Source organism: Anastrepha ludens, chromosome 4, assembly GCF_028408465.1.
Source record: "Anastrepha ludens isolate Willacy chromosome 4, idAnaLude1.1, whole genome shotgun sequence".
NCBI classification, from domain to species: domain Eukaryota; kingdom Metazoa; phylum Arthropoda; class Insecta; order Diptera; family Tephritidae; genus Anastrepha; species Anastrepha ludens.
In genome coordinates, this window is record NC_071500.1 from 15,661,234 (window position 1) to 15,733,322 (window position 72,089).

A 72,089-nucleotide genomic window follows, 5' to 3' on the forward strand; every position below is an offset into this window, starting at 1 on the left:
ATTGAAGATTGGTTGAAATTCACGGAAATTAAAAGAGCTTTTGATTGTCGTTCACCTGGAGCTGCCTGGAATAATTTTTTGTTATTTGATATCAAAATGTCTCGTTCCAACAAGGGCTACTTTGAACTTTGCCTACTCAAGAATGATAGATTTACCTGATTTGGCCCTTAAGCTGCAATTAGTGATGCCGCACCATAACGACATAGCCATAACAGTAGCCGATGTATCTATTCGTCATTGGAGCCAAATATGATTTGTAGTGTCTTCGTAATAGTATTGAATTCACATGAGAAACCAACAAAGAATGCAAAAGTTTTCATCTTAGCTTTCTAGTTTAGATGCACAATTGAAGACAGGTTAAAAAGATTATCTATTGTTGAGTATCCTCTCCGAAAACCTGCTTGAAATTCAATAATTTTTTTGATCACATTCGCCCTATTGTTGCATGTTAAAAGAATACCAGTAAAGGTTTTGTATGTACAAAGTATCAAGCAGGGAGAGGCCCTTATAATTTGAGGTGAGACACGTATCTCCTTTTTGAATAGAGAAACATGGTTGAAGAGACAATAGATGGCCGACACACTTACATTATTTTATTTTTTGTTCGTGAATTTATTCGTTTCAGATGTCTAATTAAATGTGAAAAAATTAAATTTCATTCTAACAGATACCCTATGGTCAAAAAGTACCGGGAATGCTTAATTTAAACGAACCGCGCGCGTGGGAACCGGTCCATATTCTTTCTTATGTTGGTAAGACTGTAAGACACATCTGTCACTATTTATCTATTTTGAATCGTTTGAGAGATGCTGTACGTCGCAAACGGCCGGAAATGTGGGCAAACAATTCTTGGTTTTTGCATGATGACAACGCGTCATCGCACCGAGCCCAAATTGTGCTGGATTATTTGACCAAACACCAAGTAAATGCCGCCATGCAAGCACCTCATTTCACCTCATATGGCCCCGTGCGACTTCTTTTTGTTTCCCAAGTTGAAGTTACCACTTCGTGGAAGGAGATTTGAAGAAGAGAAGAAGATTGATAGAAGAGATCAACGAGAATGCGACGAAGGAGCTGAAGGCCATCCCTTCGTCAGCCTACTAGTGGTGCATGGAGGACTGGGTTAAACGTTGGCACATCTGTGTTGCTTCAGACGGATCATATTTTGAAGAAGATAAAATAAATTTGCCTGAAATTTAACTCTGTTTTGTTTTATTTAATAGTTAGTTCTTGAAAACAGCTGTTTCTTTAAAAAAAAAAACGGTGGCTTTGACGAATCTGTAAATAAAGCGTCTAGTCCTTGAACAAAGGGTGTAAGCGTCAATAACATATACGAGGTGTGTTCAAAAAATAAGGTGAATTTTCATTTTTCTCAAAAAATATTTATTCATTTATCCATTTCTATTTTATCTCCTTCAAATTAGTCCCTCTCAGATATAATACACTTGTGCCAGCGTTTTTTCCAATCCTCGAAGCAATTCTGATATGCACTTTTTGGTATGTCCTTCAGCTCTCTCAGCGATTCGGTTTTTATCTCCTCAATCGTCGTATAACGCCGTCCTTTCATGGGTCTCTTCAATCTTGGGAGCAGAAAAAAGTAGCAAGGGGCCAAATCTGGTTAGTACGATGGCTGAGGCATGATAACGATGTTGTTTTTGGCCAAATAATCTCTCACAAGCAAAGATGAGTGAGCCGGTGCATTATCAGGATGCAAAAGCCATGCATTTTTTTCACAATTCCGGGCAAATGGTGCATAACTTCAAGGTAATACTCCTTATTTACCGTACGACCTTGTGATAAGAACTCCTGATGCACTATGCCATGGTAATCGAAAAAAACAGTGAGCAAAACCTTGGCGTGCTTTTTTTGGTCTTGGCTCTCCTGGACTCTTCCATTGGGACGATTGGGCTTTGGTTTCGATACCATAACCATAGACCCATGATTCGTCACCAGTTATGACCCTTTGAAGCAAATCTGGATCATCGTTGGCGCTATTTGTTTTTGGTCAAAATTCAGCAATTTCGGAACGAACTTCGCTGCCACACACTTCGAGCCCAAAATGTCCGAAAAGATCGCATGTCATCAGCCAACCGGTATGCCGACATCCTCAGTAACTTCTCTAATTGTGATTTGACAATTCTCCGTAACAATTTTCTTCACTTTCTCAACATTTTCATCGGTTGTTGATATGCTGGAGCGTCCAGAGCGAGCGTCGTTATTCACATCTTCTCGTCCTTCTGTGAAAAGCTGGTTCCACTTTTAAACATTTTTTTTACTCAGAATACTGACGCACGTTTCGTGTTTTGTTTCACTGTCAAACATCTTCAGTTTGGTCTATAATTTAACCATGAATCGTCTTACAAACGAACAACGCTTGCAAATCATTGAATTTTATTATAAAAATGCGTCTTCTGTTAAGAAAGTTTGAAGTCGAAAAATTGTGTTCAGCGACGAAGCTCATTTTTGAATCAATGGGTACGTAAATAAGCAGAATTGTCCATTTTGGAGTGAAGATCAGCCAGAAGAATTGCAAGAGCTACCAATGTATCCAGAAAAGGTCACAGTTTGGTGCGGTTTATGGGCTGGAGGTGTCATTGCACCGTACTTCTTCAAATATGCTGCGAATCGTAACGTAACTGTGAATGGTGAGCGCTACCGTGAAATGATATCCAACTTTTTTTGGCCCAAAATGCAAGAGCTTGACTTGCATGACATGTGGTTTCAGCAAGACGGTGCCACATGCCACACAGCACGCGTAACAATGGACTTGTTGAGAGGCGAGTTCGGTGAACCTTTTATTTCATGTTCGGGACCTGTCAATTGGCCACCCAGATCGTGCGATATAACGCCTTTAGAGTATTCTTTGTGGGGCTATGTTAAAGATCATGTCTATTCAGACAAGCCTGCTTCAATTAACGCATTGGAAGACAACATTAAAGCATTTATATGTGAGATACTAGCCGAAACATTGGAAAGAATATGCCAAAATTGGACTAAACGGATGAACCATTTGAAGCGCAGTCGCGGTCAACATTTGCATGAAATAATCTTCAAACATTAAATTATATGGACTGTACTATCGATTTAAATAAAAATTGCATGTATTTTTCTGAATTTTACGTGTGTTTTTTTGAAAAACTTTCCTATAGTTCTTAAAAAATTACCAATCATTGCTGAAACCGTGAACATATCTTCGAGACGAGTGTACCAACATAAAAAATAATAATCGAAAATTGAAAATTCATCTTATTTTTTTAACACACCTCGTATATATTCATATATTAATATTCAACAGCTTGAAAAATACATATTTAGCGCTGTGGGTTTAAATTTAAAATCGATTCTAAGCGAAAAGCCAGGCACTAATTGAAAAGGAAAATAAGCTACAGTTTTTCTTAAACCTCAGTTTAACAAATATGTATTCTGATCTATTTTGACTATGATTATGCGCCAATTAGCTAAAACGACAAAAAAATATGTCGATATGTTAGCACTAAATTTCAAATTTTCATACCGCTTTTTCCGGTTTGAGAATAAAAAAATAGTTCCTTTTTCTCTTACTGATTTTGTAACAGTTAATGAAGTGTTATTTGTTTTCCTTCAGGTTTATGCTGCTACCGCTAGAGACACAAAGGTTAGCCATTTACATTCTTCTACGAGCGAAATCTAATGGCGGCAGCAAGCAACTGTTATTAGACAAGCCACTCTTCATAAACGTCAGATGTCGCATCATAATGGTTGTTGTATGCGATAAAAGTGTGTAAAGTGTTTTTCGCTAAACATTTTGTGGTGCACTGAGAGAAAACATATAAAAAATATTTTCCGTTCGAGAGCACAATTTGTTGTGGGAATTTGGCTATGTACTTCAGGTGCCAAACATGAGCCATTGGGCACTCAGTAGGTGCCTGGCAAATGAAAAGCATCTTTTAATATTATTTATAAATAAGGCTTTGTTAAACTCGGCCAAAATCGCGTAAGCGGTTATCGCGCCAATTAAGAAGAAGAAGAAGGCGAATAGTAGGGGGCCCAGAAAACTACCTAGTAGTACACCAGAAGTGACATTGAAGAGGGGCAGAAGATTCACCCTCAATTGAAGCAAGAAAAATTCTTCCACTAAGGTAAGATTTTAACCACAAAAGGAAATTTGAGTGAAAGCCAAGAGACCCCAGTTTACACAAAAAAATGGTATGTGATACAGTGTCAAAGGCCTTGGAGAAATCAGTGTAGATGCAATCAATTTGAAGTCCAGACGAGAATCATTTAAAAGAATATTCACTGAAAACAGCTTTATCCCGAACCCAATTTTTACCAGACTGCAATTTTGTATGATAACAATGCGGTGGCAACAACGAAGGTGATGTTTACTTTTCGAAAATAAACTAAAAAGGAGAAACTCCAAATTTACCGGTAACAAAATATTTGACACCAGCGCTGAATAGACCTGTTAAGAGACAAAAGGACACTAACATGGTTTACGATGGTCTATATAAAGGGTTTTCCAATAACAGGTGTTATTGGTGAATGGATTGCGCTATCGAAAGATGATTAACGATTTTTTATGGCCGGAATTGGATGGTATTGATCTGGACAACGTTTATTTTCAACAAGACGGCGCTACGTGCCACACAAACAACGAAACCATTGATCCAACCATTGGGAAAAGTTTCCGGACCGTGTTATCTTTCGAAGAGGTAACACCTTGTGACTTTTTCCTTTCGGGCCACGTGAAAGAGAAGGTCTACGCTAACAGCCCAGGGTCGATTTAAGACCTCAAAGATGGAATTCGTGAGGCTATCGAGGGCATATGTATGGCAGTCACTTTATAATTCGGCTATGGAAAATTTCATGAAAAGGCTATTGCCCTGTAAGCGTGGTCGTGGTGGTCATTTGCCTGATGTTATTTTCCACTATTAACGGCACACCTTCCTCTTTATAATGAAATAAACATCCGATCATTTATATTAAAAAATAGCATTTTTCTTTGAATATCAAAATAACACCTCTGTTTGGAAAACCCACTAGTTTCGATTCCAGATTACAAGGGCGGCTATAGTTTGAGTAGCAATGAAATCTGTGAAATGCCCGTTATGTGTCGATTTTTTTTTTTTAAATTCCATATTGGATTGCTGTTCACACAATTGGCTTTGCCAAGCACCAAAATGTGATATAACTATTTTTTGACTCATTAAAGATATCTAACGGGAAATGTTCAGCTCAGATGGGCTGAAAAGTCCCAGTCAAAATTAGCTTTATTCATCAACGTAATTCCCATCAAGAACAACTCAATCATGCCAGCGTCGCTGTAGCGCTTCAATATCACTTTTGTAAAAACGACTTATCTTTTGCCTCAAAATAGGCCTCAGTATCAGCGGCAACCTCTTCATTCGAGCGAAATTTTCTACCAGCGAGCATTTTTTTTTAGATCTGCGAACAGGCAGTAGTCGCTGGAAGCCATTTCCTCTGTGAATGCCCTGTCTTATGGAAGACGGAATGTCAACCCTTGGCAAACCACTGTTCGAGAGTCTCTCAGAAAAACTGTCAGGCTTAGACATCAACAACCCAACAAGGTTCTTAAACCGTACCAACCAACCAACCAAAGCAGATGGCACTAGTATTGTGAAGTACTGAAACATATGCATGCATATGGAAGTTATGTATAAACGATTTCGAAAGTCCTTCTGTTGGACGGTTGCGAAAGAATATAGCGCCATTCACGCCTTTTCGCCTCATATACATACATACGCGTATACATATGTAGGTATGATTGTATGTGCCTGGGTTTCATTAACTGCAATAGACCATACAAAACAATTTTAAGCAACATTTTACAGCTCGTAGATTGGATAAAACGCAACGTTGCAGAGAGTACAAAAGGTGGTGCCGTCCCAAGATCGCTACTATATTTTTGGCGAATTTGACAATTGAGTGATGTCAACACAGAATCTAAGCAAAGCTTTGAGTGTGAATGTATGCATGTGCAGTTGTATGTGTGCAAAATGTATTCTATATGCATGGCTTATCACTCACTTTCACTTATTCTTCCTCTTCTTTCTGTTTGTTTATTTCCTGTACTGACGTTACCGCACAAGGGAAGGCGCAATCTTGTTTTCTATCATTTTTAGCGAAAACGTACTCCGCATTACAGGGTCCGGCACTCGAAATGTAACCAACTTCAGGCCGCTGGCGCAGCTGGAGCAAAGGCATCAGCTGTCCGTTAGTTGGCTAAATGACAGCCCAGAGTATTGTTTACAAGCGCGCGGAAGCATATTGCCAAGAATAAACTCGAAAAAAGAAAATCCGTAATGGATTCCCAACGTAATAATGTGATTGCATTATATTTGGTTGGAAAATCATGTCATGCAGGTGATCAACAAAAGACTGCAACGTCACGTGAAATGGTTCAAAAAGTGAAGAGGCGATTTGAGCGAAATCCCCGACAAAGTGAGATCTCGAGCTCTATTCCGCTTGACTTTTTGATGTCAAAGAATGAATTGTATGAGTTCCTAAACTCTTTTTTTTAATTTATTAATTAAATTATTTGTATTAATTTAAGCTTACACTAAGTAGTCTGTAAAAACCTGATTACGTTTTAGACTCTTAAATGAATAAATAAATGAAAGTGCCCATCAAATAGCGAAAGAACTGAAAATATCTGACCGTAGCATCCGCCACATACTGAAAAATTATCTCAAAGTCAAGCCTTACAAGATCCATAAAGCGCATGATCTCAAACCAAAGCAGCAACAAGTCAGACTTGAGAAAGCGAAGTTACTTTGCCTAGCCGAAAGCGGTCAATTTCCGAACAAAACGATTGGGTTTATTTGACCGACCATTCATACGAGAAATTGAGGCATCGAAAAACCGCCACAGGTAACAGTTTGAGCCGCTGTAACCGCAGATGGGCTCTCTCCAATCGTTTCATCGTTTTCATCGAGCCTGCCGTGAAGGTAAATACGAAATATTATCGGGAAAGTGTTCTGGTTGCTTTGAAGCCGTGGGCAGACAATCATTTCGGTGGCAGACAATGGACGTTCCAACAGTACTCGGCACCATCTCACAAAGCTCGAGTGAACCAAGAATGGCTAAAAAGCAACGTTCCGAACTTCATAACGTTCACACAATGGCTCTCAAATTCACCAAACGCGAATCCAATGGATTATTCTCTTTGGGCTATGTTAAAGAGCTAAGTCCCATGCGCTGAAGAAAGCCATTGTCCGCGAGTGGGCCAAAATACCTGCAAGTCACATTCGAGCAGCTTGTGATTCGTTTCTGGACCGTCTCAAGGCCATAGTTAAGGCAAAAGGTGGTCATATCGAGCAAAACTAAATTCTTTCTTAATGTAGTATTATTTTTACACATTTTTTAGTTTGAATTGAATAAAAACAATTTTCCAAACTAAATTGATATCCTTTTTAATTGGTTACACTTCGAGTGCCGGACCCTGTATAAAAGGCATTCATATGTACATAGGTATGTATGTATGTATGCATGTGTAGGCATATATTGATGCATATGGATGCACATAGTTTTTGTTATGCGTTACTAATTGTCACTCTTGCCTCTTCTTCCTTCCACATTGCTTTCTCTGGATTTATAGTTTTGTGCATATGTATGTATGTGTGCTGTATATTGTCTGGTTGCGCTGGATCTTGTGTCGAATTGTTCCTGCTTTACCACTTTTATAGCTGTTGCCGGTTGCTCTTCTGCTGTCTGCTTTTCTGCCTCCCTAAGCTACATAATTCTTGCCTGCGTTCTTGTTGTTATTCGATTGCATTATCTAATTTTCTTTCGCTCTCCTCTGAGCACAATTTCGCTTCGTGGGACGGCTCTCGCTGTTATCGTATGCCGCTCTTCGTTATTTTCGTCATAACGAAATGAAATCGCCAGGCGGCATATGACATCACTGCACGAAAAAGGTTTCAGTTACGCGAAAAATGCCAGACGATATAGATGTACGTCGCTTGATTGAAGAAGTGAAGGCGCGCCCCATCATATGGCAAGTTCCATACGGAATGTACAAGGACCGGGCGGTCACACCTCCGAAATGGGCAGAAATCGCTGCAATACTAGGAGTGGATGGTAAGTTGGCGATAGAATGTAAGATGTGCACATGTGCATGTGTATGTATTAGTATTAGTAGGTACTTATAAGAATGTGTGAACGAAGCGAAAAGGCATCAAAGCTAAATGCAAAAACAAATTAATTGGATATTATTACAAAACGCGAATGTCCACTAACCATTTGGACAAGACCACGCGAATGAGATACTAAAATAAGAACATGAATACGCCTTGACGCCAAATGGCGAGAACATGTGGCAAACAAATTAGATGGCGAAACAAATAACAAGTTAAATGGCGAGAGAGGTAACAATGTATATGTATGTACATACGAGTACATAAGCAGAGGTGCATGCGCAGGGCAAACGACCAGAAAGCGATAATCAACAAATTTTCTTTACTAATCAATGAGCGGAATATAATTTTGAGTGCACTTTTACCCTCAGATAATAGATAGTTTCAGCTTATATGAGGCCTCTTCGTTTCGCCAAGCGTTCGCAAGTGGCGAATAGAGGAAGCAACTGGCATAAATGAACATATCTTGGCAACGCGGGAATAGAGCTGCCTTAAATTACATGTGTTTGTAAGACAGTTAATTATGCATGTTTTGTGAGGTATAACCATACTCGCCAGCGATTCGCCGTTCGATAACTTTGTTGTTGCTTTCGCATGCAAATTTTTCGTTAAGTTAATCGAGCTATCTCTATGCGAGCGGGGAAATAGCGAATAAAAGAGGTATAATATCAAGAATGATAGAAAGAAGATTGCGCCCATCAGAGCGTACGTGACGTCACGTTTGCTGAGTTGTGCAGTATTGCCAACCATTTGCTCTTCGCAATAAATTTAGTGCTTTTTTATACCGAAAATGCGAAAATTTTGAAGTTTCGTGTTTGTTTACTTTTTTTTTTTAATTTAAAGCTACCGAAACTTTAGGTTTAAAAAAACTGTATTATTATACAAAAGAAGGTTAAAAAAGGCCACTCTGAGAAGATTTTAGTGCTAATGAAAATTAGTTGGTTTTTATAAAATTTGATATTTTGAAAGTGTGAATTTAATTTTTTGCTCCTTTTAAGGTTATGGAAGAATATTAAATGTCCCTCTCTCAACTCTTCTTAAGATTGAAAACTTTTTACACATTTTAAAAGGCGTTTGAATTTACTGAATGCGGATTAAAACCATAGAGGTATAATCGTTTCTTCCGGCCATCAATCCTTAGTGGAACATAGGGCATCAAGAGGTGTATTCATTATAAAAATAAGCAACAAAATACCAGAAAATACTAAAGAAACCATACTGACATTTTTACAAAAAGAGTACCTTATCTAGTTACATAACCTCAAATATAGCAAATAAGTCGTTGCCTTAACAAAAGAGTCTCGCTTGACAAAAATAATTTATAAATTAAATTGTACATAAGCATAACACATTTATTAAAAAAACGCACATTCTAAAGACAATTTGTTACGCATACAAAATTCTTTAAATGATTCAATAAAAATTTGTTGTGTTATTTTCTTTGAATGGGAATTTTAGTGCGTTTTTTTCCAAAGGTAGGCAATACTGCAGTAGCGAGAGAGAGATTTGACTGCCGAAAGCAGAAGAACACCAACAACACCTGCAATACTGGAGCTAAAATCACGTAACTCGTTGTCAAATTCGCTGAGAGCAAAGTAACGGAACCTCGATAGGCACCATCTCATTATTCTTTCCATCATGGTATAATATTGATGAAAACTTTTGCGAGCTAATTTGTTGCAAGATGATGAATATCTTAATCCCAGAGCCCGGCAATAAAGAGATCGAACCGAAAAAATTTACATCCCCAGTGCATACATACATATGTTTATATTTGTCACTCATTCGCTGCAAAGCAAAAACTCCAAAATTTAGAACCTCAGCACAAAAGCCAGTCAAACTTCTATGTAACGAAGCGCTTCACGATGACAAGAAATGTTACATAGAGAACTTCGTAACAGAAAATTTCTCTCTGTAAATAAGGCGTTTCGTAGTTACTTCGCAATTCGTTTTGAAGAAAGTTGAACAAATTCTCTAATGTATGTATGTGCGTACATATCCAGAAATGGGTGTTGTATACTGAAGGTGACATCTTTCGCTTTGGAAAAATTGCGAAAAATAAAGTAACGGTGGCAAACGCCACCTATAGTACTCAATTCGCCTTGTGTGTGAAGTCTAAAATGTTTGTAATTTTTGAGTGAAAAATCTATAGCGCGGTTATGGTTACTTAACCATTTCTGAATGAACGTTCTGTTAAACGTTTAGGGCACTCATTTATGAGTATATTTTAGGATTTTTATAAACATGTAAACAATATCTACGAATGATTTTTTTTGATGCATAGATTTTTTCATAAGCGAAATTTAAAAAAAAATCGTTAAATATTCTCCGAAAGTTATTATGAAAAACTATTTATGTTAGCATATTGGAAAAAATGCACGCAAAATTTAATTGTGAATGCAGAGTTCGAATTTCAAGTCAATCGGGCAAGATTTATTCGAGTTATGAGTCCGACCGAGCTTTGCGAAATATGCGCTCAAAGTTTTCGCTACGGTACCCAACAGATGAGAGGGACTGCGTCGAAAATCAAATTAAAAGTACTTGCCACCTTAATTCTTTGAGTGTGTGATTTTTAAGATATTGGAAGATAAGTTAAGAAAAAAGGCCTAACCCATTAAACAGTCAATGCTATAAACTTAACTTGTTTCTTTGCACCAACGAACAGATTTGGGCGAATATTTTAAATTTTAGAGACATTTTTAAAGGATTCAGGGTAATGAAAAATTATAGATACAACAATAAATAATGAGTTTTTAAGCATACATTCTGTACAAAAAGTACCGGGAATTGTTCAACAAAACACAAAATAATTGTTTAATCATCAAAATGTATTTTGTCGCCTTCCAAATAAGCTCCATTCGAAGTAATGCACATAAGCCAACGATTAGTTCAGTCATGAAAGCACCTTTAAACGCGTTTGAAGAAATCTTCTTCAGTTCCTTCAGCGAATTCTCCTTGTTGACCTCAATCGACTCAAAGCGGTGTGCGCGGAGTGGCAATTTAAGTTTTGCGAAAAGGAAAAAGTCACAGGGGGCTAAATGGGGTGAATACGCTGGTTGTTCGATGATATTTGTCGAGTTTTTGCTCAAAAAAGTGTTCACAATATGAGCCGTGTGAGGCGATGCGCTATCATGGTGCAAAATCCATGATTTTTCTTTCCACAAATTGGGCCGTCTCCTATGCACATTCTCTCTCAAAAGGTCGCATAACGTCCAAATAATATTCTTTATTTACCGCAAAACCATTTGGAATGAATTCCGAGTGCACAACCCTATGATAATCAAAGAAACCGAGTAGCATGGCTTTCACTTTTAACTGACTTTGACGTGGTTTTTTGGGTTTCGGCGCCTTTCAGCCGCCTGTTGACTGGTTTGCATGTCAAACTCATAAACCTACGTCTCATCACCTCTTTTGTTGCGCTGGATAAACGTTGGGTCCGAATTCAATTGCTCAAGCAAGTCTTCAGCCACCTTCTTCCGCTGAATTTTTTGAAAGAAATTCAACTCTCTTGAAATGAATCGAGCAGCCACGCGTCTTATGCCGAATTGTTGGTGTAAAATATTGCGAATTGATTTGTGAGACACGCTTAGGTCACGAGCTACCTCCCTCAAACTGAAATGATGGTTTTGCAGCACCATTCCCTTGACTTTGTCGACGTTTTCATCCGTCGAAGACGTTGATGGTCGACCAGATCGGAGCAAATCTTCCACTACTTCTCGGCCCTCTGCAAAAGCCTTATCCGTGTTTTTGATAAAGCACACTCGCCATAGGCTTTCTACAACATTTTTAACGATTTGGCACACGAAATCCCGTTCAAAACACAAAATTTCAGACAAATTCTTTGTTCGATATTTTTAAACATATTGAAAACTGACTGATAAAATTAATTGCTAAAAACAAGCTAATTGACAGATCACGCTCAACTTCTGCAACTGAGGACAGTTGTACCAACATTCCAGCAAAAAAAAATTTAGACATACATATGTATGTGTGACGCGCGCTTTTTAAATGAACAATTCCCGATATTTTTTTGACAAAATGTATGCGCCTCAAAGTCGCTCTCAGTAATTTGCTCATCCACTTATTTATTAATTCTCTTCACCCTTCCTTCATAGTCAAGCGTTGCAAGCGTAAATGGAAGAATCTACGTGATGCTTATCGTGCCGAGGTGCGTCGTATCGACCGTCGTGTGGAGCGTCTAAAGGCTTCTGGCGTCTACGATAGCTCAGTGAACATTCAAAGCAAATGGGCATATTTTGAACCGATGAGTTTCATTAATGACACCCGCCGTCCCAGATATCCATCGCATACTCACAGAAGTGACGACGGTGAGGGCTCGAATGGCTCACACGACGAACCGCCCGGTTTTCATAGCATTTGCGACATCAAAATGGAACCACATCACACTAGCGACGAAGATGAATACGAAGAGGAGGAACAATTGCTGGAACAGTTCGTGAGTGCCGCCACACCGCAAGCTGTACGCCGCCTTTCGAATTCAATATCTGTTGCCAATGCTGCCGAAGATGCGACCACATCTGCCGCCAGTTGCAAATGCTCGAATCGTGCTGATGATCAGGTGCATTTTTTGGAGAATTTGGAGCGTGAAGAGCAGAGTTTAATGCAGTCGACGCGCATGGATATGAGACGCGACAACAATACCAGCCATGTGGGTGATTCCGATTACAATTTTCTTGTTAGCTTTCTGCCGCAGATGAAGCGCATGAGTGAATTGCAAAATTTGCAATTTCGTGCGAAGATGAGTGAGCTGTTGTTGAATATAATGACGCCAAATACTGGTGGATCTGTGCAATTAATGACTGTCGCCACCTCACCAAGTGTTACGCAATTTCAACAACAACAAACGCAGCAGCTTCAGTTGCAGCAACAACAACAACAGCCACAAGGAGGTGTTATCCAATGTGTGCCAGTGCTGCAACAGCCGACGTTACAGCAAATGCAAGTACAGCAGACGCCTACACAACAACAGTTCACCACCGCTGATCTAATGGACGCCGAGCCATTGGAGAACAGCAGCATAAGCATTAGTAGTGAAGCGAGTGGGGATAACTCAACTAACTGGACATGAAAGCGACAGTGGTTTTGAAACTGTACGCGCTTCTCCATATATTTTCGTTTGATTTTTTACAACATTCGCATAAATAGTGGATGCAAATTATTTCCCATTATGAGATTGGCAAATATTTTCGTTTAGTTGTTGTGCTACCATGGGAATTTGCAAATTGCTTTCTATATGCCACGTCAATGGCACTCACTATATTTGTGAACTGTATTCGTATTTATGTAACGGGAATTTTTAGGTGGGGCGCAGCTCTTCCAGACAAAGAGTTTTTCAGTAATTTTTTGCGAAATACTGAGCGTATTTGTTATCCTTAAATAAATGGCATATTAATATTCACGCTTAAATGAATATAAAAAAAAATTTTTCAAATAAAAAAAAACAAAAACAAAATTGCGGCGCTACAGCTACTCAAACGTGGCTCCCTCAAATTGCGCCGTGGATTGTACAGCCCCTTGTAATAAACTGAAATCAACCAGACACAAATTTTTCATTAATTTATTAATTTTTTAATTTCATTTTTTAACGAAACAAAAATTTAATTTGGAGCGAAAAAGACAAAAATTACACCTTTTTTATAAACAAATTGATCAAAACAATATTTTTGGTAATAATTAATAGAAAATTTTAGGTACTTGCAAAGGTCAATATGTTAAAGAATTTCGCTGCAAAATTTTAAGTTGCTATCTTGATTACCTTTTGAGTTATATTCGACAGCGCGGAAAAATAAATTCAAGAAAAAACGCGTTTGAAGTTTTCGTTCTTATTTACCTTTCGGTCGTCGCTCATCACTTCACTGACTATATAGGGACCTTTTAGGCTTTCTATTAAACTTAAAACTTTGAAAAATATTCTTTAGATTCTATACCTATGAATTTTCAAAGCAAAAAACAAAAATCATTGAAAATTTGAAAGTGCTGGAGGAGCTGCCCCCCTTAAGTTGAAGATTAGAGAGAGTAAATTTATAAGTATTTTTTCCGTTCCAAATAAAAGTCACGTTCAACAATAAAACATTTGCACAGCTATTTATTAATTAAAACTAAATTAAGCTTACCCTATCGGTTCTGTGCTTTAAGCCTGTCCATTTACTTATGGGTTATAACAGAAGGCCGAAAAAAGCGAATTTTTTTCTGAGAATACTTTTAAGTTTATTGATCTAAAAATTTGTACACCTTTCAACTGTATTTTAAGACTTAGTATTAGTAAAAATATTTATTTGGAAAGGAGCTACAGCTGATCTCCGGAAGCTCCTCTCAACAACACGTTTTGCGGTGACCGCTATATCTCTGAACTGGATCCTATGAAATTAAAAAACCAAAGTAATGTTAACTCTAGTAATTTATCAAAGGAATAAGCACAAATGGCGGTTTCTCAGAAAAAAAAATTATTTTGTCAAAATTGCGGTCTTAAATAGTTTATAAGAAAATGATGTATCGGTGAGAAAAAATCTTCGATTAATTTCTAAAAATATAAAAATACAGGGTGCGCCATCTATTATGTCGGTATAAAAACATGGAATAACTTTGAAAAAGAAAAAAACTGATTTGTATAAGTAAGGTATTTTTATTTGGTTTGGTTATTTACAATTTATTAACACTATTTTTTGAATACAATATCAATCTTGTGGCCACCTTTATTAGCAATCACAAACTGCGATCTTTTTTCTGCGTTTGTTATCACCTTGTCAAGCATTTCGGGTTTTATAGCGTCGATTTCAGTTGTTTCGGTGTAAAGAGATCCATGGTTGAAATTGTACTGAATTGACGTATCGAAAACATTTATGTTGAAGTCGATCGGTTGGTAAATGACAAAGTTATTCAACGTTTACATACCGACATAAAAGATGGCGCACCGGATATATTTAAGAAGCTCGTGTTACAATTTGAGACTAATCGGTTAAGCCGTTTTCGAGTAATGTTGGTCACCGTCTTTGAAAATACCATTTTGAGAAAAACGCGTTTAAAGTTCCAGGTAAGCGCTGCCGCTCCGGCCTTGTACTTTCAAGCACTCTGAAACGCCTTTTCAAATTTGCATGTAACTTCGAAAATATTAACCAGAACGATATTAAATGTTCTGTGTGTATTCTTACATATATGTATGTATGTACATTTTCGATTTTTTGAAAATTCTAATTGCCCTTTTCAAGCGACTCTCGCATGTACAGGGCCCGCCATCTATCGTTTCGGATTTGAACTAGGTATTATTTGAAGAATGGTAACACTTAGCTGTCATCTGATTTGATAGAAAATTAGTTTTATTCTTCCGCTGAACGAAAATGGTTGTGTATACGCTCAAAGAACGCTGGGAAATATTGCGACATTACTTTGAAAATCATGGTAATGTTGCAGAATGTGTACGAAAATTACGTACGGCAATGGGAAGAAGAAAAGCGCCGATTGAAGCGTATTTGCTTATTGACAAACCAACGCGTGACCGACCAAAAACCGTGCATACACCCGAAAATATTGCTGCTGTGGCCGAGAGTGTTCGTGAATCACCAGGAACATCAGTTCACAGTCGTTCTCAACAATTGGACATTTCGGAGACATCATTGAGATGAATTTTGCGTAAAGACCTTGGTATGACGCCGTACAAAGTCCAGCCAGGCAGACATATGAATGAAGTTGTGTTACATCATTAACCCTAAGGATTGTACTTCAAAATAAAAAAAAACAGTTTGGAAAAATATTGAGTAGTTTCTTTTTTATAGCATTTTTAATTCCGTAAAGTTATATGGCGGACCCTATACATACATACATATTTGTACAATACTTTTTCCATCCTTGAATACTCACAAGCTTCCAAAGTACACGCTTTCCATACCATTTGATTTGTTACACTGGTATAGGCATAAATAGTTTACAAAGTGACTTGTCTGACGCACCTCTACTCTATTTAGTTAAAATCTCACCCTTCTGCTTTTTCAATCATATGGCCTCTGGTAACGGTCAAGCATTGTTTGACAAGAACTTTATATGTGTGCGTGTCTGGTGCTTGACGCTAATATCTAAAATTTTTGATTTTTACCGACAACAAATATGTGTGACACGACGCCACCCGACTGCACTAACACATACAAAGCTCAGTCAAGCATGCTGTATCGTCACCAGAGGCCAAAAATTTATTCAATAAAACTACTGCAACTAGCGACCGCGAGAATTTTAACTGACTACGAGCAAAATAAACTCAATAACGAACGCAGCTACGAATGAATATTTTCAGAGAATTTGTTGTAAAATAACTCTCTATTCAATAAAAGCGAGCCTTCAAAAAATATAAACAAAATAAGAAAGTATGGATTGAAAGTTACTTTTACAGAAGCACAATTTTGCAATTACTGAGCTTCTAATAGAAAACATTTAGTGTTGCTTTTACCGAGATATTGCGTTTTTCGAGAGAGGGTTTTGCCGAGTCTGCACTGTACATGGAATAGTGTGTATTCATATTTATATTATACGTGTATGTAAATTGAAACAACCTACATACATACATACGTATGTACTAAGCTTTTGTAGATCACTAACTGCAAAAACGTTCGATCAGAGCAATTGCAGAAATTGCAGCGCAACTCGGAAGGATACGGTATGTACTCAAATGTGCATACATATGTACATATATAACTACGTACTATATATGTATGTACATATTATATGTATATGTATGTAACTCCAAAAATCGTTCTAACAGTGCAACATTTACATACATACATAAATACGTACATATATACAAATATAAATTTGTATTGAAATGTATGAATATGCATACATACACACATATATTTAAATGTATTTTATTTAATTGGTTAGATAGCGGTACAATTTTTTTACTTGTTGATACACTTTGAATGCTTTCATAACGATCGGATTTCGCTCAGAAAATACACTCTAACCGAACCTGCGCTCAGCACCCGATCTCATATATGTATGTATGTATGTGCATATGTATAATTCAGTACGAAGAGCAACGGAATGTTTACACAAGTGTAAGTATACTGCCTTCGTGATTTGTTTTAACCGACTGATTGCGAGTGCACCAAACTTAGCTCTCTCGCTTAGGTGACTCCATAGTAGATCTCTTGAAAGCAACTGAATAAGTTTTGGGGTTCAATTGCTTAACTGTTTTGGACATACGTACATATGTATGTTTACCTGTAGAGTTGAAATTTTCAACCGCGCTTACTGAGCGAACAGTTTCGCATTGCATATTCTGTGTCTCTCGATCATAGGCAGCCGAGCAACTGGTTTGTATGTTCGCCTACTTAGTATCCGATACAAGTTGGGCGAATTGAGTTGTTGATCGGTTGAAACGCTGCTTGTGTCTGAATAAACGTGGTTTTCCAGAGCTTTGGTATATGACTCATAGTATATGAGAGTTGTAGTTGTTGCTATTTACACTTGAAAATATATAAGTACCACCTAAGCTGCTCAGCTTTTTTTCGCGTATGTCTTTCACAATGGAATCACTATATTGTGGGTTGAAACATCGCGATTATAAGACACGCAATATACTATCAATGGCACAACGCATTAAGGTGATAAAAACTTACAAACATATACCGAACTATCAGCGTTTGGCAAGTCATTTCGGTTGCAGCGCAAAGCAGATAAAGAACATTATTGCCAATAAGGATGAACTTTTGCAGTACTATGACAGCGTGTGTGCCAATAAATTAACAGATGAAGTTGCTAATCGACGTCAAGAGAAAATCGACTTCCTTGGAAAGGCGGTCTACGAATTTCTACTGCGCGCTCTCTATCTTCGCAAGCCGATCGGCACATCGATCATACGACAGAAAGCATTTGAAGTGAAAGAGGCGATAGCCATCGAAAACTTCTCGCCAAACAATGCCTGGTTACAAGATTTCAAAGCGACTTATAATCGATTGGATTTAACGGCAATGATGGAAAGCTTACCAAGAGATATGGACAAGCGACGTTCGTTGAAGTGCATCGATATTATTGAATATGTAAGCAAGCAGGAGCGAGAAGAGAGACTAAAAAATGTGGCCGAAGATGAGAATTGTAACAGTGTGTGGAATACTGAATATTACAGTGATAGTAGTATATCTGGAAGCGAGAAAGCATCACGGAATAGCATGTATACGAGTACAACGGAATCTGCAAATAACATCGAAGCTTATGAAGTGTGCAATGAAGCATATGATGAAGAGGGTGAAACGGGGTTAGAGGAGATACGGGAATTTGATAAAGTGGAAAGCATAAACAAAACAAGAACAAATGCTGAACCAATTGTAGTTAACCTCGATTCGGACGAGGAAGAGAGTGCTGAGTGCGCTCTTTTTACATCTGAAGTAGTAAACACTTGCTCTAGCGTTAGCAGCACCGCTGTAAAGTCAACATCACTACCCACACTTCCGGACATACACAGCTATCCGGAGGCGCTACGTCATCTGAGGGTGTTGGAAGATTTTGCAATGATAGAGGAGAACTATCGGGCGATCGGTTTGATTACTCAGCTGGAGCAAATATTTCAGAATCCACCCAAATTGAAGCGTATAGAGCATTGAGTTGGTTTAGTTGTACTTTGTTTCTGATATAAGCATTTAAATTTATTCATGTAAATATTTATTCTGTAAATGTAAATATAATTCAACTAATTACACTAAATAAAATATAAAATGTATGTATATAATTGACGTTTACACCCGACATGAAGTTGGAGCTAGAAGTGCAAATTGAACATCTTTTCGTCATTTCATTTTATGTTGATGTTGACACGGCGAAAGAAAAACAAAAACAAAACAGTTGCTTTTCCGCTATTACCTTTAACAGATTTGCATTCGTTTTTTACGAGGAGCTTTTTTTAGCAGTCGCCCCACAGCAGGCAATAGCGAACCTGGCGAGTGTATTTCCGCCATGAAAAAATTCCTAATTACACTATACAACACAAAAATTAAAATAAAATGTTCCGGCAGTGGACTCCGACAGAGAGGGCAAGAAAAAATATGCGCATATCAGCGACTTGAAAGTTTACTTCTGAATATTTTTATTTATTTTTGTAAAATGTAATTAAAGTAAAGAGGTGATAATTGCTTTAGACAATATGAAGCCTTCGTGAAAGTAAAATAATTGAGACCAGTGTTTATCTTCATAGGGAAATGGCGTTTTGTGTTTATCAAATTTAAAAACTTTAAATTCATATAACTCGAAAACTTTAAGCTTCCGGCAGCTATTTGGAGAGGGGAGGAATCAAACTTTTCAACGGTAGCACTTTTACGCCTCAAAGTTTCCTTCCTCTTCCATAAATGCATCACAAAAATATTTGTCATAAAATTCTACTATAGACCCAAAATTTACCAAAGTTCGAAATTCAACTGAAAAGGAAAGGTGTAAGAGTTAATTTCGTTGGTCTGCTAATTTCCGAGTTGGTCTTCAAAAATATTCCAAATTAGAGTGTGTTCGCCACACTCAATAATTCCACCAATAGTGCCACCCTGTTATTTTTTGATAACCTGTTGCTAATACTTTTTGTAGAAGTTCTTTCGCGTTGAATAGCTGGTTACAGTGGTTATGGTTACGGCGAAAAACCAAAAATTAATTGGTCTTTACGGTCACGGTCACTGTTACTCATAGATGCGCTGGATCAGCAGATTTAAGGTTGAATTAGAGGTGCCATAAACATAACCACATAAATCTGATTTGTATTAACAAGTGACCTGCTTCTTTCATATTGTCTTATTGTTTTGCTGACATTCTCATTGAAATTTTGACAATAAAACTACCAAATTGCAAGAACAAATCACAAGTAAATTATACTGTTGCTCTAGCGAAGTCACCTTCTATAAATTCACCTTGGCATCATTGCTTCATAGATTACGCTAATGTGTGTGTGTGTGAAAGCATCGTAGCTTTTGCCGTGTACATTTGAAACAGAAGAGAAAAATTGAGCACGCGTGCCTATGAAATGGTAAGCTCTGTTCTAAAGAATACTGCTTGTTGGCAGCAAGACCGTTATAACTCCAAAAACAAATGCAGGAAGATTTATTGTAATAGTTCTTAAATTATCACAAATCATTCTTATGGAAAAGTTTAAAAATCAATTCGCCACTACATACATACATACAGGCATTCATGTAAGAAGGAAGACAGTGCTTCTTTTTGTTTAAATTAAGAAGCTTTATGAATGAATGAATCAATGAATCAAGAAATTGAAATTAGTTTTAATAATTTGTGTTAATTTGTTGGAAAAAACTCGTTTTCGCACACGACAGCTCAAGGTGGATTTATTACGAGTAATAAAATAATAATAATAATAAATTCGCCTTGCGACTGCTCGCGACTGACTTCTCTACTACTCTCTATCCTCGTTGGCCGGGGCTGCCTTACGGGTGGGGTTACCATCCTTCACATACATACATATGTATGGATATAATTAATGCTTACAATATTTTTAATTTGTTTCTTTTTTATTATAAAATATAGTTCATATTCTAACAAAATTTTGTATCTAAATTTTGTTATGTTAATTTATTATAAAATATAGTTCATATTCTGACTAGACAGTATAAATTAGTCCCAAACTAAAAAAGAAAACGTCGACAGAGCCGACAAAATTTTATAAAAAATTAAAAAAATTTTAATAAAGAGTTTTTAAATTTTTCGCGTTATCAAAAACAAAAAAAAAAAAAAAAAAACAGAAAGAAAATGAAACTTAAATGCGAAATTAGGATAAGTGCACTGGTTCTAAAACAAAAACACAAAAAAAAATATTCTGAAAACACATGATAAATACTCATATGTCTACCATGAAATTAATAGTGAGCCTCAAGATTTATTTCACACTTAAAAAAATCGTGTTGACACAGATGCAACGACATAAGCTTACGTCTTCCAGCGTATATATGTATACTCGACGAGAAAGGTTGCCCCAATCGTTCTTGATAAGATTTACATAAGTACGAGGATGAGGATCGTGATGACCACTCTAATACCTGAATTCATTTCTCGCGAAACCAATTTCGGGTGGCACTTGAAGTAGGTATGGCAACATTATCTTGCTGAAATATGACGTTATTGTCCGGCAAGTCCTCCATAAAATTAATCAAGACTTCGTCCAATAAATTAACGTTGCTTTCTGCGTTCATACGTCCTGAAATTAAGGACAGGGGTGCTCTGTTATGGTAACTGAAACCAGCTCAAACCACCAAAGAACCATTTCTGAAGTTTCACTTAGTAGAAAAAGATTCGGGTCTCTTCAAATCATGAAGTCATTAAAACCGTCAAGCCCGACTGTATGTGTGTCTTATAGTCTGTGTGGCTCCGTCAACGTTAGTTTTGACTTCATTATTTTCGAAGCTAGTCCATTACTACCGGTTAAGATTTGTTGCTGATAAATTTAAACCATTTACATTTGTTTATGTCGTTGCATTTTTTTTACAGACCAGCCCGAATTATATCAAGTTGGTTATTCTTGTTTGACTAGTTTGTGTTATACTTTTCCTTAACGGGTACCGGTGGTCTAGAGCTCGAACATTTGATGATGCCGTAATTTGTTTGCTTAATTGTATTTAGTACTTAATTGGCAAGTCATAAAATCTCTGAAGCTAATGTTATGATGATTAAATACATATATTCTTCATTTCTTATTGCTACAGCTGATTTATTTTATGTTACAATGATTCTTCAATATCTTTGTATCATATCAGATACTTCGTCTCTTTTGACGAAGGCTTGCCAGTTCTTCATATACAACCGACGCTACCTTCAGTTCAATAGCATCCGCATCACTTTCCGACAAGCCCGCTGACATTATTTTGTGCGCCAAACTTTCGAAAAGTAGTAAAGTAGACTTCCTCCCTGCTAATGGATCAGAAGCTGGATTCACATGCGCCTCAATTTTTTTGGTTGAACTTGCTTTACGAGTATAAGATGGTGCGGAAAGGTTCGACGTGCAATCTTCATCTTTAGGAGTTAGAGGGTCGGCTGGAGAAGGCACAGTGGTCCAAGGAGCTTCAACGCCACTGTTCATTGCCTCATTGTCATCATCATCGTCATCGTCACTAGTGTAATATCTGTGAGAATTATATTAAATTTATTTAATTGTTTGCAACTGTGATACTTTTGAAAAATGTCGTTAGTGAACGAGGAATTTAAAGCAGCTATTTTTTAGGAATCTCTTTAGTGAAACTTCTGTGCAGAATGGAAATTCAAAAGTCTGCTTATAACTATGCATATAAAAATCATCAAATCAAATTACTCATCATAACACATAATATCAATGTATTAATGACAATTAATTAAAATAAACTAACTTCGACTAAAAAATACTGCGAAAGGGTTTCTGCCTCATTTTCAAATGGTTCTCAGGGGTTGCATGGGGGAAGAGTTACTTTTCTAAAAAAGTAAGGATAGTACTCTTATGTGGCTACACCTCTTCGCCCTCCGCCAACTACAACAAAAGCAGGAGGCAAATACGTAAACATTTCCCATTTGGATTTTCACCTTAAAGTCACAAACAATTTTTTAGCTGCTATGATCGGAGTTTTATTGAAATTTGTCCGCTGTTTTCAATAAATTACACAATTTTTGGCAAAATGAAATCAAGCGTATTAATTGACACTATTAAATATTCGAAAAATTTCAGTTCGTCTTCTGGGTGAAATTCTCCAAAAGCTTTTCTAGATAAATTCATTTGAACTGATTTTCTTCATTTAGTTTTATCTTTAAAAAAAGCTTTTCATTTATAAACAATTACTCATCTCAAGACGAATCCATTTTAACTTTTATTGCATGTCGTTCGTTTCCACTTTGAACACTCGCTAGTGTAGGAATATAGGAATTATTTACAGTGTATTTTCATCACCCTGTGTAATTTACAAGTATTTTTCATACCACTCTCTTCATACTTATTCGAATGTATGCGAACACTTTTGCAATAACGGTCGTCTGAATAATACAGCAAGCTTACACAAAACGCACGCAATCCATCTTCGGCCTCATCTTTATCTTCGTCTTCGACTTCGCTTCCATTCTGTCTGCAACCTAATCCGACAAGCTTCAACTAATCAAGATAATGCACTTCTTGTGTTAAACTATTTTTAAGCAAAGTTCTTTATGCAGAGTTTGCTAAAATAAGAACTAAGAAAGTCCTGTAGTATCGACTCACGATTGAGAGAATACTGAAGGTTGCATACTTTTATACCGCGGTACCGTTACGCGGTTCTCATTGAATTTTACATAAGTAGTTGTTGAGCTGCCGTAATTTTAAAAATTTGTTTACAAAATAACTCTTTCTGTTCTCTTCTATTTTTACACTCACGAAACAAATCTCTTAATTTTGGTTTATATAAATTCTCTTACTCTACTTTTTCAGTTCATCTAAAATTAAGTTACGGCAAATTCTCCCAAAATTCCACTTGAGTCTATTTTATGTTTTATCATTCTTGGAATTGACTACTTTTCCGAAGTTTGAACTTCAGCCCTATGGCTGCCAAATTTTCGGTACTGTGTCTCGCTGGCACGAGAATACTCAATAGTAAATATGTATGCTTACTCGAATTTATTAACCATAATGAACCTTACTGTTTTAGTGGAGCGATCAGAACGGCCTTAAATAGGAATGTAAGGATGGACTAAACTCGTGAAACGGCGAACAAGCACTATTTTTCAGCACCGTAAAAAACTAGTGCAAGAATCTCGTGGTCGCTATTCGCTCACCAACAAATTCCGGGACGGTCATCAAAATCACCTGTTGTGCCAGAAAATATCGATGCTGTGCGCGAAATAATTGAGCAAAATCGTCAAGTGACATACCATGAGATAGAGGCATCCTTGGGCATTAGTATGAGTATCAGTAAGATTTTGCATGATCAGCTTGCATTAAAAAATGTATTCGAGTTAGATACCCCACCCAAGAGCATCGAAAATTGGTTCAAACAAATGCAAAGTTAATCATTATGGAGAACAAAATGAAAACTATTTTCAGCCACTAATGTTCATTTTCCCATTGTTAAGCCAGAAACATAAGTAGTAACCCTCGTATATATGTTCATACTTATTTCTAACACTTACGATCGACCATCCTTAACACCGTCCAGAAAAGACATTTCTTGGGCAAACTTAAACTTTTTATTTGAAATCGGATTCGTGCCACAAGTTTTCATGCCTTCCCACCGCTTTTTTCTTCTATACGTGTCGCGCAGCGATTTCCAACGTTTCTTGCACCATATATCTGAGAACATAGAAATGTAGACATATTTACGTATGTATGTATTCATGTGTGTACCTTACCTTTCGTATTTAGATCTGCTGCAATTTTCTTCCAAATTGTATCCTTCCACTTAGTATTTCGATATTCCGGTGAGGTTAAGTCATACAAGCACGCAAACCTTTTCACCTCTTTGATAAGTTTTATATTGAAATCGGGGTCCATTGTGCAGCTACTTTTAGAATTTAATAATTTTTCGTTTAAACTTCGTCCAAAGCGTGCATAAAGATGAGAAACGATGTGTATTATTGTAATCGAGCGACTAATGTATTTCTATTTTGCGCTTGCATCGTTAACTGTTCTTGTATTCATAGGCGTTAAGACGTGTGAGCGTCGGCGATTTTACGCTCTTACGTTGTTGCGCTCATTCGCTGTTGTGTTCTCTTTAAATGGTTTATGTGCAAGCACTGACTTGAGTGCGTGTGTATGGAGGTATGTTCTCAGTATATGTATGTATGTATGTACATTCATATATACGGCACACTCTCAACTCATGTGCCTGAAATCAAGTAGCTCTGAAGCTAAAAAATTGAGCATTAGAATTAGAATAAGCCTAAAATTCAAATTTTTATTTTAAGTTATTTTTCAAATATAAAAATAAAGTGAATCAATGATGATGCTGTGTAAGTATATTTAAGGCGAAACAGGCAAGTGATTAAAGCGTAATAACCAAGTAGGATGTTAGAAATATTATATCTTAGTTTTTTTTCTTAAGCAATAATTTGGGGTCTTACAAACAATAGCCAATTGGTCCGGTAGCGAAAAAAATCATTAAATCAACTTGGACGCACCACCTCAGATTGGAGTTTTCAGTGACAGTCATGCTGCACTGAAGGCCCTGGAGTACGCGAAATAAACCTCAAAGATTGTTCACGTATGTAAGAAGATGCTTAATTCTGTCGCAAGAGAGAACAGGCTTGTATTTATATAGGTTCCAAGACACTCCGGTGTTCAAGGAAACGAAAATGCCGATGAATTGACCAACCATGGATCAGCGGTTCCCCCACAAGGGCCAGAACCAATAATCGGAATCAGTTCCGCAAGTAACATGATTTGGATCAGCGATTATATATGTACTTTACATAAAGAGCGATGGTCCGGTCTTGAACGCTGCAGAACTGCAAAGTGTTTTGTGACAACTCCGAACAGAAAACTGTCAAACTTTCTACTAAAACTTGGGATCCTATCTCTGTCACTGATACTTTCCTGCTTGACTACCTTTCCAGAGTTCTAAATACAATGGGCTTTTTAGCCAAAGCTCTTGGTGCTCCTTGGCACCTATTTAAATTTAAATTTTCAATTTCAATGGTAACAATCTAGAATTATTTTAAAACCTCAGATTTCGGAAGAGAAATTTTGTATGGATAATCTTGCTTTTTAGTTACGGATAGGGAATTAAATGTGAAAAAGGAGATAATCTACTTATATGTGAGCGAGAAATGTAAAAGTGACGAGAAAAGATCTAACGGTACTTGCATTTTTTAAGCAAAACAAGAAAAAACAATTGAAACGCAAAACTTCAAAGCAAAAACAAGGCACTCTCATCATTGAAAGCTTAATTAGGTCTGTTCATGAAGCAAATAGTTACAAATTATCACGTTTTGGTATTCATGTATCAAAAAAAACTTGCAAAGTAGGGGAAAGTGAGAGAGCAAAATGACGCATTGGCATTTTGAGGGGAAGTTGTAAGTTTTTACTGAATAAATTTTTACTTGTAAGGATTTGCAAGTAAGGAAAACATCTGATCGCAAAGTAAAAATAAACACGAATTAAAATTTGCGAATTGCAATTGTTAATGGAATGTTCTTCATCTGACAGCGATGATGAAATGCAACAAATTATTGTGGACAATATGAAATCGTGTGATTCCGAAGCTCGTTAATTTGCCTTATTTTTTTATTTAATACAAGGTAGCTCAAGTGCAAAAATTTTAAGTTTTTGAATTTTTTCTGCCAACAATTTAATCAGCTGTTCATCAGTCTTGCAAATTGTACTGGTTTTGTGTTCATGTACTTTTTTTTTTGATATTTTTCTCTTTGAGAAAATTTCTGGAGAATTAAGTTACTGTGAAGTTACTGGATATTTTTTACATGAACAGATCTATTAATAGCATAAACGTCAGTGTTGTTGTTTAATTAAATTTCGAGGAGTATAGACTTCAAGAGAAATTAAATAGAAACTCTACCAACCGAAATTCACTCAGCATTTATTTTAGAAAAAAGAGATAAATACAGAATACAAAGGTAGCGCCATCCTCAAGCAGCTACTTTGTTATGGCAAATTTGACAGAAGCAGTGACGTCAGTACGTCAAGTACAGAAAATAGACACGTGTTTTTGTATAAAGTTACTTGTATGTGAGTCAATGTGTGAATATTTTAGTTTTTAAATTAAGCCAAATAATGAAAATAAAGTGACGCATGTTAAATTGTGAAAGCACAAAGGCTAAAATACGAATCCTTTCCTTTCACTTTCTTCCGGTTATTTTTCCTTTTCTTGCACTGAACGCCAAGTATCGGATTTAAAATGGATTAGATTAAACTTCACTCGTAAGCGAATTGCATAACCTGCCTGAATATTAGAATTGCATAAAAGGAACTTAGTAGGCACGCTACACCACATTCTCTACACAGTATTCAAAATAGTTTTACAGTTATCTAACATCAAATACATTCAAAGGAAATTCAAACTTATTTATTTACATGTCCCAAGGCCTGAAATTTTAACTTAGCTAAGATCCCGTAATTTTTTGGCTTAATTTTATTTTGTACTTAGTTGGCAAGTCATAAAATCTCAGAAGCTAATGTTATCATGATTAAATACATATCGTCCCCTTAGTATAACAATAGCCTATGTGCTCATAGGCTATTATTTTTTTATTAAATTTTTGGATTCTCCATCGTCGATTTTATATGTGGTCAAAATTTTGTCAAATTCTAGTTCCACAAAGTGGGTCAAAACGTCAGTCAAAAAATAATAAATATTTACAGACATAACGAGATTTGAGTGAGAGCTACTTTCGACAAAAAGTTTGAAATTCATTTTCTCAAAACATCAAAAAATGTATAGGCTATTTTAATACTAAGGGGACGATATATTCTTCATTTCTTATTGCTACAGCTGACTTATTTTATGTTACAGTTATTCTTCAATAACTTTTTGTCATATCAGATACTTTGCCTCTGTTGACGGAGTTTTGCAAGTTCTTCATATACAACCGACGCCACCTTCAGTTCAATGGCATCCGCATCACTTTCCGACAAGCCCGCTGACATTATTTTGTGCGCCAAACTTTCGAAAAGTAGTAAAGTAGACTTTCTCGCTGCTAATGGATCATAAGCTGGATTCGCATGCTCTTCAGTTTTCTTGGTTGAACTTGCTTTATAAGATGGTGCGGAAAGGTTAGACGTGGAGTCTTCATCTTTAGCTGTTAAAGAGTCGGCTGGAGAAGGCAAAGCCGTCCAAGAAGCTTCAACCCCACTGTGTCCTGTCTCATTGGCATCGTCGTCATCGTCGTCACTGGGGCAATATCTGGAATTAAATTTCTCATTATAAAGATTATAATTATTATTGCCAGCATATTCCGCAAAGGGGATTGAAATATGGTCATAATTGGAATGATATTAGATACTGCAAATCAAGATGCAGTGCAAAATTGATCATTATTGAGAATATTTTCAAACAAAATTAAAACTGTTTTCAAACAACAATGTTCATTTGTGCAATGTTAAACCAGAAACATAAATAGTAACCCTCGTATATATGTACATACTAATTTCTAATACTTACGATCGACCATCCTTAACACCCTCCAGAAAAGACATTTCTTGGGCAAACTTAAACTTTTTATTTGAAATCGGTTTCGTACTACAAGTGTCCATCCCTTCCAACCGCCTTTTTTTCCTATACGTGTCCCGCAACGTTTTCCAACGTTTCTTGCACCATATATCTGAGAACATAAAAATATAGACATATTTACGTATGTATGTATGTGTGTACATTGTTCGTGTACCTTACCTTTCGTATTCAGATCTGCTGCAATTTTCTTCCAAATTGTATCCTTCCACTTAGTATTTCGATATTCCGGTAAGGTTAAGTCATACAAGCACGCAAACCTTTTCACCTCTTTGATTAGTTTTATATTGAAATCGGGGTCCATTGTGCAGCTACTTTTAGAATTGAATTATTTTCATTAGAACTTTTAAAAGCGTGCATAAAGATGAGAAACGGTGTGTATTATTGTAATCGAGCGACTAATGTGTTTCTATTTTGCGCCTGCATCGCTAACTGTACTATGAACAATAGGCGGTAAAGCGTTTATTTTTTGACACCGTGTGAGCGTCGGCGATTTCACGCTCTTCCGTTGTTGCCCTCTTCCGTTGCTGTTTCATTTCTCTTCAATTCGCTCTTCATGTGTAAGCACTAACTTGAGTGCGTGTGTGTGGGGGTATGTTTTCAGTAAACGTTTGTATGTATATTCATAAGTACGGTAGACTCTCAATATATGCGGCTGAGATCAAGTAGGTCAGAAACTGAAAACAAACATCACTAGAATTAGAATGCACATAGGTTTGTATATATGCATGCATGTATTTGTATATCTTCATCAAAAACCTAAAACTAACATTTTTAGTTGAAGTTACTCAATAAATATAAGGATAACGTGTTTTTTTCAGAATTGTGTGTTTTTTTTTTATCTGAATGTTCATTTCTCAGCGTTTATTGGGTTTGTTCACAAGCCCATGAGCTCCTCTTTTCGATAGAACTTTCATCTAATGCAGCATCAAAAGATAGAAGGGCATTCTTTATACTACAAGACAATGTCAATACATTTTCATTTAAAAATAAGTGGCTTTTGCACTGATGTATGAGCCCTTATCCTCACAAAAAAAACGTTGAGGTTTCCCCCAGAGCTAATATGTCTTGGTAAAATATTGAAGTTTTCGTGAGTTGAACCGATTTGAAAATACCTTGAACCGACAGCTTAATCAAAATCGCTACTTGTTTTTTGATTCTTATGTACCTAACATAAGTTTTTCCTTAAAGCTCCATATGTAACCCTAGGATTAGTCAATTTTGAAAATTAAACACAGTTCAGTTAGCTTCCGGAGTAACTTTCGTTGAAACTACCTCTGCGTCAACCGCTGCTGCTTCAGCTGAAATAAAATGATTCACACATAGACATGTACATATTTATGTCTTCGCGTAGTTCACAAAATATCAAATTAGCACACCTAGCAATTTTTCACAAAAACATGAATCTATAACCATTTTTCTCACTCGTTAATTGCTTTCTTTTGCTTAGTTGTAAAAACTTTTTATATTTAATTTTCATAACAGAAAACTATTTTTAATTCACAGCAAATAATTTTCATCGACTCCTAATAAAAAATAAAGGGCTTTCCAATAGCAGGTGTGATTTTGAAATCCCGCTATTTCGCTAGATATCACTTTTGAAGCTGCCATTTTTTGATATTTGACCAGTGGAAACTACGCCATTAATAAAAATGGAACGATACGAAATTATTAAACTTCAGTATAAAAATGGTGAAAATTTGGCAGAGACGGTTCGTAAAACTCGAACATTTTTGGGCCATCGTGAAGCACCTTGTCGGACCGCAATGCAGAATTTGGTGGAAAAAATCGAGTTGTTCGGACAAGTTAGTGATGTGAAGAATAAAGCCCGTGCACGTCAAGAACAGCCAAAAATATAGTTGTTGTCGCCGAAAGTGTGGAAGAAAACCCAGGTTTGTCCATTCCTCGTCGTTCTTTGGAATTAGGCATTCCACAAACGTCATTACACCGTATTTTGCATAAAGACGGCTTATAAAGTCCCGTTAACACAAGAATTGAAGCTGGCCGATCATCAACAACGTCGTGTCTTTGTTGATTGGGTCGTTGAAATGCATGAAAATGATCCGGAATTCCTTCGAAAAATCATTTTGAGTTATGAGGCCCATTTCCACCTCGGTGGCTTCGTCAACAAGCAAAATTGTCAGATCTGGAGCTCAGAAAATCCAAGAGTTATTGTTGAAAAGCCTCTCTATCCGCAACGTGTGACTGTTTGCTGCGGTTTATGGTCCGGCGGAGTCATTGGACCTTACTTTTTCGAAAATGCAGCTGGAGCAATAGTTACAGTGAATGGATTGCGCTATCGAGAGATGATTCATGATTTTTTATGACCGTTATTGGATGGTATTGATCTGGACAACGTTTATTTGCAACAAGACGGCGTTACGTGCCATAGAAGCAACGAAACCATTGATCTTTTACCAAAATAACACCTCTTATTGGAAAACCCTTTACATATCAACCAATAAGCTAGTTTAAATTTATTATGATATTTTAGTTACCTAATGCAATGTGCTCAAGATCACAACTCATTCTTCGTTCTAATGTACAGATGTACCTGTAAAGCTAAGTATGTACTTTACCTGCACCCTCAAGCACCGCATGCTGCAAAAGATAACATTTGCATATTGAGATATAAATACAAACAAATTTACATAAATACATATCTACAGTCAAACTCCGATACATAATATCGAACATGTAACTACAGCATACTAATAGCCCACCCTAACCGATGTACAAACACAAAATGCCAGCCGATCGAAGAAACCGCATTTATCGCAAGACGGATTCACCGTTTGTATGCGGACCATGTTGTATGTTGGTAATTTTACACGCATTTTCTCTGCTCCCTGTTTCTCAGAGCACGCTGAGCACTATTTGCACGGATCAATTTTATTTTGATTTTCTTCTTTCGAAACGACCTGATGATTAAGAGGTTTAATATTACTCTATTTCGATCTATATATACATACATATACAGTATAATCTCGATAATTCGGACAATTAAATACCAGAGGTTGTCCGAAATATCGAATTTTCCGGATTATCGAGTGGGTAAAAAATTTAATAGAAATCAGTAGATCAGTAATTAAATGAAAAAAACTTTTATTTAATCTTAAATTGATTAATATTCAATGAGTTATATGTACATATATTAGTTTTTATTCGGCCGTAAAATAACTCAATATATTCGTTTGCCGCAATTTTGTTTCATTTCTCTTTCTGAAGGCAATATTTCTGAGACTCACAAGTTTTAAAATGTCTCCGGATGAAAATTCCTGTTCCTCTGCATATTTAATACAACTATCAATTGCGACAATAGCTTGAGAGTGCGAAATTTTAGGATCTTGACTTTCATTTTCGTCAAGACTGCTGTTCTCGTTACCTTCTTCCTCAATCTCGTTGATATCGAAATCAGTGTCGTCATTCAACCACTCAGTAATCTTGTTATCATTATATATATCAGGGGATATTTCAACAAGAAGATCAATTATTTTAGTTGAGCTGCTGGGCCGTAGCATCGCAAGAGACAAATCATCATCTGAGTCCCATTCTTCGTCATAAAGAATTTTGTTAAAACATTTTCTGAGCACGCGTTCATCCACATTTTTCCAAGCATTAGACGATAAAAAAGCCACATCTTTTAATGTAAAGTTTTTTAAAGATTCCGGGAGATTGCTCGTTGGGCTGGACAAAAGTAGAGACAAAAAACTCTTCCGATAGTTTGTCTTTAAAATTCGGATAGCATTTTGGTCCATTGGCTGTATAAGAGCCGTGCAGTTTGGTGGCAAAAACATAACATATATGTCCTTATCGACATCCGACAGTGATTGGGGATGGCAAGTTGCATTGTCTAGCAGTAAAATGGCTTTGGCTGGTAAATTCTTTTCCTTTAAGTAACGCTTTACTTCTTTAACGAATGAGTTTTCAAACCAATTTTTAAAGATTTACTCTTTTGGTATAGGAGTACCCAAGCGGAAGGTTTACTTTTTTAAACGCTCTGGGGTTTTTGGCTTTCCCTATCATGAACAATGGAAGTTTATGTTCTCCGGTGGCATTACAGCAAACTAGAAGTGTTACTCTTTCTTTTCCAATTTTGCGCCCGGGTGCGAATTTTTCATTATGCAATGCAAGGGTTTTTTCTGGAAGTTTTCTCCAAAACAAAGCAGTCTCATCTGCATTATAAACCTGATCATACGTAATGCCCATTTCTGCAATTTTCTTTCGCAATTTTTCAATAAAGGGTTGCACAGCAGTAGAATCATTGGAAAGTTTTTCGCCAGATATTTTTAAGAATTTAATTCCATATCGGGAGCGAAAATTATTGTACTAAACCAACCATTACTAGCCACAAATTCCACACTTTGTCCGTAAATTTGGGAACAGAATTGTTTGGGCTTTCTTTGATGATTTCCGAGGAAATCGGTGCATTGTTTCGTCTTGCGTTTACAAACCATTTATACAAGTGGTCTTCCATCTTTTCAAACTCCGCAGGTCGCATAGTTTTACGCTTTCCAAGGCCACATTATGTTCTAGCAATGTAACTGCAAAATATAATCAAAGGAGTGTAAACTCTTCTTACAAAATGTTTTCGTTTTTTACCTATCAATCTTTAATCCACTTGATTTTATGTCCGAAATTGTAGATTTACCTACATTGTATTGCGCAGCTAGCTGTCGAATTGACTGTCCTTCACTTAGTTTCTTAAGAACTTCTTTTTTCTGGTCTATCGTTAAAAACGTATGTTTTTTCTTAGCTGCTGGTGCCATAGTTAAATTTATACAGTCCACAGTTAAAGAAATTATGGAGTTAATGTTTGAAATTAGCTACTGAACTACACGTTACGCAAATATGCTTATGAATATGAACTTGAAGGCTGACGAGCACTTAAACGCACTATTCACGCAAAGTAGTTAGCAGGGGAGTCCCCTTTATAAAATAAAATAAAAAATAACGGAATTCCTTTTTATTTCAGCATATTCACTGGAAAATAAAGAAGTGTCCGAATTTTAGAGGTACATGAATACGTGGTGTCCGGATTACAGAGACTTCAATAGAAAACGTTTTGGTGTCCGGATTACCGCGCTGTCCGAATTATCAAGTGTCCGAATTACCAAGATTAGACTGTATATGTACGTACATATATTTTGTAGCAATTTACATGTATCAAAATCAAAATTTCGTTTGCGCTAAACTAACAACAAATTGATTAGAGTAAGTAAAAGTGAAATTCACCGGACAAGAACGGTGAATGCGCCTTAAAAATAAACCAAATTCTTGCACATAAGAGTAAATATGAATACATAAATACAAACGTACGTACATACACACAAGCATATATTGTAATAACAAAAATACAAAAATTTAGTGATGCGGTTATGTGAGCAAATGCTCTCACAATACACTGCGTATTTTTAAAGGCATTGCCAGTGTGCTGTGAGAAACGTTCGCTCTCATCAACCTGCTTTCATCGGCTAAAGCGCGCGGTTGTCGTCAATTTAAAGTTGCTGCTGTTGTTATTGTTCTTGCTCGCAAAGCACGTTTTCGTTGTGCCCGTGATCCGAGTCTGCCCAAACGGTTGACTAGCTGACTGGTTGACGGTTGGGAAAACATGGCTACGAAGCACCGTTGGAGAGCCTCCGATTCTTTACACGACGCCGTATTCGTGATTATGTCTCTCATTTCTACATGTTGTTTAGTATTATTTCGCGGGCGTTCATATCGGTGCGGTAGGGAAGTGAGTTGGCGTGTGTGATATACTACTGAACTGAATTTAGTACTGCTTTGTAGCTTTCATTGTGTTGATATTAAATAAGTGTTGGCGGCAGATAATTTTTTAGAAATTTTCTAATCTACAACAAAATTTAATTCTGTTATTTTATCCATTGTCGACAGAATATAAAAAAAAAAAAAACAAATAGAAGAATACAAACTTTTGCGCCAACGAAAGCACAATTTACGTACATCATTATAGTTATAGCAGTTGCAAACAAAAACAATGTAAAGAAGTCAGTTGCAGCAGCACCAGTTGCTTTCGTTTCATGGTTTTGCTTTTTGTATTTTTTGTTTTGTTTTGCTTTTCAAATTACTTTGCGTGAATCATTCGCAACCAATCACCTGACCGTCAAGCGGCCAAAATAGCCCCAACAAATGAACAACAACAAATCGACAGTGTTATTGTGAGTGAAGCAACTCTCGTATTCACAAAACCGCGGCAGTCAATAACAGCGAAGGTAATATAGAAAAACCGGTTAACGGCGAGCCCGCACAATGCGCTTGCTCACGCGGTTTGTTTTTGTTAAGGCATACGCGTTTTTCGAACACCACTACGAAAAACTGGTTACGTCTTGGGCTAACAAATAGTGGACCGGTTCGGCGAGTTCCTGGTGGCTGGTTTTAGCTCTAACAACTGCGTTGTTGAGTGTTCTGGTTTCATTTACATACACACATACATATATGCATACACCATATCGGGGAACGTTTGAACGGTTTGTTTTACGCTAAAACAGGCTTTGGCATTTATCATTACAGTTTCAGCCGTCGAACATGGCTAAGGTGAGTGTGTCGAATAAATTTTGCTTTTCAAATTTTTAATGCATGAAATTCAACTAATTTTCATTGAAATTTCTTTTCGCTTGAAATTTAGACACTGAAAGATACAGCTTCGTTTAAGGATAAATTAATACCGGAGATTGGCAGGAAAAAGGTGAGTGTACTAAAAAGTTTACAAATGTTTTACGAAAGAAATTTGGTAGATGTTGTTATGGGTTTTTAGATGTAGGTAGTGCCTCTACCAGCTGTAGTTATAAGATTTTCTAAGCTTTGGGCTTCGATTTGTTTGCAATTTTGAACGGTTTTGAAGTTATTTACTTTCTGTTTGGTTTGTATGCCTTGGGTATCATTGCAAGTGAAATAAGGGGTTAGGGTTGGTTAGAGGCCCAAAAAATTGTGATCAATAATTTTTTTGCTAGCCAATTGCTTAATTTTACAAAAATAAAAACATAGCATTAATACGTCATGTTTCGAATTAGGTTAGGTTAGGTTAGCCTGGTTGGCATTAAGCCACGCATAGACCTTTTAGTCCCTAGCGATACCAAATGGCGACCGACCTTTATGAATTCTGAAAGTATACATCATGTAGGATGCCATCGCTTTTGGCGAATCTAAGCAGAGGTGGGAGATCCGCTTTTGAGACGTCCTCCAGACGCTCAAACAATGGGGCATGTTTCGAATTGACTTTAACTAAATTTCAAAAAAAAAAAAATTAAGAATTGTAAAAGTTATCGCTGTTTGTGTGGACACCTTTACTCCAGAAGTCCCTTGCAGCAATCATCACAAGTCCTTGGAGATTAATCTAAAATCAGGCGGACAAGAGGAATTAGTTTTATTAATACATAATCTTGTGCCTGATCGAAGCTTTTTTTCAAAATTAACAATATGACGGCCTCAGGAAATATTTTTCAGATTTTCGAAAAAAAAACCGACAATTAATTGTTTTAAAAAAATCGAAATTTTTGAAAAAAATAAATGTTTTTCAACAGCAGTATAAATTTTATTGCAATCTACCAACCGGTTTTTCAGTTACAGTGATCACCAGTTCAAAAAACATAGTTTTGAGAAAAACGCATTTAAAGTTTGGTATCGAACCAGAGCGCCCGAGCGCCCTTTGTTAATTGTTGAATAACTCGAAAAGTATTTGACGAATTCACAGAATATTTTTAAAATATTATAAAGGGTGGTTAAGTTTCAAGGGCCGGTGTTGATTTTGAATAAAATACAATTTTTTTCGGAAATTGATATCATTTCTCTTTATTATGATAATATTGGTATGGCTCAATTACGTATGGAACAAAATATTGGCCAAATGACCGCCGCGGCCTCGGCGGCACACCTCCATCCGATGGTCCCAATTCTCGATGACGCTGAGGCATAATTGAGGTTCTATGCCATTAATGTGCCGAATTATCTCATCCTTTAGCTCTTGAATTGTTGCTGGCATATTTACATACACCTTTTCTTTCATATAACTCCAAAGAAAGAAGTCCAACGGTGTAAAATCACATGATCTTGGCGGCCAATTGACATCGCCGCGACGCGTTAGCTGTGTGACAAGTGGCACCGTCCTGTTGAAACACATATTGTCCACATCCATATCTTCCAATTCGGGCCATAAAAAGTTCGGTATCATCTCACGATAGCGAATACTATTCACAGTAACTGCCTGACCGGCCTCATTTTGGAAAAAATACGGCCCAATTATGCCGCCGGCCCATAAACCGCACCAAACAGTCCCTTCTGTGTGGTTGCATTGGTTTTTCAACAATTACTCTTGGATTATCTTTCGCCCAAATGCGGCAATTCTGCTTATTGACGAATCTACTGAGGAGAAAATATGCCCCATCACTGAAGATGATTTTCTTCGAAAATTGGTCATTTACTGTTGCCATTTCCTGCCACCATTCCGTCCATTGACGACGCTTGAAATGGTCAAGAGGTTTTAGTTCTTGAGTCAATTGCACCTTGTGAGCGTGTAAATGTAAGTCTTTATGCGTTATGTTCATCAACGACTAGCGTGAGAGGTGCAATTGTTGGGCACGACGACGAGTTGAGGTGGACGGCTCTTCAACCACCCTATCGCGAACAGCAGCAATATTTTCCGCAGTACGAGCTGTACGAACATGCACTTGTGTTTTGACATCTCCTACAGACCCGGTTTGCTCAAACTTGTGCACAATTTTTCCGATTGTACGCACATTTGGACGATTAAATTGACCGAAAAAATTACGAAGTGCGCGATATGCATTTTGGTTTGAACGCCCGTTTTTATAATACGCCTGAATAACTTTAACGCGTTGCTCGATTGTGTATCTTTCCATGGTTCAAATTGAGTTAGTGTGAAATTGGAAAATGTCAAATGAAATGCAGAAAAAAACTTTACGTTTAGGTGTGGTTCGCATTCAACATCAGCCATTGAAATTTAACCAACCTTTACTTTCAGAAAACACAAAAAAAAAATCCAACTTCATGAAAATTCTGACTACCCTAACCCCATAAATCAAGATATAAGCTGGCTTTATATATGTGTACACATATGTATGTATGTATGCATGTATGTGGCCATAAACAATTTGAAAATATGACAGATTTCAAAACATTGTAAAAAATTCCGCTTAAATTTTGTGGAATGATGGCAGCACAGGGACGTTCCTTTTAAATTGACCCGGCTGTAGTAGGTACCAACCCATTTCGATTAGAAAGTTTACAAATTCTGGTTCACTTCGAAGACTATTTCTTTCAGGAAAGAACAATTTTGCCTTCATGAAATATTTGAAATTCGATGGCTGTGGTTAAAGTCAATTATCATCGCTTAAGCCTAAATTTATGTTTTCTACAAAAGACTGGCTCGATTTGTATATTATGCAAAATATGTTTTTTTACTAAAAGTTTTTCAAAAAAGATTATTAGTGGGACACATAGTTGTTAGTAACATTTGCACGTCGAATTTGGCGCTTATTGCTAGTGAGCATAGAATTGATGATTGCTTCCAATGCCAAACATTTTTCTATTTTTTCAAAACAAATTTTTTTTCTTGTTCACTCCTCTCGGGGGTGTAGGGCCTCGACAAGACTTGTCTTGCGTTGGTTTCGTTAATCTATTTGATTTCTGGCAGGGTAGGTGATTAGCATGTCACTACCAAAAAAATATAGGGTGGGCCATGTAAAATTTGCTTTTTGAATCGGCTATAAAAAAAATTAATCACTATTTTTTCAAACTCTTTTTTTATTTTGAAGATTGAACATTGTCATTTATGAATGAAAAATAATATAGTTCAAATGACTGCCACGACTGGCTTTAGAGTAGGCCATTCGATCAACCCAATTTTTAAGCACATTTTCGATTGTTTGGGCTCCAATTTCATGAATGGCAACTTCGATTTCGTGTTTAAAGCATATTTCGTCTCTGGATGGTTCGCATAGCATTTGTCCTTAACGGCTCCCCACAAAAAATAGTCCAACGGGCTTAAATCACAGCTCCGAGGCGGCCAATTGATATCGTAATTTCGGCTGATTATTCGGTTTTCAAAGACGGTAGCCAAAAGTTCGAGTGTAACTTTGGCGGTGTGACAAGTTGCACCGTCCTGTTGAAACCAAATGTCGTCCATGTCATCCTCTTCAATTTTTGGAAACAAAAACTCGTTGAGCATGTCACGGTAACGCTCGCCATTTACTGTAACTGCGGAAGAAGAAGAAGACTCACCACTTTTTAAATAGGTTTTCAATATTTCCCAATTTTGTTCAAGCGTATAGCTTCCATTTCGTCCCGTTTGACATGTCATTTGTGTTACCATTCTCAAAAAAATAGGTGGTTCAAAAAGCAAATTTTAATTTTATTAATTGTTTTTTTTTTTTTTTTTTTTTTTTGATGTTTATAAATGACATATTTGTTTAGCTAAGCATTTTATTTGTTTCTGAGTTATTCCTCTCCGCAAAATTTACTGTTGTTGTATTATTGAGAGATTCTACTCAGCTTTGCAGTACGACACCTCCCCCTTGTCAAATTATTCAAGTATTCAAGCTTGAGGTTTGTCAATTAAACTTCTTAACTGAATACGTTTCAAGATTAGAATCGTTGCAGTATTGATAAACAAACTGAAATAATTATTATAGAAATGTTTACTTTTGTAAGAAAAAAAAACAACATGACTGACTTTTTATTTGGCAACAAAACTAATAAAACCCAAGATTAAGAGAATACAACATTTGCACCTTCCCAAGTACAAAAAATAAACAAACAAAAATAAGAGGGAGAAAAATCGAAAGTGAGTGGAAAACCAAGCAAATAGAATTTATAGATAATAGATAAGAACACATTGGCAGAAAAGTCCCGGGCCTAACACGTATATGACACTAGTTTTATGGAGTTCACCTCTTTTTCAGTTAGTACTAACCCTGTTCTACCGGTGCTGTTCTACGGCTGCGAGTGCTAGACATGACAAGCAAAGACGAAAGTAGCTTAAGAGTTTTCGAACGAAAAGTACTCCGAAGGGTGTTTGGCCCCATACGCTGCATCGATGGAACGTACCGAATACGCTACAACGATGAGTTGCTAAACTTATGCCAGGGAGAAGACGTCGTGAAATACATTAAATCCCAAAGGCTTCGATGGTTAGGGCACACTGTGCGCATGGAAAACAGCCGCCCCCAAAAATCTTTTGTATCAACGGTTTGTCTAATGACCCGAGCCCGAGGACGTCCAAGGTTAACCTGGCTTGACCAAGCCATAGCCGAGCTACGAGTTGGGAGCTGGAGATCTGTTGCTATGAACCGTGCAGATTGAAAGAGGATTGTGGATGAAGCTAAAGCCCACCCTGAGAATCGCTAAATCATCAAATGATGATGATGACTAACCCTAAAAATACAGCTGTTAAAATTTCATGATTTTCGATTCATTAGTTCGTGAACTATTGTGCTAAGAGTGACTCTACTTTTATTATTTTCAAAACAATGGATCAAAAAGAATTTCGTGCGTTAATTGTACGCTGCTTCTTAATGGGGGAAACACCGTTCAAGCGAAGCAATGGCTTGAAAAGTGTTATGGGGATTCCGCTCCTTCCGAAATGACAATAAATTTCTATTTTGCGGACTTCAAACGCAGTCGTAGGCACACCGATGATGCACCACTCAGTGGACGTCCAAATGAGGCGGTAACACCAGAAAATATCAAAAAATCCACAAAACCGTTGTGAATGATCGAAGAGTGAAGTTGCGTGAGTTAGCTGACATCACAAAGATATCAAAAGAAGGTTGGCATTGTTATATTGAATGAGCCTCTGACTATAAGAAAGCTCTCTTCAAAGCGCGTACCGCGTTTTTTCACTGTTTTGTTTCATCAAGACAACGCACCGTGTCTCAAGTCAATCAAACCAATCGCAAAACTACATGAATTGAACTTCGAATTGCTCCCACATCCACCGTATTCGTCAAATTTGGCTGTTCGCAGCCCTAAATAAATTGCTCAGCGGTAAGAAATTTCGCTCGAACGAAGAGGTTATCGCTGAAACTGAGGCCTGTTTTGAGGCAAAAGATAAATCGTTCTCCAAAAGTGGTACTGAAATCTTACAGCGACGCGGAAATGATTGCGTTGTTCTTGATGGAAATTACGTTGATTAATTAAGCTAATTTTGACCAAAAAAAAAACGTGTTTTCTTTGTTAGGCCCGGGACTTTTCAGGTCATGTGTTAGATGCAGATAATATGCGACACTCAATTGCCAAAATTGGCAAAAACAAAGTAGGTAATAATATAAATAAACTAGTTAATTTTCGTAAATAAACTTCAGTTTTTTTAATTTTTTTCGGTATTTCACGGGTATCTACTCCGAATCTTGGTATCGGTATGAAGTTGATGTTACTATTCTTGGAGCATTGAAGAGAAAATGTTTCTTCATATGGCTCATCTATTTTATGGCCTTCCTTAGACTAGTTTGATGGGGCTGAGATTTCAAGTTTACCGAGCAAAATGACTCAGAAAAATCTTCTTATGCTATGGAATTTTTTTTTTGGTTTGTCTTTTTGTAGAAATTTCAGCGCTGCTATTAGCGCTTGGACAAATGACCGTAGAAAATAAATGAAACAAGAAAAAATTGTACATGAGGTTAGTTGGACAAAACCTGAAACCAAAATATTAATTTCACTTTTGGAACGCTGTCCTCTACTTTATAATTACACACACAAAGATTTTTAAAAAATTCTCATTAAAGAAAAAACCTATGAAGAAATTGTGACACAACTTAAAAACGTGAAGCAAGAAATAACAGTGCAGTCGTTGAAAAAAAAAATTAAAACGCTGCGTTCACAACTTTGGGCAGAGGCACGCAAAATTAAATTACTAAGCAAAAGTGGTGCCGCGGGCGAAGTGTACCAGCCAAAGCTTTGGTGCTACAACCAATTGCAGTTTTTACTTTAATCCAATGACGTTGAGATTGAGGAAGTGAGGGACGAAAAAGTGAGTAGAAGCAAAACATTTTAAAAAACTTAATTTGAATAAATTTTCTTGATGTCGTTCAAAAAGTAATTGTCAAGCGCTAGCTTCGAAAGTGGTTTCAAACTGTATGCATGCATTATACGAGGGGGGTTCAATAAGTATCTACCCGTGTTAGAAATAAAGACAGCATTTAAAAAAAAAAAAATTATTTTTTTTAACATAGTCGCCAAAATACACCTCTGTCTCGGTGATGACTTACTTGTTTGAACTAAATTTTTTCCCATTTATTTATGTTAGGAAACAAGAAAAAGTCGCAGGGAGCCAGTTAGGCGGTACACCGGGGGTGTGGCAGCAATTCATAACGCAATTCATTTAGTTTGGCGGCGATAACTTCGGATGAATGTATCCGTGCGTTCTCGTGGTGAAATAGCACCTTCTTTTTCGCCAAATGCGGTCGTGTCTCCTTCAATTTTTTGCGAAAGTGGCCCAATAATTCACGGTAGTATTATCAGGTGATCGTGCTTCCATTTTCTAAAAAAACCATAAGGATGACGCCGTTCGCATCCAAAAACTCGCATCCCGATGGGACTATCTTCGTCTTCTTTGGTGAAGATTCACCTTGAGAAGTCCATTGTTTTGATTGTTGCTGACAATTTTTTTATCGCCAACTTACAATTACTTCGCGCACTTCCATTCGTCGATCAGCGAGAAACACGTCGTGGAATTTTTGAATGATTTCTGCCGGGCGTCCTTTATTAAAAAAAAACCACTGGATTTAAAAAAATCATTGTTTGATTATGAATTATTATTTTATGTTCATTTCCGCCCAAATTGGCCGAAGCTCAGTTCGTTGCGGACTTAAAAATCGATGTTCGTTCGTTCACACTTATAATCCACTCAGCATCATTGCTCGATAAGCAATAGAATTTTCCTGATTTCGATGATACGGCAAAACAAATCATAAAAGTTCAGAGCAACGAGATGCAAGCGGTAATTCAACAATGTGCATTTCATACGGTCCAGTTAAAATGTGGCTCCTCTAAAATGTGGATTCCACCCAAATAATTTTTTTCAGATTTCTTAAAAAACTAAAAAAGCGCCAACTGGACTCTTGTGTGAGGGAATTAGTCGTTGAAAATGTACTACAAAAAGATTCCTCGTGAAGTTTTCTATATGCATACATACTTCCATACATACATTCATGCGTACAAATGTATTCTCATTTTTATTGGCAACTGTAATGCCATTGAAAGAATGCAAGCATAAAAGTTTCCGATTTTTGGAGAAAGCGATCGGTATTTTATTTGGTATAGACTTTTACACTCAGAAAAAATTCCCTCCCTAAAATAAAGAAAACCATTCTATATTTTGAATTCTTCCAAATTCGTTAAATTTTATCGCTTTTAAGTATTTTTTCTTTTAAAAGACTATAAATTTGTTTGAAACATAAGCCCGTAGTCCTCATTTTGATGTTACATTTTTCTTTGTTATTTTAAGTAAAATATCATTGTTGCCATCAATTGCCAATAAGAAATGTTTTCGGATAACTTCTTCTTGAAAATTATACAATGTATTTTGAAAATGTGCAATTTCTTGAGCGATTGAACATTGCTTAGCAAAAAAGTTGAAAGAAATTTAAATTTTTCCAAGCAACTTATTATCTGCGAAACTCTAAACTCACATTTTTTACGTTTTGATGAATAAACGCACATACAAAATTTTCAGCACTAATATTGTTGACACATCTTTCGACATTTTAGTGTTGATTCTTTAGTAATTTACCAAAACTCATAGACACCTGAAGAGCCCATGCCGTTAAAAATAAAGAGGCACAATTGGCAACAAAACAAAAATTGGGGGATCGCAACGACCAAACATTACATGAAGGTGCTCATTTTGACAGAAAGCACTCGAAATTCAACAACAAAATAATTGGAAGTTTACTTCCTTTGTATGCAAATCAGGAGATCACTAGGAAATAGTTGTTGTAGAACATTTTAATTCTCTAGCTAGAGCTCTTCTAAACTCATTTATTTTAGACTTATGGTAATTTTACTATATACTACGGGGATTAAAATTGCGCCAATATTTCCTAGTTTTCTCATTTGCTCTCGCTAAAATCTAACAAAACACAAACGAACACTTCTCAAATAGCAGCTATGGGAGCAGTAGCAGAGCAACAGAAGCGAGAGTAATAGCGGTAGCGGGAGTACACATGAAGAATTTCGCAAGTAGCGCTCCGGCCTAATGCCAGTTTTTTACTACTACTCCAACTACAAAGATAATTAAAAATTTGTTTTGGCTATTACTCTGAGTTACTGGCAGCAACGAAACGTAGCTTAGTGCGGAGCAAAACAGTTTATCGCGCATTTTGCGCTAGCTGCTCCACTACTCATCTGTTCGAGCTCAAAGCAGTAGCGGGAGCAGAGCAGTGTTTTCGTTGATATTGCTGCTACGAAATACATAGTTAATGCAAACTCTGTATTTATATGAAGAAAAAGTGTTTTTCAATAGTCGAGTGTATTTCTGTCATGAAAAAGTTCCTCATAAAAATATTTGGCGTTCGGAGTCGGCTTGAAACTGTAGGTCCCTCCATTTGTGGAACAACAGCAACACCACAAATAGGAGGAGTAGTTGGTGCAAACACCCAAAAAGGGTGTACGCGACAATTGTATATATATATATAATATTTTGTGGCTTATTTTTACAATGAATACACTTCTTGATGCTCTATGGCCCACTAAGGATTGATGACCGGAAGAAACGATTACACCTCAATGTTTTTAATCCACATTCAGTAAATTCAAACGCCTTTTAACCCTTTCGCTACTGCTGGGACACTGATATCCCACAGCATTTTCACTTCACCCTGAAACTTGCAATTTTCGTAGGAAACTCAACCAAAATGTCCTAATCACTAGCTGCGAACAATACCTTCAATTTACCGTTATCCGCATTCCACACTGTTTCAATCGTGTTTAGTTTTGATCAGTTGTTTGTGAGCAGTCGCTAATATTGCATAAAATTTACGCGTAATTTTGGTGAAATAATACGTATTTTTTTAAGAAGTGTTAATTTTTCTAAAGAAAAATATTGCCCTTTCACTGGTAAGTACAAATATATATTTTAATAAGAGTTTTGAGAAAAATATTCAGCGAAAATTAATTTTGGGATGCATGTGTCCCAGCAGGGCTTTATATAGGGGCATATATGTCCCAGCAGTACGTTGTACATAATGTATCACACAGCTAATTTTTTTATTTTTGCAACTTCGTAGACAGCAAAAATATCGAAATTAAATCGCGATCAAATTAGTGCATTACTTTAAGAAGATGATGATGAATCCATGGAATCAGCAACTGATTTTAGTGACGAAAGTGATGATATTTATAGTCCTGAGTTAGATAAAACCACTGGCAATGACGATTCTTCCAGCGATTCGGAGGAGACCAGATTGAGTGACGAGAATGGTGGCATAGACGATCAACCTGCACGAGGTGGGGAAGCCTCAGGCACGGTTATTTGGAGCACACCGAATGAGTCGTTTGTTTCAAGAAAATCGGTTAGTAACCACCGCGAATGCAAAATTGCAGTAAATATTGGGCGCCACTCAACCCCCTACGAAATTTTTCGCAAATTGTTTCCAAGAAGCATATCTTTGTACATTGCCCAAGCAATATATGCCACTCAAGCCAGTGAAACGGGGCATCAAAATGTGGCTTCGCTGCGATTCTTTGACTGGAGACACCTATGACATGAGTATCTATTGTGGAAAAGAAGAATCTGTCCTTGAAAGGACACTCGGCGAACGAGTTGTGAATGATCTTGCAGCACCGATTTCTAACCCTGACGTGACACTTTGCTTTGATCGTTTTTTCACCACTGTTAATCTTATTAACAACATACAATATCCAGCTTTGGGAACATTCATGTCCAACCGGAAGAATGTTCCGAAAATACCAGAAAAATTGCAGCGAGGCGAAGCTATTTTCAAAGTTAATTCGGCGGGAACTAAAATTAAAATTAATTAATATAATTAATTTTTTAAGTAACTTTCTTGATTACAGGTACCATAGCAGTAAAGTAGAAGGACTTCAAAGAGGTAATGCTGCTCAGTAACTGCCACACTCTGAAATGAGCACTGTTAGACGCAAAATGAAAGATGGAACTGAGGCAGAGTTTCCATGCCCTGACATCGTAAAGACGTACCGCGCAATAATGGGCGGTGTGGACTTGGCAGATCAAATGTCGGGATTGTATGATATAAACAGAAAATCAAATAAATGGTGGAAAAAAGTATTTTATCGTGGCATGATGATGGCTGCTGTAAACACTTGGGTTATATATTCGGAGCTGAATAGGAAGAAACCTGCCTTCTTACCAGCGCTGGTCGAGATTGCTGAGTCGCTAATTGAAAAAGGAAAGGAATCTGCCGTATATAAACGATCCCGTCGGTCTGGAAGATCATCGAATAGGTACAAATCAATGACAAATGTGGAGGATCATTTACTCATAGAGCAGTCTAAAAGACGTCGGTGCGTAGCATGCACCAATCGAAAAGTCGAGAAAAGAACAAAAATTGTTTGCCGGGCTTTTAATTTGCCATTCTGTATACAATGTTTCGCTTCATCACATTCATAAAATAAATAAAAGTACAAATCATATGTTATTACCAAAAAAATGTTTCTACTTTCTAGGTGTAGTTTGTACCCTGTTGGGACAAATATATCCCATTTTTAAATACTGTTGGGACACATATGTCCCACCTCAAAATACCGTTATCTACATAAGTTACAAGCTTCATCTAGTTTCTATGCACATAAAGTACCAATGGGTATCCAAAAACTCAAAAATAAAGTTTGAGCAAATCCCCTGGAAAAGTCGGAGCGAAAGGGTTAAATGTGTAAAAAGTTTTCAATCTAGAGAAGAGTTGTGAGAGGGGCATTTAATAACCTTAAAAGGAGCAAAAAATTAAATTCACACTTTCAAAATATCAAATTTTATAAGAACCAACTAATTTTCATTAGCACTAAAATCTTCTCAGAGTGGCCTTTTTTAACCTTCTTTTGTATAATGATACAGTTTTTTTTAACTTAAAGTTTCGGTAGCCTTAAATTAAAAAAAAGAAACAAACACGAAACTTCAAAATTTTCGCATTTTCGGTATAAAAAAGCACTAAATTTATCGCGAAGAGCAAATGGTTGGCAATACTGCTCAACTCGAAAAAACGTGACGTCACGCACTCTCTGATGGGCGCAATCTTCTTTCTATCGTTCTTTCTATCATTCTTGACACCTTCTATGTTCTTGCCCTGCGTTAGCTAGAACCCGAATGAAATGTTTAGGAACTCTACAATATGAGAGGTTAGAATGTTTCTGGGAGTTAGAGCTTCAGAGCTTAGTTAGATTCGGAAAAGACGCAGGCTAATTACATGAAGCTGACTACAAGAAAACGTAAAGGTCAAGCTCCATCTGGTACCTCTAAGGACCAATATGTCTATGTGATGGCTTTCAGCCAGCCAGGTCAACCTAGCTTAACTAATAGTTTGTTCATTTTATGTCTGCAGTTGGAAGCGAACGCTCGACTTTCGAATACCATCCAAAAAATTACGTATCACGATTTTTCACTCACTCTCTGATACTGTATTTTTAAAATTTTCAACCGTGACATAAACTAAAAGTCAGCTAAAATTTTTGAAACCACATTTTTTAGAAACAAACTTTCAATAACGCGAATTCGAAACACATCCAATTAGAATATCTTATCTTCAGTCGAACCCTTATTCGCCAAACCAGTTTTGAGATGATACATTTACCATTTTTCAAAATTCTACTACAAACACTGATACTGAAACGTTCGTCTAATGGTACTGCATTATTTCAGAGTGGCAAGGATTACATTAACATCGATCAAACTGTACTGGAGCCGAGTCCGCAACGTATTCGCAATATTTTGACGCTGGAGGAGCGTGTTGCCGCCATAGAGGCTTACGATTGTCGCCCGATGTACACGAAGGTTGCGAAAATGTTCAACTGCAGCTGGGAACAGATCAAAAATATAATTGCTAATCGCGATGCTATTATGGAATTTTACATGGCTACCAGAAGTGCGGAAACGCAAAATGATCCCAATCGGCTAGAGGTGCGCTCGCGCAAAATACGCTTTTTGGGCGAATGTCTGTACGAGTACATACAACGTGCACAGTTCCACACCAAGGCAAATGTGACGGAGGAGCTGCTGCGGATGAAGGCGATTGAGTTTCGTGATATCATACAAATCGATAATTTCATGCCCAATAAGGCTTGGATCAATCACTTCAAAGCCACATACAATTTTTCGTTGTCGAATCGTCAAATTACGATCACACGACGACCGCCTACCTCACTCGATCTAAAGGACATTATGACATATTGCACGAAAAACAAAGCGAAAACAGAGACGGCGAATCAGGTTTCGCCGGTGGAAGAGAGCAGAGAATCCGATCTGTACCGCACGACCACACGCATTGCCATTTCCGGCGAAAATGAGGCAGCGTTGCAGGAGATGAAGCAGCGCCGCTTGCGTAAAATCAGCTTTCTAACGAAAGCGCTGTTCGAGTATTGGCAACGCGCCAGACATCATCACAAAATGCGCATGAACGAGAACTCTTTGCGAAAAGTGTCGTTCGAGCTGAAGGAGATGTTGAAGATCGATAATTTCTATCCCGATAAGGAGTGGTTAAATCACTATATCACAGTTACATATCCCGCAATGTGCAAAGAGTCACACGATTCGCGACCGCCGCCACTCTCGCTGGACCTAAAGGACATACTTAGCTACTGCAGCAGACAGGAGAACAAGAAGCAAGCGCCCAGCACCATAACGCTAGCGCCGAAAGAGACGTCCAAGCAGTGGGCAGGAGATGCAACGCTTAATACCACAACTACAACTGCACCACTGGTGCAAATACACACCTTCAACTTGCGACGAAGTGATGAGTCAACTACGCCGCGCACTCAAATACTAATTCCAAGCCCCAAGCAACCGCCGTCTACCTTAGTGGCCAAAATTAAAGAAGAAATTGTGGAATTAGATGAAGATGACGAAGAGGATCAAGATGTGAAACCGAGTTTAAATGAATTGCTGCCAACTCCCGCTTCGCCTGCTGTGCCAGCTGTCAAATCGCAATCGAAAGTTCCATTAACAACTGTAGCTGTGGCGGCAGGGCAAGAGGCACAACGTGAAACTAACATCACTGACAGTGGATCCCAAATACCAGCATTAAGGGTAGTGAGTTTAAGTGAATTAGTACCACCACTAGCACCGCTACCAGCTGCAACGCTGGCCACTGCAAGTGATTCACAAACAAAAACAGCAAATCCTAGTAAAAAACGCCAACACAGCGACAAACCAATCAACACCCATCAACCTTTGAAGATACAAAAGATCGAATCGATTGGTGTGCATGTTGAGCAAACAGTGCACAGCCCTGGCCATTGGTCGGAGCATAGTGATCGAGAGGAGGAGGAACTGCCAAGGCATGTGACTAATTATAAGGATGCTCTAAAATTGTTGAAGCCTTTAGAGGAATTCGCAATGCTGGAGGAGAACTATCGTGTGATCGGACTAATATCACAGCTCGAAAAGATATTCAAGCAACCGCCGCAGAAAGAGGATAACTGAAATTTTATTCAAATATGCCTAAGAAAAATTTGTATGATTCCTATGAAAGTAGCCTTAAGGCAGCGTTAACTTGTTTTAAAGTTAGTGCATGCAACAACAACAACAATTTCACGCACATGCTTGAGTTTGTTAATACTACTAAAAGCACACATATATATATATATATATAAGTATATGCATACAAGTTACGTATATGTATGTGCGTATGTAAGTCTGGATGCGTGTACACACATACATATGCACATATGGCTGTTATCGATTAATGTGTTCTCACTTTATATTTGAATTTAATTTGCATAAGTATATAAAACTTTGTACATAACATCTACCCACACATATTAATACCTATGTGCCTTCTTTATTGCTTTTATGTTGTTGTATATACGCACATACATACTTATAAATATAATATTATATTAGAGTTTTGCGGAAAAAATGTGTAGTGGAATTCATTAGGGTTGTAATTTTTTTATAAATTCTTCATAGTTTATATTTTTATTTTTATTAATTTTAGTTCTAGTTAATATTTCATTATAAAATATTTGAAAAAAAGTTTTACTTAATTTCTTAATAGTTATGTATGTATTATTGTGTGAGCAAATCTCAAAAATGCAGTAATTTGAAGGAATGGAACAACTTTCCCATGTAAGGGCCCTCGTCAATGATCGCTCGCACTTGTTGAATGAATTCTGCAGATCGAACAGCGTCAGAAGGTTTCTCGTGATTTTGCGTCTTGCAACAGATTCTGCATCGCCACCTGACTCTTCCAATTCACGGCGAACCTTATGAACGAAAGAAAGGCTGCAGCTAAGAAAATTAGAGAATTCTAAATCGGTGTGATTTGTAAATATAGCGACGAAAACTTGATGTCTATTCAGTTTTGTTTAAGTTTTAGTAGTAAAAAAAATCATGGTTTCGACAAATTATAGCCAAATACAAAGTGGAGACCAAAAGAAAATAGACTGGCGTCATACAAATGTTTTTGCCGGCGCCATCTTTTTAATGAGTTGGTGAGTTGAAGTTACATCCCCAGCTGACTTCCAGTGAAAGCTTGGTGACATTCGGTTCAGTGGAAGCGAAGTTATTGCGTCCAAAGTGTCAGTATGTTTGTGTCATCGGTAAAAAAAATGAGTTTCGATCAAAGAGCTAATATCAAATTTTGTCTTAAAATCGATAAAACGTTTACCGAAATACATATTTGCATTGATGAAAAAAGTTTATGGCGATGATTGTCTATCTCGTGCCAGAGTTCATGAGTCTTTTACACATTTCAGAGATAGTTGTAAGGACATAAACGACAATGAACATACCAAAATCGCCCAAAATCAGTAATCATCGAAAAACTCCATCGTAATTGTTCGTAAATTTCTCAAAAATGAACCGAAATAATCGTTGAAATCCATGGGATCGGAGTTGAATATCTTCAAAACATCGACTGATCGCATTTTAGCAGATCATTTGGGCTTACAAAAGGTCTGTGCACGTTTCATTTCGCACAACACAACTGAAGACCAAAAATTGCTCCGAACTCATCATTCGAAAGAACTCATTAAAGAGGCGAGAACATACGAGAAAACATTGTAACGGGTCATGAAACGTGGTGTGGCCAACATGAACCTGAAACTAAGCGTGAAAGTGCCGAATGGAAGGTCCCAGATGAGCCACTACCCCAAAAATCGCGTTTGGAGAAGTCAAAAATCAAGTCGATGCTCATTTGTTTTTACGATTCCAAGTGAATTGTTCACAAGGAGTTCGTGCCAATGGGCTAAACCGTCAATGCAATTTTTTATCTTGACGTTTTGAAGCGTTTGTTGCATCGCATTCGTAGAATTCGCCTTGAATACCGCGAAGGAGGAATCTGGCGCTTATTGCATGAGAATGCACCAGCTCATCGATTAACTCTGGTGACTGATTTTTTGACTAGAAATCGCATTTTAAACATTAATCACTCACCGTATTCGCCTGATATGGTTTCCTGTCAATTCTACGTATTCGGAAAATTGCATTTGGCCATTAAAAGAAAACGTTTTGCGTCCGTAAAGGCCATCCAAAAGTCTTGTACCAACATCCTGAAGCACATTCCGGTCAATGACTTGAAGCATTCTTTCGAAAAACTTTTAGATCGCGCAAAACATCGTACGGAGCCCGGAGGGGACTATTTTGAATAAATAGACTTGAAGTTATGAGATTAAAGTTCCTGTCGTTTCAATTTTAGCTCAGTCTTGTTTATTTTGAACTTCACCTTGTATACACATGCCTTCAAATATCACATGGACCCCCTAATTTGTGAATTAATTGTTAAATTTAAAATTAATAACGAAGTTGCGAAGTTTTGCCAGTACGAAGCTCTTGTCTTGCCTAAGTATATTAGAAGCAGATTAATCATAAATTGAATTGACTAAAAATAAATTAAATTCAAAATACTTACTCCTTATTTGGGCACTTGAATACCGGTTGGCAAAAACCCTCCCAGCTATGCTCTCCACGTGGGTGCTGATCGGGCAATGACGTCATAGCATGCAGCAATGCAAGCAGGTGTTGTCTAGCTATGACCAATGTATAAACCTCCCTGTCCCTTCTCAATGATCTTAAATTTTTTACCCCATTTTTACCCAGAACTTCACATTTTACCCCATAGTAAGACAGGATGCTAGTACATAGGTCAATGCTGAGAGGTTCCTGTCAGTAGAAATAAAATGTTAGGAATAGAGATCGCCGATACAAAAACTCGAGTGGAGATCGAAGAGGGAGCAACGCGGTGGCCGATCTAGCAGCAAGTCCGACCTGACGAAGTAGGAGAAGGAAGGGTTGGTTTGGGTTAGAGAGAAAAATGACCAAGCTTTGTATGCAAAAAAACACAATTTTCTGTCAATTTGCGACTATTACAACGGCAAAATCCAGACGTGCCGACAAGTGACTGGAAGGTGTTGAACGTGGCGAAACAAGTGACTGCTGAAGGAGCCAAAACTACATCCTCCAAATCAACAAGCCGGCATGATTTCGCAGGTTGGCGAAGCGGCGAGCACTGGCTAGCCTCATATACAGTGGCTTTAATGCTTAATCGTATATTCCCTCTGCTAAACTTTAAAACTGAATTTTGGAACTGGAAATTAATTACTTCTCGAAAAAAAAAACATATTTGACATTTGTTTAGAGTCTTCTCCATTTATTTGCACACATTTTTATACTCGGGAAATAAAGATAAACAGACCTATAGAGTTTATGTCCATACGAATAATCGTACAAAATTGTATGCCCTTGAAATATTATACAAAACTCCCTGCTCAGTATTTATCGGCTAATATCAGGTCAGCACATAAGTTCGTGCGTATTTTACCCATAATTTCACTTTTGTATGATTTTTGCATACAAAAAATTATTCGCGAAATATAACTGAACTATTAATATTTTCTTTGATATATTGTGCATTCAACAAGCGATTTTAATCGCGGATAGAAGCACATGTTGTTAAAAAATAAAATGGAATCTTCGAACGCGTATAAGAGGCATATTTTGTATATTTTTTATAAAAGTGGTAAAAATGCAACAACTGCTGCTGCAGAAATAAACACTGTTCACGGAGAGGATACTGTGAGTGTAAGGACTGCGCAAAAGTGGTTTTCACAGTTCCGAAGTGGCAACTGCGACGTGGAGGATGCCCCGTGCACTGGTCGTCGTGAAGTCTTTAACTCCGACGCCTTGCTCGAACTTGTGGAAGCTGAGCCAAATTTGACAGTCGATTTGATAGCTCAAAGGTTAAATTCTTAGCATGGAACAGTTCACAAGGTCCTGGTTAAGTTGGGAAAGGTTTCAAAGCTGGGAAAATGGGTTCCGCATAGAATTTCCGTCGCCAACCTTCAGCAGAGAGTGAATGTGTGTTCTCAGCTGCTGCAACGGCTTGAAAATGAAAGTTTTTTGAACCGTATCGTTACTGGTGATGAAAAATGGGTCCTTTACAATAATCTTGTTCGCAAACGCCAATGGTTAGATAAAGATGAAACACCAGAACCGACCCCTAGAAGATTCTCCTGTATATTTGGTGTGATATGGGCGGTATAGTTTATTATGAACTTCTGGAACCAAACCAGACGATATCTGCTGATTATTATCCCCATCAGCTATCAAACCTGAATGAGGCACTTAACAAAAATCGATCGTCTTTAGTGAATAGACGCAAAACCTCATACCGCAAGGCAAACATTAGGCAAGCTGAACGAGCTCGGGTGGGAGCTAATGCCGCATCCACCATGCTCTCCAGATATTGCACCTTGTGATTAACACCTTTTCCGTGGACCTCAATCCCATATGAGCAACAAGAACTACTCCAAAAGAAGCTATAAAAAGGGATATCGAAGCGTATTTTGGCTCCAAGGACAAACAATTTTTTGAGCAGGGTATTAATATAAAAATTTGCCTAAACGTTGGGAAGACATTGTAAATAATGAAGGAAAATATATTATTGATTAATAAATACTTTAAACATCTTTCTTATTAATTTTAAAAGCACTCTTTCGGCCGCCGTAGCCGAATGGGTTGGTGCGAGATTACCATTCGAAATTCACAGAGAGAATGTTGGTTCGAATCTCGGTGAAACACCAAAATTAAGAAAAAAATTTTTCTAATAGCGGTCGCCCCTCGGCAGGCAATGGCAAACCTCCGAGTGTATTTCTACCATGAAAAAGCTCCTCATAAAAAATATCTACCGTTCGGAGTCGGCTTGAAACTGAAGGACCCTCCATTTGTGGAGCAACATCAAGACGTACACCACAAATAAGAGGAGGAGTTCGGCCAAACACCCAAAAAGGGTGTACGCGCCAATTATATTTATATATATTTATACTATACCTATACCTTTAAAAAACGCACGAGCTTATGGACTGACCTGATACTTTCGGCTTTATTGCTGCATATGAATGGCTTGGCATAGGTTCGTACATAAGAGTGCCTACTATATATCTGGTGAAGCGGAAGCTAGTTGGAAGATAAACGCTGTCCATTGAAGAGAGTACTGCTCAACTGCTTCACCACTTCCTCTAAGACATCCTCCTGGTACACTTTTGCACCGGTATTAACCCCTTTTTCGCAGAAATGAAGAGATGTAAAGTATTTACAAGATACTCCCCACCAAACCATTACAGAGGCTGAACCCTTGGAACAATTTTTTTTTGCGCCTTTAGAAGTTTTAGTATCGATCTTGTCATTTTTTTTTTATTGAAAACTTTTTCAAGAGTGAACATCTGCTGTGAAAAGAATATTTGTATGGCCGTTGACCGCGTGTCACCAAAGCAGCTGCTTGATCTGTCGAGTCTAATTTTCTTCAAATGCGTTGTCAAAGGATGTCCAGTTGCGCAGCAGGGACAGCTTTCACGTAGAGATCATATCTAATTAGTCTTGACATGGATTTGGGTAATACATTAATTTCCCTGGACATAATTTTCTGCTTTCTAAGGAAATTTCTGCGAATTCTTTAAGGAACGGCTTTTATAGCTGCACTGGTTCGAACCACGCGAGGAAGAGTACTTCTATTTCCGTCTGCTCCTCACTCCATTGTTAACAAGCGAAATTTGCCACGAAACTGAGTATAATTTATGAGTAAGCAATGCATACGAACAAAAGCAAAAATAACGGAACTTTTTTCGCGAATTTGTTCTCGCCGTATGCATTGCAAAATTTTGGAAGTATTTGTAAGTAAAGGGTGGTTAAGTTTCAAGGGTCGGTATTGATTTTGAATAAAATGCAATGTTTTTAGGAAATTATTGTCATTTCTCTTTATTATGATAATATTGGTATGGCTCAATTACGCGTGGAATAAAGTATTGGCCAAATAGCCGCAGCGGCCTCGGCGGCACACCTCCATCCGATGGTCCAAATTTTCGATGACGCTGAGGCATAACAGAGGTTCTATGCCGTTAATGTGCCGAATTATCTTATCCTTTAGCTCTTGAATTGCTGCTGGCTTATCGACATACACCTTTTCTTTGAAATGACCTCAAAGAAAGAAGTCCAACGGTGTCGTTGACGTTTAGGTGTGGTTCACATTCAACATCGGCCTTTGAAATTGAACCACCCTTTATAAAACTGCCTGATGGAATTAACAGGCAGCGAATTGCTGGAATTTCTTTTATTTTGTTTTTATGGATTTTTTAAACAAAACTTTTCATATTTTCTGCATGTCTTTCAGCAACGCCTCCCCACTTTTTTTACATCTTTTGCCAACGTTTGCTTGCATTTTACACTTCAGCGAGTATCTCTCGACTTTGCCTCTTATGTATACGCTCATTCCCAATTTTGCGTTTTTTTTTTTGTACTCAAAAAGAAATTAAGAAGTCTAAAGTGCATCAGTACTGCGCCAAACAATTTCTGAAGTTTCTGAATTGATTAAAGTTCGAGAAACAGGCAATATAAGAAATCGTTTGAAGCGCTTTTTCGTACTATTAAAGACTTGCCCTCAAATGCACAGCCTTGCGTTGGTGCTCTTATTTTATTATCTAACGACTTTCGACAAAATCTTCCTGTGATCCCCACATCAACACTAACTGATGAGCTGAGGTAATATTTTTACTTATTTCGTTGCATTTTTGCGCAAAATAAAAAGAGAAAAGTAGTCATGTAGTGTCAGTCCCCGGTGACCAAAAAAGTGTTAAGAAAGCTCACATAAAGATCAAAATGGATGCAATGCATCGGCAATCACAAATTACAGCAAATTACCACCAACAACAAAATTTAATCATTGGTTTTGTCATTCTACTGTTTTGGCACCAAAAATGCTGAAGTTAATGCAATTAAATATGCAATTCAATCCTATAGCCTACAAATCGATTGGTAGCTTCATTAATGCGGACGAAATTGAAAATTATGCTACCGAGTACAAATTGTCGCTCAAAGTCGTCGTGGCAATTATTCTCGTCCTATAGCACCAAAGATTTTATTCGGATCCAAAAGCAATATTTCACCTTATACCGCCTCTGTTATGATTCCAAACTAATGCTAGTATTTTGGAAAGTAGTTCACGGACGACTAGTCAAACGAGTTCAGAGTGTGTAGCCGATAATAACTGTGTGCAGGTGCGCAACCAAGATGTTTTTTCGAGAGGGTTTCATATAAAGTTCTCTCAATTTTAATAATAAAAAATTAAAAATTGAAAAAAAGAAAATTATTTCAATGAAAGTAAATTAAACCCACAACACTATCGAACGAAAGACTTTTAAATGCATGACAATAAAAAAATATAATTTGTATAGATTCATGAAGTGATTTAAGATAGAGTAAGGAAATCGGGCATACATTCGATTAAATCGTATAAATTAATGAAATTTTATATTCAAATTATTTTCCTTTTAATATATAGACTTCCTTTCATTCTCGCAGGTTAGGTAGGTAGGTTTGGCAGCCGCATCGCACATAGAGACAACGATGCCACTTAGACCACGGAATGGGTCCGTTGTGAGCCGCGGGGGCTGGGCTACATTTCCCTTTCCATATTGAACCATCCTGAGCTTTTGACAAAGCGTAAAAGGTTGTTGATACCTAAAGTGTATAGATTATCTATATTCGTTAAGAAGTAGGATTTTAAAAATCGGTTTCTGCTTCTGGCTAGAGCCGGGCATGTGCAAAAAAGGTGTTGAATTGTTTCCAATTCCTCCTCATTCTGCAGCTACGACAGAAATCATGCGTGTATACGCCTAATCTCCTTGCATGATTTCCTATGAGACAATGTCCTGTGAGGGCCCCTACTAAGGTCCTGATTTGAAGTCTACTCAGTTTTATAATACTCTTGGGCAGTCGTAAATTTAGCATCCAGGGCTCGTAGGCCAGCTTGGCTGTCTGATAGAATGCAGATATCCGTTGATGATATTCTGTTTATCTTTAACCATTTTAAGGCTTCATGAATAGCGTTTATTTCCGCTTGAAAAACGCTACAGTGATCCAGAAGTCTTAACAGCAAGTGAGTGCATACATATCTCCGCGGAAACGCACTTCACTTGAACAACATTGGGAAATATTGCAAACTTATTTCCAAGGTCAATGTTGTCTAGCCTAAACAGTAGGTTTATTGACAAGAAATCAAAATCATATATTTCAACGTAACTCATTTTCATCTCGGCGGCTATGTTAACAAGCAAAACGGTCGAATCTGGGGATCGGAAAACCCGCTCGTGATCATCGAAAAGCCAATGCTTCTTTTTGTCGGGACACACTACCAAGTACAGCCCTCAGACACAATTAAGTCCATTATACTGTACTTGGATTCCCCCGAAGAAATCCGAGGAGATCTTGTATTGGCAAGGAGACAAGGTGGTCGCTACTTAACACATCAGTGTCAAAGACCTCACACCTGATTCAAGCGAAAGCGGGGCAGACGCACAGGAAGTGGTCCGCCGTCTCATCCTCCTCTCCACATGCTGGGTAGAGTGCACTGTCTGAGATGCCCACCTTTTCCATGTGCTTTGTCCATAGAAAGAGTCCCATCATTAGTCCAACCAGCCTCCTACAGTCCCTTCTGCTTAGTGACAGGAGCAACTGTTGGTCGGACATGACAGGTAACGTCAGGTTTTTTCCCCAACTGCAGCCTGCCAAGCTCGCTTGTGGGTTAGAGTAACCCGTTTGCTAACCATGGCATTGATGGCTGCAGAAGGCAGTTGCAAAACGGGCTCCGGGCCAAGTATATTAAGTTGGAAGTTGGCATAGACCCCAGAGCCGGAGCCGTGCTTGGTCCTGGAACCATCCGTGAAAATGCGAAAACAGTGCTTGCCGGGCTCATTTTCTGAGTTTGACCACAGTTGAGCGTCTGGCAGCATCACACTGTACCTCTTGTCACGTACGACTGTGGATGGCATGGAGTCAAGGGGCCTGGCGAGGATCGTTAGATCCGGATGCCGGACAGGGGCCGTACCAATTTACATTGTATTTCAGCCTGCAGATGCCTTTCAAGGTCTGTCTTTGGATGAAAACATCAACTGGTGGTAGACTAACCAGAGTATCTAATATCGGGCCTGAAGTAATCGAAAAAACTCCAGTGCAACAGATGGCCACAGTAGGTTGTAGTCTCGATAAGGTCCTCCTGACTGCTACGAGCGGGAGTCTACACATCCAGAACACTGATGCATAGATGATAATATGTCTTATCATTGCCGTGTAGATCCATAGAACCTTGGTTGGAGAAAGACCCCACGTTTTCCCAAAAACACTCTTGCACTACCAGAAGGCCAAAGCTTTCTCTGAGAGTGACAGTTTTATGCGGATTTTTGATCGGTGACATCGGTGCCCGTGTTTGTTTCTTTTGTCTTTTATTTTTTTATTATTATTATTTTTTTTTATCCATTAATTTTTTTAATGTTTTTTTTTAATTGTGACTTTAAATTTCTGTATTTTTATTTTTTTTATTTTTTTTTTTATTTGTACTTTTTTATTTATTTTTTTTTTCTTTCTTTTTATTTTTTTTTCAACGGTGAGTGTTACGGAGGAATGATAAACGAGTTTTTGTAGAAACTGTATTTTGTGTAATAAAATTTAATGCATGAACTTGGATGATATTTGGTTTGAGCCGGATAAAGCACCAGGCCGCAATCGATCTTTTGCGCACCAAGTTCGGCCATCTCGGCGATGCCTTTTGGACACTTCGAAGCTGCGTTTTGACATCGTTAGACTTTTTGGTGGGCTACCGTGAAGCACCGATGCTATGTGAACACTTTATTAACACCCTTAAGGCGAATATAGAATAAGCGATTCGTGGGGTAAAGCCAGAAGCTGTTCCCAAAGCTTTGGGCAGCTGGGTTAACAGCTGAACAAAATCGCGTTTCATAATTTATGGGAATATTTGCTCTGCCGTATAACCAATAATATAGAAAAAAATATTAATTTTTGTTATTTTTTTTGAATTTTAAAATGAACCCCCACCTTCATTCAGCAGTGTATCTTTTCGGCACAGCTCAATGACTTTGAAATTTGATTATCGCCTTTCTTCGGGCTTCATATTGAAAATTATTGTACATATTATAATTATATTTTACCACCAAGCCTCCCCTCCCCCCCTTACTTGTGCTCATGGCTGTGTGCACGTGTGTATGTTACTCATTGGAAATGCAGAGTATCTCCGACCTACTAAAAGTCTTCTTTGTAGTTCGCTTATTAGCAAGCAAACTGCTCAATGTAACTTGAGATATTTTATGTATTATACTTTGTGATATTTCGGTCGGTAGATATATATTACTGCATAACAGCTAAGATAGTTTTTTGGTGGTAAATACTCACATATGGGTTCTCAGTTCTTTTGTACTCTTCTGCTGTTGGCGTACCCCTCCGACTATAGTTAACTATCCGGTTTTGATGTACTCCTTCATTAATTTTGTGTGTATGTATGCGAGCTTAAACCCTGGAATTCATGGAAAACGTTTTTGCGGGCATCAAGACCAAAGCCCTCTTTATCGATTGAATGCTATGCTTGCTGTTTGGTAGGTCAGCCGGAGGGTCCTTTGTTTGTCCGTCTGCTGAACTAACCATCCTTTGTGAGGGTTGAAAGTTGTCAGGTTAAATTACCATCCATTTCTATAGCGACCGTACTCTTTGTAGTGGGTGTGTATGTATGATTGAATATCTAAAAATTTGTGTGATTGTGTGTGTACTTACTTAATACATAGTATGTGTATAAGTGTGTATGTGCATATATATATATATGTATGAATACTTTGGACTTCAGTGGTTTCGTCCGTATTTCATCAGTTTTATGTGTTTGATCTTAATCTCGTTTGGCTTTTCTCTTGTGATGGTCCATAACTAATGATGTTCTTTGGTACTCGTAATTTCATTAGGAAAGTACGTATAATGAATTGATTCTACTGAATTGTGCTTGTGCAGCGACTGTACTTGTAAATATCTTAGACAAAAATCTTTTTTGTACTTAACAAATGGGCTGGAAAGACTCCGGGGTGGCAAAGAAAGCACGTTTTTTTTTTTTGTTCGCAATTAGTTTTATTCATCAAATTAATTTGTAATTCTTACCGGCGTGCATTTCTTTTAGGTCTGCGAACAGCCTATAGTCCGGGAGCCCGGGGTTGATTTTGGACTGCGTTTTTATACGGTTAAATTCTTGACTATACTTGTGTTTTAGCTTTCGTGAATAACGAAAGTGAACATTAGCTGGCGCACCCGCGGTGGGTGTGATTGTGAGAGGGTACGAAACGTGTCGAAAAAAAATTTCTACCAACTCATTTTATAACGGCTGAAATTTTTTTCATGTATGGTTGACATTTAGTAGAATAAAAAAAAATAGTCAGCTGCGCCGTAGAGGGGGGAAAATGCGTCAGCTGAACGCAATGATACATTCTTGCTTCGGCTGACGGGCTTCCCACCGCTATAGACGCAGCTGACCGTCATTATTATATTTTCATACGTGTCCAAAATTATGTAAAAAAATTTCAATCGGCAAAAAGTAGTTTTACTTTTTAATTTATTTTACAAGTTCGCCTGTTCAGCTGACGTATTTTACTACTAAATGTCAATAATTCACAAAAAAATTTTCAGCCGGTATTAAATGAGTTGTTAAACATTTTTTTCGACACGTTTCGCAGCATCCCACACACGTACCCACCGCTACTGGACCAGTTGGACCGTTGGTTTCGTCGTCCATTGGATGGCGTCTGCCTTCAGTATTAAAATCAGTCGGCATGAAATGATAAGGTCAAAATTACTCCCACTTTTCAATTTTTTTTACAAGTTCCCCTGTTCAGCTGATGTGTTTCCCCCCCTCTACCGCGCAGCTGACTATTTTTTTTATTCTACTAAAAGTCAACAATACACAAAAAAAATTTCAGCCGGTATTAAATGAATTCTTACAATTTTTTTTTCCGACACGTTTCGTACCCTCCCACAATCACACCCAACGCGGGTGCGCCAGCTGACGGTTGGTTTCGTCTTCCATTGGGTGGCGTCTGCCTTCAGTATTAAAATCAGTCGGCATGAAATGATGAGGTCAAAATGGCCCCTGGCTCCCGGACTATAAGAGGCAAATCTGGTGAATACGGTGGATATGGTAGCAATTGGAAGTTAAATAAATATGACCAAACACTGCTCAGAATCCTCTTTTTTCGTCCTCATGCAATATAAAGCCAACTCATTCTTTTGATATTTTTACGATGTCAGCTAACTCACGCAACTTAACTTTTCACGTCCACTGCGTCGTGCATCACCGGTGTTTCTACGACTAGGTTTGAAACCAACAAACCATCATTTTATTGTTATTTCTGATGGAGCGGAGCAACCAAAACACTTTTCAAGACATTATGGCCATTACGCATTCTGACCAGAGTTGATCTATTGTGCAAGGTCTATTTTTGTAACCCTAGAGTTTTGGACTTTATACAAAATTTAGCACAATTTTGGGTTTGTTGTTCCAAAGATTGCATGGAGATACTACGTAACCAGCAAGGTGGTGAAGTTTTTGTCTGCCTAATGAAGGGCATTCACAAAGCACATATTCTGAGCTTTCTATGTCGGTCTCAAATATACCAAAATTATTTAAATGATACCTCAGGCAGCAGTGACCTGAAAGATATCCTGTTAAACGGCGCAGATCTACTCTGCTTAGTGAGAGTAGCTTGTCAGATATTCCTTTGCGGGGACTTAGAAATTGTTTCGCTTCACGCTGACCGGCATAGTTTAGCCATGCGCTTCCTTTCCTCCCGTTTCATTTCAAGATATTGCCCCGCTTGAATTGTATTTTCCCCATCAAAAAGTAGTGTAAAATTTAAACATGAAATTATTTTTGATCCCATGTTTTGAAAATAACAAAATCAGCGTCATTCCTAGCACGATAACTCACGAACTAATGAAGAGACAGAGCCAGATCGGGCGAATGTGGCCATGTCTTCTTTAATATTTTGTGGAAGCGGTCCGATAACTCACTGTAGTATTGTCCAGAGATCGTTCTTTCGTTTTCTAAAATTTCCATGAGGATGACGCCGTTCGCATCCAAAAAATCGCATCCCGATGGGACTCGCCTTCTTTGGTGAACATTCAAAGGGGGAAAACCATTATTTTGATTGTTGCTTAGTTTCTGGTGTATAATGATGAATCAGGGTTTCATCAACGGTGACAACTCGACGCAAAAATTCCTTCGGATCTCGCTTAAATTGCTCCAAACACTGGTTTTAAGTTAACAGCCCCATCCGCTTGTTGTCCACCTTGAGCAATCGCTGGACCCATCGGGCCGACAATATTTTCACCGCCAACTTATCATGTAAAATATTAAATGCCATTCCGGTCGACACACCTATGACCTCTGTTACATCGCGCACTTTCGTTCGTTGATTAGCGAACACCGGGAATCATGTCGTGGACTTCTTGAAATATTTCCTCGCTAACCAGGTTTTCCGGGCGTTCTGGTGGCTCCTCGCCAAAAACAGATGTTCGCCCACGATTAAATTCTTTGAACGAATATCTAATTGTGATTGTAGGTGGCAAAGCGTCCCCATAGACAACGTCCAACTTTGCTTTTACCTCCTCGCATTTTTTCCCATCCAAAAGCAAAAAGCGAATTTTTTCATCTTAGCGAAAAACACTTCTTACCCGAATAGCTGCCAAATCCAAACTTATCTATAAATCAGTTTGAAATTGGTTTTGCCGTTGTTTGATAGATGGCAGCATACGATGCATACGATAGAAAGAAGATTGCGCCCATCAGACAGTACGTGACGTCACGTTTTTCCAAGTTGTGCAGTATTGCCAACCATTTGCTCTTCGCAAACAATTTAGTGCTTTTTTGTGTTTGTGTGCTAGTGTGTATGTATCTTTTTTTTTAATTTAAAGCTACCGAAACTTTAAGTTAAAAATAAATGTATTATTATACAAAAGAAAGTTAAAAAAGGCCACTCTAAGAAGATTTTAGTGCTAATGAAAATTAGTTGGTTCTTATAAAATTTGATATTTTGAAAGTGTGAATTTAAGTTTTTGCTCCTTTTAAGGTTATTCAAGAATATTAAATGTCTCCCTCTCAACTCTTCTTAAGATTGAAAACTTTTTACACATTTAAAAGGTGTTTGAATTTACTGAATGCGGATTAAAAACATTGAGGTGTAATCGTTTCTTCCGGTCATCAATCCTTAGTGGGCCATAGAGCATCAAGAAGTGTATTCATTGTAAAAATAAGCAAAAATACCAGAAAATACTAAAGAAACCATACTGACGTTTTTAAAAAAAGAGTACCTCAAATATAGCAAATAAGTCGTCCCCATAACAAAAGAGTCTCCCTTAACAAAAAAAACTCATAAATTAAATTGTACATAAGCATAACACATTTATGAAAAAAACAAAAAGCGCGCATTCTAAAGACAATTTGTCACGCATACAAAGTTCTTTAAGTGATTCAATAAAAATGGGTTGTGTTATTTTCTTTGAATGGGCATTTTAGTGCGTTTTTATATCCAAAGCTAGGCAACACTGCAGTAGCGAGAGAGAGATTTGACTGCCGAAAGCAGAAGAACACCAACAACACCTGCAATCGCGGGCAATGCCACCAGATGTTAAAAAAAGTAAACCTAAATAAAACTGAGTGAATTATTTAAATAATTATTAAAAAATGTATATTTTACAAAATTATAAACATTACTTTTAATAAGAACAGGCTAGAAAAATGTCATGAAGAAAGAACTAAGACTCCGAGACTAAATAACAAAACAAAAAGCTAAATCAAGTTACGAAAATGGTAATCGGGCCATACTGGAGCTAAAATCACGTAACTCGTTGTCAAATTCGCTGAGAGCAAAGTAACGGGACCACGATAGGCGCCATCTCATTATTCTTTCCATCATGGCTCACACCAACTTCTCTCAGGAACACCATCTGTAACCAAGCATGGGTACTTATTGAACCACCCTCGTACCTGTACACTGACTCTTAACATCATGAGATTTGCCAGATTTGCCAGAAAAATAGTTTCAGTGCCTAAGAGACAATACTCTTATATTGATCATTCGCATTTGAATATGAAAACATTGGAAAGGTTTACGAATATGTGCATACATATGTACAGGGTCGTCGCGAGCCCGTGATGTACCTATACATGCTAATGTATTCTACTTGCCGAGTACCTGATTTAAGCGTCTTCGATGGAACTTACCAAAAACTACGAGAAGCTGGTTCTAATATGAGACGATTAGCTTCGCAGAGTCCGTAACACAGTAGGATTGCAGCGTATTTCTTATTAGTACATAGACGTTGCCATGTGCACAAGCAGAGATCAAAATCCAATGTTCAACCGACCTTTTGCGACTGTTTAAAGTATGACAGGCTCTAAACGGGTAATGTTTGGAATCGATGTTTCGTTATGTTGGACTACCTTCAAGGTCTATTCAATTACGTATTCTTGGAATAGTATCGCTTTTTGGATAGTTACAAAGAAGTAGAAAAATCGTAAATTCACCATTTTTAACTGTCAAGGCTTGGTTAAAATTATATCGATGATTTTTATTAAATGGCATTACCCTTTAACGAAAAAAATCGAATTTTTAACTAACATTTAAAAAAAGTTAATGTACGCAAGCAAAGAAATATTTTTTCAAAATAATCTTTAAAATGGAATATCTCGAAAATGGTTAATTTTTGGACAGAATCCCATCTAACGAAATTATTCAGAAATTATCTAAACGATAATGTCCGTGAGTATCTAGAACGACTTTCCGGGTAACCCTGTATATGTATGCACATATGTATGTATTTTACCATGAATTCTTTACAGTCTAGAAATCCGGCAAAAATTTACTACGACACCATCATAAAATGTTAAAGACTCACACTTACTTGCCACTTTTACTGCAGCACAGAGGACACAAAACAGACCATGCGATAATGACAATGCTTTCAGAAAGTTACCCGAAAGAGAACACTCTGTGACAGAGCTAGCAACGAGCTCATATAACAACAAGAATCTGATATCCCTGAAAGATAGCACCATACTCACACCAACTCAAACCTACGTCCATCAATGCGCCCATGTTTTATATGTTTGCATTGCATACAAACGTTCGTATATAGTCCCATATACCTACCTACATATACATATAGTATACTTTTGTTATGAAGAAAAACACCCTCAGAGTTATTTCGAGAATGACTAGGGTCGGACAAAAAAGGTACGAGCATACATATGTATGCATGAGTTCATATACTTTAACGTTGCCATGAAATTTCTTGTATGTACTCGTATACATACATACAAAATATACTTATGTATAAGAATGCGCAAAGAGAAAAGCAGACACAAGCATTATAGTTATAGGTTATATCATACGTATTAGGACTTCTACGAAGTCTGGGATTGACTTAAGGCATACACTAAAAAGGTTAATAGCAGAGAGTACATACATATATACGTTGCACAGTTACGCTAATTTAAAATTATACTGTTTTCGTGTCATAACAATATAAATCACTAACGGTTACGATATTTTCGGTTCTTCGTTACTATGCGATATAGTCCGGGAGCCAGGGGTCGATTTTGAACTGTAGTCAGCTGCGCCGTAGAGGGGGAAAATACGTCAGCTGAACCGGCGAACTTGTAAAATAAATTAAAAAGTAAAACTACTTTATGCCGATTGAAATTTTTTTACATAATTTTGGACACATATGAAAATATAATAATGATAATCAGCTGCGTTTATAGCGGTGGGAAGACCGTCATTCTACTAAATGTCAACAATACACTAAAAAAAATTCAGCCGGTTTTAAATGAGCTGTTAAAAAATTTTTTTCGACACGTTTCGCAGCATCCCACGCACGTACCCACCGCTACTGGACCAGCTGGACCTTCAGTATTAAAATCAGTCGGCATGAAATGATGAGGTCAAAATGACCACTGGCTCCCGGACTAATACTGTCACAGGAACGTTTAATATTAAGACTCAAATTTATATACTAGTGTTACAATCAAAAACTGGAGTAAGCGTTCTTGAAGCCCACTGACTCAGCATTTCAATAATTTCCAAACGTTACTCGACGTAAGAAAAATTGGAACCTTGCATTTGGGTGACGCTTGGGCATTCTTCTCCTTGATTGAGGCGATAACCACTTACGCGATTATGGCCGAGCTTAACAAAGTGCTCCAGTCGTTTCTTTCTCGAACAAACCGACACCAGTTGCACACACCAAGTAAACCCACCTAAAATTTCCAACGCAGAGGAGGCCTTCCTCTTCCTCTGCTTAAAAACTTAAATATTAAACTGAACCTTAAAAAAAAAAGCTAAAAAAGTGCACGTTTTTAGTAGCTTGTTGGGTACCCACGACGTTTCAGTACTTCCCCAAGTCTATTATGCATAGAGTTTAGCATTTTGGTAGTCTCTTCGACAGTAATATTCTGGCGCTTCTACCCACTCCTCCCAAAAATGCAAAATTTGCTTTCACACCAAAAATAATCTTTTTTTGGAGACTTATGTATGTATATATGCAAATATATGTACATATATATAAACACCCTTTTTTGGGTGTTTGGCCGAACTGCTCCTCCTATTTGTGGTGTGCGTCTTGATGTTGTTCCCTTTTCGAAAATTGTTTTCTTTAATAATGGTATTTCGGCTACGGCGGCCGCGGTTAAGCGTATAATAAAAAACAACATTATCCAAGAGTGATGGAGAGATGAAGATACATGTGTAACAGCTAGGCTACTATGACCGCAAATAAACAAGAAAAGGACAAAGGAATTGCTTAGTCTCTCAAGAGATAATATCTCGAAGGTTGTGACTTGTTTAACCGGTCATTGGCTATTTGGCAGGCATTCCTCGAGACTAGGAGTTTTCTCCCATGAATATTGCAGAAGTTGCGGAGACGAGGAAGAGCACTTCCTTGGCAATTGTCCAGCCCTAGCTAAAATCAGAGCAGGTTGTCTAGGTAAATACTTTCTGAATTATCTTTACAGAGCTGTCTGGCGTGGGGTTTGGATCAATTCTACGATTCATAAGAGCCACAAAAAGTTTCCACGAAGGAAGATAAATGGGGTTCCCGTGCAGCACAGTGGTATCACAACGGATCTGTAAGGTCTAAGTGAGTTGGTCGTGCAGACCGACTACCACCATAACCTAACATAACCTATGGTTTCAGTTCTGTGGGAAGGAAGCTCTTTAATACGGCCATGACCAAAGCCATAATAATTGAAAAAGTGTAGAATCCCTTACCTACGAAAGGGTGGTCTGGTTATCAAGAGTCAACTTATCAGTGGTGGGATAATCACTGACCAAACTTCAATGTCTGGCAGGCATATATGTAAGCTCTCCAAAAATAAATGAAGTATGCTATTGCGGCCACCGCAGCCGGGTTGGTGCGTGATTACCATTCGGAAATCACAGAGAGAACGTTGGCTCGAATCTCGATGAAACCAAAATTAATAAAAACATTTTTCGAATAGCGGTCGCCCCTCGGCAGGCAATGGCAAACCTCCGAGTGTATTTCTGCCATGAAAAAGCTCCTCATAAAAATATCTGCCGTTCGGAGTCGGCTTGAAACTGAAGGACCCTCCATTTTGTGGACGCACACCACAAATAGGAGGAGGAGCTCGGCCAAACACCCAAAAAGGGTGTACGCGCCTTATATATATATATTTCTAACAGATCACTAAACACATAACCAAATAGCTCATTTGGAGTCTGCGATTTTTCCGCAGATCATATGCCACATTCCTAGGGTGCGATGCCATAGAAGGTAGACATGTTAAATGTACCTTCTGCTCAAATATGAACGAGACGTTATCAATAAAACGGTCCGCGGATGACATATGGCAAAAATAAATTTTTTGTTTTTTGGTAGGACTGTTATATGCTTACATGGCAAATTTCAGCGTGATATGTTACGTAGTTTGTTTTCTGTGCTACTGTAAACAAGTCAAGCTCGAGTGTGTTCTTCGAATTCTCTTTTATGACTTCAATTGTCTCAAAATGTTTTCCACGGAGCGGCAACTTGAGCTTGGGAAACAGGAAAAAGTCACATGGAGCCGTATCAGGCGAATACGGTGCTTGCGGAACGTTATTAACATTATTTTTGTTCAAATAATCGCGAACAAGACGTGATGTGTGAGCTGGTGCATTATCGCGATGCAAGAACCATTACTTGTTATCTCACAATTCCTTCCTTTTAAGACGAATGTTCTCGCGCAAACGCTTTAAAACGTCTAAATAATATTCACCGTTAACCGATTTTGCGATTTGTGCGATTTTCAAGCACAATTTCCTTTACTTTCCCGATGTTTTCGTTGCTTACTGATGTTGCTGGACGACGTTCATGAGCCAAGTTTTCAACCGATGTACGGCCCTCTTTGAACTATTTGTACCACTGGAAAACACGTGCACGCGATAGAGCAGAGAACCCATAGGTTGTCTGCAACATTTTTAAGGCGTCTGAAGCCGAAATTTTGTTGGAATAACAAAATTTCAAACAAATTCTTTGTTCAAGCTTGACTTGTTCGACTATGTAACATATCACGCTGAAATTTGCCATGTAAGCTTATAACAGTCCTACCAAAAAACAAAAAATTTATTTTTGTCATATATCATCCGCGGACCGTTTTATTGATAACGTCTCGTTCATATTTTAGCAGAAGGTATGAACTACAAAAGCCTGAAGCTCGCTTCTGATGTCTTATGTTTCAGTGTAGATGGAAAATTTCGGCGAAAAGGAGGGGAAACTAATAGCGTTATAATTACACAATCGTAAATATTTTCACAATCTTTTAGAACCATTTTTTTTTTGCGAATTTCAAAGCGTTTTATGTGACATTTAAATAACGCATTTTTTCGCCACGAGAACACCTTCTCACGATTTTTATAAAGTCTTTTAAAAATACCCGTTCTATTTAAATACATGAATACGAGCATAGCGGATACTTGTAAATATCCAAAAAAGCTTATGGCATACACCACAATTTACGGACGACAGATGATTTTTTTATGAAGAGCTTTTTCATGGCAGAAATACACTCGGTGGTTTGCCATTGTCTGGGGCGAGGGGCCACCGCTATTAGGAGAAACTTGTTTGGCTTCATTTATTGTTTCATGCACAGAGATTCGAACCTGCGCACTTCCGAATGGAAGCTACCCACCAACCCATTTCGCTACGGCAGCCGCCGTATATAGATACTTATACATTCGATAAAATTGCTACGGTCCTATAGCTGAAAACGCCTCTCGCTATACTCGTGAACAGCAAATGTTTCAACTACTCGAACCTAGTTCCGACCCTATTCAAAAGCATATGCATTATAACTTTGTACATATGTATACGAGTATATGTCTGTAGTATATACGCCCATGTAATTGCATACATACATATATATATATTATATATACTCATTTTTATGTCGCATGTTCATGCATAAATACATTCAAACATAATAAGTGTACATGCACATTTATGGGAAGTCTGCAGCTCCATTATGAACTGTACTACTATATCAGCAAACAGATACCTATCTTCACATCGCATCATGCAGAGTCGTTTTGAATGTCGTCCAAATGGCGTAGAACCAAGTTTTGTTGCCTAGCTGCCAAACTGCCAAGCGTCGGAAAATTTTTGCTCGTCGCTATTGCCGTTTCGAGGCCAATACTACTCACCAAAGAACCCAGTCAGACCGGCATAACAGCCCAAGCGAGTGCAGAACAACGACAGATGTTGGTACGAGTATGCTGAGAGCTCAAGCGAAAAGAAATGAGAAGCAGATGGATCGAATAGCAACCCAACGACTGACTCAACGACCAAGCGTCTAAACGCCTGAGCGTTTGGCATTCATTGTCTGAGCGCCCGACCACCAGTCGAACTAGCTGGGCGCGAGGTGAACGGTCTGGTGAATGGGTACACGACTGACTGCACGAGTGCACGACATAAATGTTACGATGGTGAAACTAACGATATAAACGAAAAGCAAGAGATTTGCCCCTCGTGTCACGATATTCCAAAAGGCCACCACAGCTCGTTTTGTATGGGGACGACAAAGCTGAAAATGCATGTTTGTGTGAATTGAATTGACGGTCGGTCGGGTTGTGTTGCTTCATCATGGTCACAGACTTTGGCTGCTACTTCTGATGATGAAGATGATTATTCTGATTGCTGTTGCTGGGGATTGCCGCTATTGAGCGTTGTTGCTGCTGTTGTTGGCATTGCCTTAAAAGTTCTCTACGTGGTTTCCAAAAATGTAGCGAATCGAATAACTCGACCAAAAGTCGATTTCATTTGTCTACATACATACATACATTTGTATATAATGATTTAGCTGATATACATACATACAGACATAATTTTCTTACTAATTTCATATAAAAATTTCGTACTAGAAATTAGGTTGATTGAATGGTTCGACACAAAGATATATACAATTGTGCATGTGTACGCAGATATGTAGGTATACCTCTTAATTATAAATGTGTGTGGAGCCGCATATTATTAAAAACTTATTAGACCTCACAGTTTAGCGATAATATTACTGTCGGCGATGTAGAAGATTTTGCAGCTGCATTGGTATAGAAAATGCATAATTTGGGTTTGGATTTTTCATAATTTTTATGCTTTAAATGTTTATGGCACTTAGGTAAATGTGCATGGTTGGTATTCGTAAATATTGTGCGCGCGCACATGTCCAAAGCCACTCCACCTGAATGCCCGTTGTAGGTGTGTTTGACTTGTAGCGAACATGCAAATAGTATCTCAATATAGGTATGATGCATTTGTGTGATTGTATTGTGTACACACATGCAACATTAAAATGCTAAACAGATCCTCTCATGCACTGAAGCCTCGGCATACTGGCATAACACAAAATTTTCAAAAATTTCAATTTCTTGAATCCGAAGTAGTCTGAAGTTTTAACGTCTTGGCTATTCAAAGAATTTCGTTGAAGCATCACCGGAATCATTGCAAAATGGATTTGACTCCCGAGTGGCTGCAATCAATCAATCAACTTAAAATTCTTTCGGTATATGCCCAGAAATTAAAAATATGTTAGCATAGATGTTTGGGACATATTCAGCCCAATTTTGAATATAAACTCTATCTCTTTTCCTTAAAAAATTGAAAATGTGATGGCACTTCACCAACAAAATCAAATCATTAATTTCATGCAAGGTGTGCGCCCATGTGGCTGTCAGCACAGAATATAACAGGCGAATTAATTTTTTGTTTTCTACTTTTCCAATACTTTGCCGTGACAATCAAACGTACAAAACATTGTTATTGGTCTAGTGCCACCACCTTTAATAAATGCGCCTTGATTTCATAGTTAAAAATAACTGATCGCAAACATACGTACTCCCGAACAGAGATATTAATTGCATTGCATTTTTCGTCAAAAGCGGATATTTCTCAAGACTCACCTAAGGTTTATAAAAATGTTCGATATTTACTAAAAAAAAAACACATTTTTTAAACCCGTATTATTCTATATACGAGCCGCAGAACTTAATCGCTCAGGTACAATTTTTTATAGGACTTCGTGTATTTAGGAACCAGCATTTACACCGAAAACAATGTCAGCCTCGAAATCCAACGTAGAATCTCTCTTGTCAACAAGAGCTAATTTGGACTAAGTAGGCATCGCAGGCGATGGAACGATGAGCTGTATGAGCTTTACGACGACATAGACATAGCGCAGCGAATAAAGATCCAGCGGCTACGTTGGCTGGGTCATGTCGTCCGAATGGATGCAAACGCTCCGGCTCTGAAAGTATTTGATGCGGTACCAGCTGGTGGTAGCAGAGGAAGAGGAAGGCCTCCTCTGCGTTGGAAAGATCAGGTGGAGAAGGACTTGGATTCACCTGGTCTGTCCAATTGGGGCCGGTTAGCACGAGAAAGAAACGACTGACGCGCTTCGTTAAACTCGGCCAAAATCGCGTAAGTGGTTATCGCGTCAAATAAGAAGAAGAAGAATGATGTGGAAAGTCAGACACAAAAGATGCTATGTCCACAATTTTAATTTCCATTCCAATTTATCATACAAATTGTGAAGAACCTGTCCTTTGTCTTGAAGTTCCATATTAAGATCATTCAGATGCTGAGTCTTAGCGATAAGAAACACAAAATCGCACATCCATTCTTCATCACCAAGATGAGGAAAGGCATATATATCCCTTCATATCTAAGAACAATTGTGCTACTAACCCAACGTACTTCAGTATTAAAAACCTCATC

The 72,089-nt window shown here is 37.7% G+C and overlaps 5 protein-coding genes across 5 annotated transcripts; 3 read left to right on the forward strand and 2 right to left on the reverse strand.

Moving 5' to 3' along the window:
- Nucleotides 1-7,727: 7,727 nt before the first annotated feature.
- Nucleotides 7,728-14,558, forward strand: LOC128861456 (uncharacterized). The gene is made up of 2 exons (XM_054099597.1): nt 7,728-8,079; nt 12,251-14,558. Exons 1-2 carry the CDS (start codon nt 7,935-7,937, stop codon nt 13,222-13,224), a joined length of 1,119 nt encoding a protein of 372 aa, XP_053955572.1. The 5' UTR covers nt 7,728-7,934; the 3' UTR covers nt 13,225-14,558.
- Nucleotides 14,559-17,668: 3,110 nt separating this feature from the next.
- On the forward strand, nt 17,669-18,742 carry LOC128861029 (uncharacterized). The gene has a single exon (XM_054098901.1). It carries the CDS (start codon nt 17,669-17,671, stop codon nt 18,740-18,742), a length of 1,074 nt encoding a protein of 357 aa, XP_053954876.1.
- A 3,042-nt stretch (nt 18,743-21,784) lies between these two features.
- Nucleotides 21,785-24,950, reverse strand: LOC128859888 (uncharacterized). Its single transcript, XM_054097026.1, has 3 exons — nt 24,465-24,950; nt 24,246-24,405; nt 21,785-22,246 (listed from the first exon to the last, which is right to left on the reverse strand). The coding sequence occupies exons 1-3, from the start codon at nt 24,604-24,606 to the stop codon at nt 21,877-21,879; spliced, it is 672 nt and encodes a 223-aa protein (XP_053953001.1). The 5' UTR covers nt 24,607-24,950; the 3' UTR covers nt 21,785-21,876.
- Nucleotides 24,951-27,111: 2,161 nt separating this feature from the next.
- Nucleotides 27,112-28,733, reverse strand: LOC128859889 (uncharacterized). Its single transcript, XM_054097027.1, has 3 exons — nt 28,457-28,733; nt 28,229-28,388; nt 27,112-27,970 (listed from the first exon to the last, which is right to left on the reverse strand). Exons 1-3 carry the CDS (start codon nt 28,596-28,598, stop codon nt 27,607-27,609), a joined length of 666 nt encoding a protein of 221 aa, XP_053953002.1. The 5' UTR covers nt 28,599-28,733; the 3' UTR covers nt 27,112-27,606.
- A 4,947-nt stretch (nt 28,734-33,680) lies between these two features.
- Nucleotides 33,681-51,171, forward strand: LOC128862237 (uncharacterized). Its single transcript, XM_054100753.1, has 3 exons — nt 33,681-34,849; nt 34,941-35,000; nt 47,160-51,171. The coding sequence occupies exons 1-3, from the start codon at nt 34,841-34,843 to the stop codon at nt 48,936-48,938; spliced, it is 1,848 nt and encodes a 615-aa protein (XP_053956728.1). The 5' UTR covers nt 33,681-34,840; the 3' UTR covers nt 48,939-51,171.
- The last annotated feature ends 20,918 nt before the right edge of the window (nt 51,172-72,089 follow it).

What these genes read in the sequence shown, in the direction of transcription:
- LOC128861029 (XM_054098901.1), top strand. Translation starts at nt 17,669, where the DNA reads ATGGAATCACTATATTGTGGGTTGAAACATCGCGATTATAAGACACGC.
- LOC128859889 (XM_054097027.1), bottom strand. Translation starts at nt 28,598, where the DNA reads ATGGACCCCGATTTCAATATAAAACTAATCAAAGAGGTGAAAAGGTTT. An exon ending in AGCAGATCTGAATACGAAAG is followed by an intron (nt 28,389 to 28,456) that starts GTAAGGTACACG and finishes TTATGTTCTCAG; the next exon opens with ATATATGGTGCAAGAAACGT. An exon ending in GGTGTTAAGGATGGTCGATC is followed by an intron (nt 27,971 to 28,228) that starts GTAAGTATTAGA and finishes ATTTAATTCCAG; the next exon opens with ATATTGCCCCAGTGACGACG.
- LOC128859888 (XM_054097026.1), bottom strand. Translation starts at nt 24,606, where the DNA reads ATGGACCCCGATTTCAATATAAAACTTATCAAAGAGGTGAAAAGGTTT. An exon ending in AGCAGATCTAAATACGAAAG is followed by an intron (nt 24,406 to 24,464) that starts GTAAGGTACACA and finishes CTATGTTCTCAG; the next exon opens with ATATATGGTGCAAGAAACGT. An exon ending in GGTGTTAAGGATGGTCGATC is followed by an intron (nt 22,247 to 24,245) that starts GTAAGTGTTAGA and finishes TAATTCTCACAG; the next exon opens with ATATTACACTAGTGACGATG.
- LOC128861456 (XM_054099597.1), top strand. Translation starts at nt 7,935, where the DNA reads ATGCCAGACGATATAGATGTACGTCGCTTGATTGAAGAAGTGAAGGCG. An exon ending in TGCAATACTAGGAGTGGATG is followed by an intron (nt 8,080 to 12,250) that starts GTAAGTTGGCGA and finishes CTTCCTTCATAG; the next exon opens with TCAAGCGTTGCAAGCGTAAA.
- LOC128862237 (XM_054100753.1), top strand. An exon ending in CGGAGATTGGCAGGAAAAAG is followed by an intron (nt 35,001 to 47,159) that starts GTGAGTGTACTA and finishes GCATTATTTCAG; the next exon opens with AGTGGCAAGGATTACATTAA.